Source organism: Pleurodeles waltl, chromosome 2_2, assembly GCF_031143425.1.
Source record: "Pleurodeles waltl isolate 20211129_DDA chromosome 2_2, aPleWal1.hap1.20221129, whole genome shotgun sequence".
In the NCBI taxonomy this organism is placed as follows: Eukaryota; Metazoa; Chordata; class Amphibia; order Caudata; family Salamandridae; genus Pleurodeles; species Pleurodeles waltl.
In genome coordinates this window covers 549,941,383-550,013,471 of record NC_090439.1, presented here as the reverse complement: position 1 = coordinate 550,013,471, position 72,089 = coordinate 549,941,383, and positions in this window count along the sequence as shown.

Sequence of the window (72,089 nt, the reverse complement as noted above, 5' to 3'; positions counted from 1 at the left end):
CAATTTGAGCTTTACACATAAAAGTGAATACTATGTTTTGGAATTTTTGGATGTATTGGTGACAGTGGAAGGGAGTGCCTTCCAGACCAGTCTTTATGGGAAAAGCACTGCAGGTAATACCATTTTACATGCCCATAGCCATCATCCACCTAAATTGAAGTGGAGCATTCCGTATGGGGAGCTACTTAGAGCCAAAAGAAATTGCAGCACAGCTCAAAGTTTCAAGAATGGACAAATGAATATGATTGGGAGATTTAGATCTAGGGGATATCTGGTTATGGTCATTAGAGATGCATGTCACAAGGTTGCAGAAGTACAAAGAGAAAGTCTCTTGGTCCCAAAAAAGAAAGGGACTGAAACTATTCTGAGATGCATCACCACTTACAGTGTTTACTCAGAGTAGGTGATGAAGATTATGAGACAATATTGGCACCTTGTAAGAACAGATAAGGTGATTGAACAGATGGTTAGCTCTTATCCAAGAGTGAAATATAGGAAAAGTAGCTCTCTACAGTATATGTTAGTACATAGTTATTTGACAAAGAAGAGGGATACATTCCTGGAGAGACAGCAGGGTTTCTACAAGTGTGCAAAATGCAAGGTCTGCAAAAAGAGTGTGAATTGTAAAACATACATTTTAGATAAGGAAGTAAAAATCTAAAAATTCTTGAATTGTAATTCTAATTTCTCTGTATATGTTATTTCCTGCCCGTGTGGAATTCGATATGTGGAGAGTACAATTTTTCCAATGAAAAAGAGTATTTTAGAACATTGGTGTGCCATCAAGAATAATGATGTGATCTATCCAGTGGTACGTCACTGTAGACTTGTGCATGAAGGGAAAATGGACAGTATGACTTTTTTTGGAATTGACAGGGTGCTGCTGACTCCAAGAGGAGGAGACAAGTAACGGACTCTCAGAAAGATGGAATCTGAGTATATAATTATATTAAATAGGAAACATCTGTGGAGATTGAACAAAGACAAGGAGCATTATGTTCGAGTTGGCTAAATGATCATAAAAAAATGCAATAGGGTTTTGTTTTTTGTCTTTTGTCTTTTGATGTTGGATTTGGAGATTACTGTGGGCTTGTATTATGTTTGTTTGCTCACATCCCCAAAAATACAGTTTTTTATGTGGTAATAATATTATGCAGATTGATTAAGCCAAGAATAGGTTTATTAAATGATATGATAATATCATTTACTGCACAGCACTGGGCTATTAAATTAATGAAGACATATTCCATATTTCTTATAATGTGGTTAATTGTATGATTTGATAATAGTAGTGTTGTACATATTATTAGTAGGCAAAATTGGTATGATAATTAGGGATTACCAAATAGAGAATTATAATGAAATGAGTTTCGTTTTCATTGGCAGTACAATGAATATGGGTAATATTTTCTTTATGTTTAGTAAACCGTTTAGTATATTTTCTAATGGGGATGGGGCTTCTGTGAGAATTTAGGCTAAGAAGAAGACTGCAACTGTTGAAACGCGCCAGCCGATACAAGCTGATACAATGTTACTAACAATGGATGCAATGGATACCAAATAAAATTTGGGGGTCACAGCCGTTTGGAGTGCCAACGTTCTGTGTTTGAAAATGGTGGTGAAGATATATATATATATATATATATATATATATATATATATCTATGTGTATATACATATATATATATATATATATATATATACACATATATATACATATACATATACATATCACTTGTGGGTCTGACATAAATCTGCATTTGTTGTTGAAGAATATGAGGTATGGACATTGGAGACTTAACTCTTGCAAAATTCTATTGTATGAGTTCATTAGTGATTTCCAGCATAGTGTATGATCAATTTATTGGGAGCATAAATACGTGTATAGAAAATAAAGGAGCCCTATCCACACAGGTCCTTGTGAACTACCTTAGTAAGGATCAAAATTGGAGGTGGCATAGAGGCAGAATGGGAAGGGAAAAAAGATCAAAGAACAATTTACAACAAATGGTCACTTAACACTGCTGTGCTTAGCCACTGGCAATTGGTCTGCTAAATTTTGCATTGCTACTGATGTTGCACTGCTAGAAGCCGACAAACAGAGGCAGGCTCCTTTGAAGAGTCTCACCCAGGACTGATGAATAAGGCAACTGATCAACAAAGTCCATCCTGGTGAAAGAGTGCTGGCACAGCACTCTGCCGCACTTTTGATCTGACTGTGGCCTGCAACGCTAGTGTAGTGTGCTGTGCTGTGCTGGCAGTGCACTGTGATTCTGCACTGTAAGAGGTACTCTGTATGATCAATAAGTTGCATGATGCTGCAAGACTGTCAACCTGCAGTAGAGCATTTGTGATACTTTCATCTGCTTTTGTGAAGATAGTGTCCGTCTAAAGCTTTTGTCAGGTTGCATAATGATGGCCCCACTACCTGATCCCCGAACACATGTGTACCCCTGGCATGGAAAGAAAGGTTTCTTGAATGCTGATGCTCTGGGCCCGGAGTGGTGGAAGTCAATAGACTTAAAAATATCCTGTCTGTTGGTGAGCACAATGTTGTATATGATCGCCGTCCGTGCTGTGGGTCAAAGGCGATACTTTCAGATTGGTGGTGGTGGGTTTGTATGTGTCAAGAAAAACAAAAGCTGCTGATCACTGCCTCAGCATTGCTCGGCTTTCTGGGCCTATCCCACATCTAGTGAACACAGACCTGGGGCAGTTGCCATTTTAGAATATGGCAAGACAAGGAAGGTACAGCTCCCCAGATTCATATACACACATATACTGTTGGGTGATTCTTTATTTAAGTAGTGCATACTTAACGACCCATGTGCTACAAAGATCCCTGGGCACTAGCTCAGCTATTTCATTCATGACTGCGGCAGCCACTTTAGCAAATCACCTGTCATTTTAATTGGAAACCATCAGTAGTGATAACTGATTAATAAAATTAAAACAGTATATTCGAGTACAGTGTGTTCACTGCCAGTGCACTTGCAGCACAAAAATAGAGTACACCCAGGATGTCCCACTGGGCTTTAAGATGCACAATTATTGTGTTTTATTGCACCATCATTAAAATGCAATACTTTAACCGCTGATGCATGGTATGTGGCAGAACTGGTTGTGACATTTTATCATGTTTTATTGAGCGGTGGAATGATTTTGGCATTAATAACATTCTATAAACATCTATTAAAGTCAGTATCCAGATACCAAAGTCTTTTGTGAATGCACTTCATAGCTTAAATATTTTGAAAACATATTTGTTATAGTTTTGGGGATTTGCGGATCCAGCAACTGCTATCTAGATGTGTACGTCCTGTTGTGGGCTTCATAAAGGATCCGCAAATGAGAGTGATTTTTAACAACCCTTAAAAACATAAAATGAGACAAAAAATTGATGTTTGAGGTAAGTGGTGTACTAAAATTACATACAAACTTATATTCCAATCTGCAATTCTGTAGAGGAAGTTTCATACTATCCTTTTCTCTTCTGGGTGTGCCTGCTAGAAAACACACCTTTCAGGCACCATGGGACACTTCTGTGTATTTTTAATTGGTGTTTTTTATGACTAGCTCAATGGCATCAAGGCAGAATGCACAGAAGGATCCGCAAAGAGAATGTTCTTATGGAGAAAGATAAGCACCAAACAAAAAATTATCCATTGCCCGAAAATTCTTCAACATGCCATCTGGGGAGATGGAGGAAATCGCCAAGGTGGTGCAGTGCAATCTTTGCAACAGGAAACTATCTTGGCAATACTTCCATGACACAAGTAGTATGCAAAAGCATTTAAAAACAATTCTGTTGCCACCTCGGAAGAGCAGAGACGAAACATGATGCACCGCATACCTCTGCATCTGGTTCGATGCAAGTAGCTCCTGGGGATACAGTGCCGACTGCAGTTGTTGCATGTCTGCCTGCGATGGTTCTGGAGTTCCTCAAAATGGGAACATTCAGCACAGAGTAAAATAAAGTGCTTGCTGTTGGTGAGCAGTCCATCCCTGCTGTCATGAGGTTGTAAAAACCCACAAGTGTTAACTTATCTATCAAAAACGTGTTGCACAAGTTCTCTGTGTTTAGTTTTGAGACTTTACTATTTATTATTGTCATTTAAAAAAATGAGAAAAACACAGAAACCTATAAAGTTTCAAAACACACAAAAAACAAGTTTTAAAACAAAAAAAAAGGGTTTTCTTAGAACCACCTTTTCTGGTTTTGAAGGAAGAAAAACTGTATGTGATATGTTTGTTGGTAAATGTCTGAATACCTTTCTTAGTGTTTGTAAGGGTGTCTGACAGGGTGTGTGAGTAACTGTACTGGCATGCAACAGGGTGTGTGAGTACCTCTAGCAGTGCATGAGTGCCTGCATTGGTATATGGCTGGCTGTGTGAGTGGCTATATCAGAGTGTGGCTGGGCGTGTGAGTTGCTGTATTGATGTGGGAGTGGATGTAAGATCGGCTGTATTGAGATGTGGCTGAATGTATGAGTGGCTCTATCAGTGTGTGACTGGTTGTGTGAGTGTCTGTATTGGTTTGTGGCTGGGTATATGAGTAGCTGCATTGGTATCTAGCTGGGTTTGGAAGTGACTGTATCGATGTGTGGCTAAAAGTATGAATTAGATGACAATGTGTGAGTGGGAATGTGAGGGCCTATATCAGCGTATGGCTGGCAGTGTAATTGGCTTCATCAACGTGTGAGTGGGTCTGTGAGTGGCTGTATCAGTGTGTGAGGAGGTGTATCAGTGTCTGTATCAGTGTGCGAGTGGTGGTGTGAGTGGCTGTATCAGTGTGTCAGTGTGAGTTTGGAGGTGGATGTGTGCTTTTTAAATGTTGTCTGGAACACCCTGAAAATGTAATCTTATGGAGCCCCATGGAAAGAACTAATTAGTAAACTACATTACTCAAATAGATGGCAACATTTTTCTGTATAAAAAGAAAAAAACACATATGAATTAGCATTACAATTTATAAAAGTATAAATTAAATTTCAACAATGCATAACTTATCAATTGGAACAAATCACTACACTTAACTCACACTATAATGTTATGTGCATTTAATTTCCCTCTTTTTGCTGTTCACAGCTCTTATACTAAAACACACCATCAATGATGTACTGTATCCATGAACAGTTGGGAAAAATAATTGTATAGATTGTAGGGAAAAACAGGACTGTACAACATGTTTCTGTAACTAAGCATCACTGTGCATTGTATACTCTACAGTTTTTTTTTTTAATTAGCATTATACCTATACTTACTTTACTAATCTAAAGGAACATAAGCTGATAATAAGAACTTTATCATTAGAAGTGCCACAGTATTACTAATAGATATAAAAGGCACTTCAGCATATGGAAAGCCTCATGAAGACATCACTCCTGGTAGGCCGTATGATGCCATAAATACTGATGACGTATCGACTGCAACTACACTATTCAACTTTTCCAACTATATAATCCGCCTTTGAACTTTGGTTCCAGAAACAAAAGATAAGAATTTGGTAACTTATAAGGCAATCTTTACTTTAGGTTTCTATCATTACATTTTGTGCATCCACTTTTATGAAATTTGATAGCAATAGTGCTATATGTTTTTCCAGAAAAATATATTTGCCCTGCTTTAAAGTTTCTAATCTCAGTTTTCAATTTACTGCTATCTGCTCCGAATTGTTGTGGCATTGCTATAACATATTTGCCACTTCTTCCTACATTTGGTGTTGACACAAGAACTGTTTGACAACTTAGGCATTTATTGTTTTGTGCAGCTTGTTTCAACAAATTCTATTATCGCTTTGTTGCACTAGTGTCAAATATTTTCACACTAGTGCAGCAAAGCACAGGGAGGCCCATTGATTAAGATGGGTTCACCTTTTTATCGCCTGCTCTTGAACCATGTTGCAAGGCTGTCTGCCTTGGTGCTGGGCAGCAAGATGTGGATCAGTGCAGGGGGAGAGGGCAGAAATGTTCCATATCTTGTTGAAAAGGCACTTCCCTGGCACTCCAAGATGGAGCAAGTGTGAATGTGTACTCCCTAGGCAACTTGTGTATAATTATATGTGTATGGACCATAAATTGGCAGGATTCCGGAAGTAATGTGTACCAGTTCCCATTCGTAGAGATGTAGTACAGTGCAGGAAGTTGTGTAACTGGACTGCAGATTAGTGCCCACAAATCGCCGGATACACGTGTGTTTCCTCACCGGTATACACAATGTAAACACACCGTGACATGCAAACATGGTTTTGGAAACATCATTTGTCATACCAGGTCACCCATTTGGAGATACATGAGGACATGCTGTGTGGATGGCATCATGTCTACTGTCATGGACAATGTGGGCCAAACAAAGGTATGGGCATATTGTAATGTAGGGAAAATCCAACGATTGAGGAGGAGCAGGGACCCATGTATGTGTCTCTGTCAGCCATGTCTGGCATGTCACCAACAACCTAGGTGGGACTCACAGAAAAGATTCCCAGGTGCATTCTGTTACATCACACATGTACTGGCAACACAAAACCTTGATTGGACTAGAGCAATGGGAATCAGGCACTATCCAACCCTGCTGCACAAATCAGGCGGTCAGGAAGTATATTATTATTATGATCTATTTGCCCATGCAGTGCATTTGAACCCACATGCAGTAAGTGAGCATGCCCCTGGAAACTGCACCACACTGGCATGACTAACATATTATGTAGCCATAGTTGGCTGAAGTGCATGACAATATCAAGACACATGGCACACATGGCACACATGGACAGGATATTTACAGATGCAGGAAACCAAAGCAATTACATATATTTTTTTTCATTCAGTATTTCAGCTGACCACGGTTATGGCAATCAACTGTGAGTTTTGACCCTTATTGCTCATCAGATGTGGAGAGGGCCTATAACCAGGCACATATCAGGACCTGGAACATTGTTGAGGGAATTGGCTTGTTAAAATCCTTTTTCCGCTGTCTGGATGTATCAGATGGGCGTCTTCTTCATTCACCATCATTAGTGTGTAAGATGATCCTGGTATGTGCTATATTGCACAACATCTGTGTGAAAACAAACATTCAAGGAGCTTGGACACGTGGCAGGTCATATGGACCACAGTGCCCTCTGGTAAAATTATCCAAATTGAGGAGCAGCCAGTATCTAAGCTACCAACAAGGGACACTGATACCTTATGTAGGTGGGTCCCCTTACTCAGAAGAATACAACCTTAGTGTGAGATTTTAGTGAGTTCTTACACATCACATTATTATCAGGTATTTTTGCTATCTTGGTGACGGTGAGGCTTTGAAATTGGTCCTGATAAATCACCACAGATCTTTGAGATTACCTTTAGGTAAGAAATATGTCAACTGAGATCCATATATCTGTAGTGTAGGGATTTCCTACACACAGACTTTCAGGATTAACACTCCCAAATTGAGTAGTAGACACATTTTGATTTTGATAGTGAATCAGACCATTAGACCCTGAGTTTTTCTACTTTTTGTATTTAACCTTGAGATGGATATCAGACCATGTTAAAGATAGTTATATTTTGCGCTCATAGTCAATGTTAATTATTTTTGCTTTAGCCCCTCTCACATTCACTCATTACTGGCAATTATTCTGCAAAACATTTCCATCAAAGAGCCCTCTAGTAGGGCCCATCAGACATTGCAGTGCCAGCCTGATGAGGAGCATGGCCCGATGATGAAGCATGTCACCCCTTGGTGAATGAAGGCTATTGTTTCTGAAATACAAATGCTTTAGGTGACCATCAAGATTCCTACCTTAGTTGATAGTACAGAGTCTGCTTTCTTGGAACTACACCTCTTTTCTGGAGTTATAGTTTGTCATAGGGAGACTGACATGCTGGACCAAATAATCATCCCTTTATCTATATCCTGTTCTTTGTTGTGAAAACAAACATCCCCTGGGATGAGCAGCTGGAGGCTCCCCGTGAAGAGGAGGAGAATAACCACGCAAATCCTCCAGACATGCACAATACTGCTTTCTGGGGCACAGCAACGTGCTCACATTGTCCAGCTTTTATTCACATAAATACATGTGGAATAAGGATTGACTGCCAAACATGTAAATATATCATCCCATATAACTTATATGTTAGATTGTATGTCACAGTCCTATTTCAGAAAACATATATATCCAAGAAACCAGGAGTAGGCCCCAAGATTTGTTAATCTAGTGTGAACACTGTTGTCATCCACTAAGTACCAAACAGAATGAACTGAACTAAAAAAAAAGTGCTAAAAGTTTGGTGTGTAATGTTTGCATTGCCTCCCAAATAAACAGAAAACACACATAGCTGCTATTAAACTGTTATATCAAAAGGATAGGTAGGAATCACTATATGAAGCATTGGGGCAACACAGTATGCCAAGGTCTGTAAATATTAGTCAGAAACTGCAACAGTTGATCAATGTGAGATATGTGTCAAATGAACAGGTGAAAGATTAATTACACTGCTGACAACTCACAACATTAACATATTTTGCACTGACATGTATGACAAAAGGCCATTATATCGTCTGATTAAACATCATTAAATGAAATGTAGAAATTGATTGTTCTTCTAGTGATTGATTTACAGGTTCACTGGTGTATTGATGATTACATTTTTCCTACTATTGCACAACATTTTGTATAATGTCCTAGTTTATCCAGGTATAGTAGGGTTATTAGGGTAAACCCCCTTCTTTATTTTGGTGTGCCAATCAATGCCATTGCATTTCTCATGCTGTTGGCTATGGGTCTGGCTACTTTGTGGCACAGCATGTGTTGTGCAGCGTGCCGCTCCGTGAGCCAAATGCTCGGACGCGGCGTGCGGCAGTAGGACGCGCCACGCCCCGAGCCTTGCATACATTTGTCGAGGCCCCAAATTAGGTATGGGGCCTCGTTTTCTCTTTAGTGCAGCGCTCCCCCAGTAGATCCTGCTACCCCCACTCACCTCTTTTATTTCTTCTTTTCCTTCCTGTCGTTCTTGTTTATGCTCATTATATACTTACTGTTTTTCTCATGTTTCTTTCTCTTTTCCCAGCATGCTTTCCTTTTTTCCCTGCATGCACTGGTTCCCTATTCACTATGGTATTTTTTCTATAGCATTCTAACACTCGATCCCAATTCAAGATGACACCTTTTTACTTCCTGTGGGTTACTTCCTGTTCCTGGGGTACATAAGGCGTGTGATTCTTGTTGTCTTTGCGCTTCAACACTTCCTGTTTGGTGGTGATCTTCGCTCCTGTTTCGCTGCATCTGATATTGAAACTCTGATTTTGTTTCAGTTTTTTCATGGTCATTTTTCCTTTTCTTTTGATTTTCTTTTACTCTTGTTTTGTTTCAGGAGTTCCCTCTTGTTGAGGTTTTTTCCCCTTTTGAGTTTTTTTCCTCAGGGACACCTTCTGGAGGGCACGGTCTGCCTTTGGCGTTCCCTCCGTCAGCAGCACAGTGGTTACCAGAAAGGGTCGCCCCTATTTGGGCCAAGGCAGAACTTACAAGACCAAGAAGTCCGCCACACTTCCTGTGGGTCACAGACACAGATTGCTAGAAGGTTGTGACAGCATGACTTGTACACAGATGTGGGGCCATTAACTGTAATGAGCATTCCCCCAAGCCACCCCTACTCACTGTGCAGATATCAAAGGATATTGTCTGTATCTCTGTCTGACTACTCCTCACAAACACACACACATAGATGCCAAGCAGAATCCAAATCATGGCTGTAATAGGGCCTGCTACATTGTGGAGGGGGCTACCAGAGTACATCAATGTTACTTATGGAGCCATGATAGGCTGTGGAACCATTTACCCTACTCCCCAACAATAGCAATTGAAACATTACCACTGTGCTGCATGTTGCCAGACACATGTGCAGGACATAATCTCCCATGGGCCAATGACAATGAGGAGCGGGAACAACTGGACTATGAATATGTTGAAGATGGGGAGCAAGCCCAAAATGTAACATCAATAGCAGCAACATTGCTGAGTCCACAATTTTTAGTGCAATCTGTGGTGGATGCGTGAATGACTCACACAATTTCAGAAGAGTGTGATGACAAGAAAGACTGTACCCATGTGAGAACAAATATAGGATCACAAACACTGTTTTGGCAAATTACCTGCCCAGTCACAGTGTGAGAAAGTCATTTAGTTTACACATAGTACAATAATTTAGTTACTAAAAATGGTGTGAACTGACCCTGGCTGTACCATTGGTCTGCTACCCAGGCCTAGGGCCACTACTCTGAATAAGAGACAAATTTCACCCTGTGACAAGCACAATTACAACCAACAGACTCCTGTAAGTCCCTAGTAGATAAAATGGCAAGGTTGACTCCATCTACCTATAAGTCCCTAGTAGATACTAGGGCAAGGTTGAATCCAACTGCCTATAAGTCCCTAGTAGATATAGGGCAAGGTTGATTCCAGCTGCCTAGATGTCCCTAGTAGATGATAGGGAAGGGAAGTTTTGACTATCCGCTGCTTGTCAAATGTGGTGCCAGTGGCAGAGACAATATCCAGTAGCAAACTAGCAGTGTGTCCCCTGATGGGAGGCCCCTGAATCAGGGGAACATGATCAAATGGCAACATTCACATATACATACACATCTGTATCATAGAAGGATCTTATCTATTAGAAATTATGCAACGCAGTGCCACAAGTTATTTTGCAGCACCTAGCTGAATAATTACCAGAATGCAGGGAAGAACTGTATGTACAAGAATACAGGGCATCCCATTATTCTTCCCTATTGTAGCACTAAATCAGCTGCCTACCACCAACACAGTTACACTTGCACCATGGTGCAAGGGTACCTGTGTTGTAGGAGTGATTGTATTTTGTGCTGGAAGGGGCACCTTTCTGCACAAAAACAATCATTTATGGTGATTTGCTCCTTGTATGTGTGCTGCAGAATGCATCACACATAAAGAGCAATAAATGAGGAGCAATACAAGGATTTCTTATCGTTCAGCAACTCTAATAACAAACCCAGGGTGGCTTTATTTATTGGCACTAGCTGAGATTTACAAATTGGGGGGGGGGGTGACAAAATGCAATGGCTGTTGCGTGGGTACATCCAAAGTAACACCCATCGCATGGCCCTTTGCTGCAGAAAACTACTACGGGTGGCCAATATTAACAAAGCCATGATAAGCCACGAAAAGTGGTTTAATGCTGCCTCGTAAGCATTGTGCACTTGTACACTTACAAAACATACACCGGACACATGGAAAGAGAGGAATGTGTGAAACACGACTATTCACAGGCACAGAGCAACCCATAGGCCAAGGAAAATGACAATAGACACCATACACATACACATTTCTTATAGGCCGTGCATCAAAAAAACAATGCTTTGCCCCAATGTGTGTATTTTCCAGCAATTGTATATGCCAAAAATTGATGCATACCATACGTCCATCAGAAATTCCTCTTTTTTGTTTGTCAAGCATCCTCAAAAATCCAGACATGGGCCTGTAGCATAAAAAAAGCAACACATTGCCCAAAACGTAACACATCAACCCAGGAAGTGTCACAATGGCTGAGTCATGTGGCAAACCAGAAACTGTAAAGCTACTTTCACTTTCTCCTACAGTCACAGTCTTTTTGTCTGTGTTGAAGAGAGGTTGTATGTTGTTGGAGCTGTGTTGAAGAGTGCTAGTAGAGGTGTCTTTTGCACTGTCTTTTATCCCTATAGTCTCCCTGATCTTTGTTTTGTCCTGTCTGTTTGTGTATTATATCTTTTTGTGATTGTGTTGCTGAATGTTTGTCTTTGGGGTAGTTTATTCGGTTAGGGTAGTTGGCTCTAGTTTGGGGTTCTTTTTTATTTGTAAAGGGTACAGTGGGTTTGGATTGGGACATGTCAAGGAAGGGCCTGTCGCCTCAGTGCCAATGAGTTGGGAAGATTCATCTGGCTGATAACGTACTACCTCCCTAATATGGTGGCGATAGGGGGAATCGTCATACAAGGATACAGGATAGAGGCACACAAGCAGTGGTGGGGGAGGTCCTGTTCCATATGACCCGTGTATTTGACTCTAGCCATAGGGCCTCCTTTACCAAATTATGACAAAAGGGAGAGCTGTGAGTAGTGTGTCTGCTCCAAACAACATCTATGACAAGGGCAGCAATGCATCATTAAGAAGAGAAATGGCATATTTATGTCTTTGTCCCCTGTGTTTAGCCACCAAATTCTGATGTGTACCAAATGCTGACACACCTGTGTCATGATGCAAGGGTACATGATTACCAAGGACAAGTGTCCATGTCCACTAAGGGCCTGACTACTGTTGTATGTTGCATAGTCATGTGCTTGTGATGAGAAAACTGACACAGGAGTAAAGGGAGTCATGGCTAAGTGTGTCCTGTGAGTTATGTAGGTGCAGAGTTCCATCACAATTAGCTATGCTTGCAAATTATGCTTTAGGAACTCATCTGCAAAATGTGAACATTTAGCTGGGACATGTATGTATGGTTCCAACACATATGTGTACATTTCAGCCAGGCCTACCAATATAGGTCACTAAGACATGTCTAATGGCCTATTTGCATATTTACTAATCTAGGTCTTTTATGTTAATTAGCAAATAATGTGTGATGTGCAATAGTTGTCCATAGTGTTCATTGTTCAACGTTCACAGTGCTATGTCTCTTGTTATTTCGTGCAGGTGGACCCCAGCCGTATACCATTGGAGAGGTCGCAAGCTTTATAGACCAGGATGCTACCAGTAAGTATCAATCTGTATATGCAATGTGTAGTGTAAGCATTGTGTGTGATGTACATTGTTTGCAATGCCATGTACCAAATGCATGTATGCTATTACAGACATTTTATGCTATACATGGATGTAGACTATATGGTTGATCTTGTGTGTGGGATCTGCCTCCTAAGAAAACAATGCACTGGTGGCAACATGTGCTGCAAGGCCCTTGTAAATGTTGGATATTCTGTAAGAGTACAAACACAGTGATGACTGTAAGGACAGGTGCCAGAAGTACAGGGTCCTACACATGTATGTAGGGTAGCAAAATGTTGTTCTCTGAACATGCTACTGCTCTGTGTGGAACATGTAGCACAAAGTAACTCAGGTTATGGTGGTATTAGTGACCATGTGAATAGGTCCCATGGATTAGGAGGACAGTGGTCAACGTACCAACACTTGAAAAAGCCATAGATGTGCCTACCCATGTGTTTTAATGCCCCATACTCTGTGTTATATGTCACAATATTGTCATCCTCACAGATTTTGACATGTTTGTTTGGCCTGAGGGATTTCCTTGCAATATTTTATAAGGCATGCCATCACTCAAAACATCATCAGATAGTGGTGGTCCTGATTGTGTCCATGATGTGATGCACATAACTTCACACATTGTACGGCATTAACTAGTCCTGTTCCAAGATCCCTGTACAGATGAGTTGTAGGGCAGGCATGCACCCACATAGGAGATGGTGTTGCTGAGTGCTGTTGTGCAACACTTTAACTCGATTTTTTGAAAACATATACAAGCAATGGGCAGCATAGAGGCACACTTCAAGTAGCTCTGTGACTATGCATGAGGTCACCAGGTAGTGACCTGAGTGGATATGGGTGTAGGGTCATGCTCCTCTGAGTGACATGGGTGAGTGTTCCACCCTTCATTTTCACATGTGACACATGCCACATTAATTTTCCATGTGGCAGAGCAGTGTATCAAGACATCTGTTCTTGCCATTCCAGACACAAACTGTTGGGAGGCTACATTTAACTGGCAGTACTCACTCACATGAGTTTGGTACATGCCAATGGATCTAAGGGCAATGGTGCATGTATGAGAGACATTGATGAGCAATCCAACAAGATGAGTTGACTTACCTACCATGGTCACATAACTGATCTGTTTGATGAACATAGTCAACGGTAACATGATCCTTTGAAGATGTTCCAAGATGGTTCAATGGTATCGTTCAACATTAGCTTGCCTTGATATCTTGAACATGAGCAATATGGAGATGGTTGGTGTGCAGATGTCTATGTACCTTGCCCTACAAGATGTGATTGTGATTTTGTGCAGGCCAAAGTGTGATGACTGCAGATGGTGTTTCTATTGCATGCCTGTTGTTCATTTGCATAAAATACATTTGGCTTACATGTCTCACTTCTTTTTCAGCTGCCAACATGACCCCATCGCAGAAGTGGGAATTTGACAAGTAGGCAAAACGCTACAGCCACATCTGTCTGGTGCAGAAGGGCGTTCGTAGGATGGAGCGGCTGTACAAGCGGGAGTGATCATCGGGCTCCTGGAAGGCCTTTACTCAAGGGGGACTACCCAAGGGACCATCCGCCTCCAGCACCCATACAGCAGGCAGGTCTAAGGCCACATGCAGGGCAGGGTGTACAGGACTAGACCGCCACAGTCAGCTAGATGCACGAGTGCCCCTACTACTTCACTGGCTTCTCTTCCCTTTGTTGAACCTCCATATGTGCAGGAATCTCATGCGTAGCTGGCAGCCCAAAGAGACAGGGTTGCCAGACCTGAATGTTATAATGTAGAAACATTGGAGATGCTGAGGGTGATAAAGGATGCAGTGAGGAGGCACTGAAGGTTACTATGCATAGATGGACACTGCTTCTATTCCCCTCTATATAGTATTGGACATTTTAAAATAGTTGGGGTATTTACATAGTTAGGGTTAGATTAGTTAGTGTAGTGTAGGGTATTGTTAGCACATAGTGGATCTTCTTGGGGGTGGGTTTTTGGGTTTCTCTTTTTCTTTGGTGTTTCTAGGGTGGTGGGTGCTGTTTTGGATATATGTGTTTGAAAAATAGATCTATATCTTTGCTTAGACTATATATTTAGTTAGTTAATGTTTAGCTGTAGTTCCTGTTGTCCTTGTCTACAATGTGTTTTGAGGGGGGTGGGGAGTTGATGTTTATAATGTGGCATTAAGTGTATAGGACCTGTTAAATTAAGCTAATTTAGTTGTAGGTTTAAGTTAGGATAAGATAATGTAGCTTACGTTAGTATAGGTAGGTTAGTTAGTTTAAGGAATTTTAGGTGTATAGTTATAGCTTATTAAAACTTCTTGTTACCTGCTATATGTTCTCCATCATTATTCACTGTCTAAGTGGTAGCATGTCTGCACAGGTGGCAGCCATACGTCTTTGAGATATTTGTGACTATGTTTTTCCTCTATGGTCAATTACCCCTCAGGATTGGCAGTTGTGTTACATCAGCTATCTCCAGACATCATTTAGCAATATATTTGACAATGTAGATGTGCTTGTATATTCATTCCAAAACATGTCTTCATACACAGTTGCTCTGTGCTGGTCAGTCATGGGACATGCATTGATGTAATGTTGTTGTAATTGCACTCACACTAAGGGCCAGATGTAGCATGCATTTTGCACGGTGCAAACTGTGAAAATCGCAGTTTGCTCCATGCAAAATGCCGTTTGCGATGCTCATTCACAATTTGCGAGTCGGTACCGACTCGGAAATTGTGAATGCGACTCGCAAATAGGAAGGGGTGTTCCCTTCCTATTTGAGACTCGCATCGCTATGCTAAATTGCTTTGTGACCGCGAATGCGGTCGCAAAGCAATTCGCAGTTACCACCAGTGTAGTGTGACACCACAAAGTGTGTCCCCATGGGACCCCTTCCCCTTTGTGAATGTTGCCAAAAAGGGCTTTTCAGAGCAGGCAGTGGTCCAATGGACCACTACCTACTCTGAAAAACCGAAACCAAATGGTTTAGTTATTTTTTTAATTTTGCAACTCGTTTTCTTTTAAGGAAAACGGGCTGCAAATTTTTTTAAAAACTGCTTTATTTAAAAAGCAGTCACAGACATGGAGGTCTGCTGACTTCAGCAGGCCACCATCCCTGTGAGTGCAGGGACTCGCTATGGGGTCGCAAAATGCGACCCACCTCATTAATGTTAATGAGGTGGGTCTTTGCGACCCCATAGTGACTCGCAGTCAGCGTCTGAGACACCGTACTGCATCCGATTTTGCGAATCGGAAAATGCTACATCTGGCCCTAAATCAAGGATTTGTTGCTGACAACCTTATGGCTGCACCTCACAGTTGTGGGTATGCATCATTTATTTGTCACATGAAGGTTGAACTTTTGCTACCATCCTTGCTTAGTGCAGCCACTTGACTTGTGATTTAACCAGCTGTCACAATTCATGCATGCTACCTGTTGCATGACATGCTCAGGAGCCTCAGGAACTGCTTGCTAGTCAACATAGATATCAGTCACCTCACTTATGTTTCTGTCAGTGTCATGAGGCACTCTGCAGCACACATAGGAATAGTATCACAAGATATTTCTCCCTGTAGTATCAATCTTTCACCACCCCTTGGGTTATGTAGGAATGTGACACATTCCCTGCCTTGTTAATCTGTGTAAGTGTTAGGTTTCTTTGGGTTCCATGGGTGTTGCATGGGTGCACTCCAAGCAACACCCATGAAATGCCCCTTTCACACAGTGCTCTGCATGAAAGGTGTCCCTATTTCCAAGTCCATGACAAGCCATGCAAGGTGGCTTTGTGTGGCCTTGTAAGTATGGATTGGCACACTGCATCACCAAAGCGTCAATGTGAATTATGCTCCTGCGGACCGAACAGTAGTGCCCTGTACATGAGGCCCACAGTGGGGTACACCTGCGATGATGCTGCACTTCACACAATGTGGTAAGTGATGTGCTGGTTCTGACCTAGGATGTGCTACTTCTGGTAGGTCAGTTCACATTAGAGTGCTTCTTTCCAAGCACCTTGCCCCACTAGTGTCACACTTTTTAAATGTGAAGGAGTGAGGCATGAGCAGCGCAAGAGAATTGTAGGTGAGGCTGATCTGTTTGTTGTTTAACCATAAGCATGGCAGCATCCTATACTGCATCCTGCAGACAGAACAGTTTGGTACAGGGACATGGCTACCTCTCCCTTTTGACATTACAGGGCTTTTGTCTAAGCCCCATGTGCTGCCGGTGGCTCCCTTTTAGATTTGAAGAAGTGAGGCATGAGAACCACAAGGGACTTGTAGGTGAGCACCTACATCTGTTTGCTGTTTAACTGTAAGTATGCCAGCATCCTAGACTGTAGCCTGCAAACAGTACATTTTGGTGCAGGGACTTGGCTGCCTCCCACTTTTGATATAGTGCTTTTCCCATATTTCCCCCCCCAGTGTGACTTACCCTATGGTTGTTGTGCTTCTTCACATGCTGTACTGTCATGTCCGTGAATGAGTGACTCATCAGGGATGACAACTGCCACCATCTCCTCCAGGCCATCAAGCTTCTCCTGGACTTCCACCTTTGATCTGCAGTGCTGCCTTGTGATTTGTTCTGTGCTTGCAATCATGCAAGTGCTTCTTACAGTCAGAGAATGTCCTCTTGACTTCTAACATACTGTTGACTTTGTCAACTATGGACTGCTGTATTTCCTCCTTCTTCTCTAATGGCAATTTGGGGTGATAAATAGCTGTTGTTGATGGTGTGTCGTCTTCATGATCAAAATGCTGTCCTCCTCCTCACTGAACCTTCACTTCTGCTCCCTCTTCCTCTTCTCCTAGGTGTCTGCCTGGCCATCCTGGCTAGTACCTGGGTTGTTGGGATTGTCCTGGGTGTGATTTGGTCCTGTGTTCTCCATTTCAGGATCTCCTGTGGTGTTTTCTGTGTCTCCTGTGTTTTCCTTTTTGGAACAGCGTCTTGCAGTAGTTTTTTTATGCTTTTGGTGCTAAAGTGATGGTAAGCTGATTGGCGTCAAAATACATGGTGGTAATTTACACCACTTTTGCAGCACTAGCGTCATTTTGCTATATGACACTGTGCAACGGTTAGCATAATTTTTTTATGCTAACCAAATCCTAACACCATGGTGTGCCGTTCCATATATAAGGAATACACATGACATTAGGATTTGATATTAGCAAGCTGTAAAACTTTTGACGCACAACTGCGCTAGCACAGTTTAGCTTCATTTCTTGTAAATGAGCCCCAAAGTGGCTTTACATGTCTTCAAAAATCTGATCTAAGAGTGTTACAAATTGGGTCATAAAAATGGCCCCTGTGCAGAAGACAGTGCCTTCTGTTGTTTCTGTTCAATAGCATATACAACACGAGGCAAGGCAAACAGTATGTTTAGAACATTTTTTGCATGGGAATAGACACCATGGGGGTTGACAACTGGTAGCCCACAATATCTCCCCCATTTTCAATGTTTTTCTCTTTTATTTAATTCTTCTCAATAACATCACTATACTGCTTTGAAAGTTTTTCTTTGGAGAACTGGAGAGCTTTTCATAAGCTGCTTACTGTCCTAAATGAGGAGCATAAAAACTTCTTAATCAGTTGTATTTTACTACAAACTTGGATCTACATTTTCTCTGTTGTCATCAAATCCAACTAGATATGAACCAGACATTGTCCTAACTTGAGACAAAGTTACATATGACATACTTTCCTTAAGCTAACAACATTAATACAAATGCTGCATCTAAACTTAAATCTTGAGATTTATGAATAGTAACTGCATATGCCAGAGAAACTGGAAACTGTTCCCGACAAACATGTATATTTTTCACAAGCAAAAAATGTGTAACAAACCTTCCAAAATGCTTTACGCTGTCAGTCTGATCACATTTATTTTTATAAAGTATTAAAAATACTAATATAAACAACAACTTTACCCATAGCACCACTGAACAAACCTTCTTCAACACTTAAATTTTAATACAAAATAATTACAGTTTTTGAAACACTTAAACATTTCTCTAATCCTGAAGTTCGTGAAACCGATTATTCCAATGAATCCAGGTGTCAATTTATAAGCCCTCCTGCCGCTGTAACATATATTTTGTTACTGCAGCAGTGCCGTACAATCTCCCACCCCTCTCCATATTTGAAAACTGATGCAATGGGACCATTGCACTAGTTTGTAAATTGTTTGGCCACATTATACCTGTGGCAGGTATAAAGTATGTAAAGGAGGTGTTCCCCCACCAGGAGGCCAAAAGAAATTGCACAATCAAATCTACACAATTTCACTGCATCATCATAACGTACTTTCTTAACACCTTCTGAAGGGCAGGCATTAAAGTGATGCTTGGCTGTTTTAAAAGGGCCACCTGAGCTTTGCTGGACTAGCATCAACATTTTTTACACTAGTCCAGCAAAGTTCCAGAACTGCATCAGAAATACTGACACAGCTGTGCTAACGAGCACCATGGTGCACTGTATGGTAAATACAGCACTACCATGGTGTTGTTAGGGGGGTGTAGGGTTGCGCAAATAAACCAGTGCATTGTGATCGGTGCACCAGTGTGTGGTAAATGAGGCCCCCAGTTTTGCTTGTAATTTTTCATTTAGCAGTATAGTGACACCCTGTTGTTTCACTTTGTCTATTGGCTTCTTTGCAAAATATCTTCTTTCTCCAATTAGAGTAATTATAAATTGAAATAGCCACACACCTTCAGTGTGGGCATTAGGCACGTAATAAGTTTGCCTTCTGTTATGAAAGTGAACACTAGTTCTGCTGCTGTCTTCATTATTGGAAAGTTTCTTAAGCAGACAGCTTTCTAGTACATAACTTCTCTCTTTGGAAAGAATACCTACTCTTTTTCAAAATATTTCCACAGTCAATGTCTGATGCTTGTTGGATATTGCTAATTAATTCTTTGAATTTAAAATGAAACCAAAATATTCATATTTCTAATGCTGCCCAAAGAATTCCTATTTTCGTCTTGGAGCAGTGTTTTGAACACAGGTTGTCCTTTCACAGGTGTAATTTGCAGTAGAACTCCAAATACAATCACATGTTTTCCTCCAAATAGGACATTGTAATCTGTTCTCAAAATCTGTTCAATTTTCAAATGTACAAATGCTAACATTAAGACTGAGACCATGCTCACCCTATCGATGATTACAAGCTTGAACTTTTTTAACAGTTTTGACCTTTTGTGACAAGCTCCACCCAATGACTTTTGGTATTCCAGTTTGTTGTCATGTTCCAGAGGCAGCATCAAAAGTTGATGTGAATTAATACATTTGATATTGTGTGCCCGTAATCCAGTAGGTGTTGTAACTACACATGATGCATTATAGTCTGCAGTCTTCTGCAGGAAAGCAGTGAGAACTTGTATTAGGGCATCTATACCAGTACCAGCTCGACAGCTGACATACAGTATAGGCTTAAATGTTGAGCATGCACACTCTTTCTTGTGTGAAGCAATCTATGCTCAACTGCGGCTTTCACCTCCATATATTTTTCCATTTGCTTATCATTTAGTTGTGCAACTACGTTTGCCAGTTTTTCCTGTCTTGCTTGTTTCATTGCAGTCTCAACCTCATTCATTGCAATAACAGTTTTATTTTCAGTTAATGGCTGCCGAAGTGGATCTTTTCTTTGAGGATCTGAAATGTGGCTGCTTTGTGAACTTTCCTTAGCTATCTCAGCAGAAATTGTTACCTTCTGTTCAATTATATCATGTAACATTTTCAAATAGTTTTGAAACACTGAACACTCAATGCTATCCTTTGCAGCATTGACATAGTCTGCATAACAGTCAAACTCTACTAGTAATTCTGATTCAGAACGCCAAGGTTTGAACAGCTGAAAAAATGCCAAATAGGAAAATTATCTTTATGAGGCATTATGGCAGCTCACTTTTCTATGGTTAATTAGACTGCCTTTACTGTGTCATAACAAAAACCATCCCAACCAACTACTGCAAATTTACCTTTATCTATAATTTTTGTGACATTGTTTCTCTGGGGATTTTGCACAGGGCTGCACAGCAATTGACCTTGCTGTGTTGCCCTACATCAAAGTGAAAGGGCAGGAATATGTTGGATCTTTAACATACAATGCATTCCTGTCCTATCCCTCTGCGCTGGTGCACAATGGCCTGCCAACACCAAGGTGCAAGGGTGCCTGTGATGAATGCAGGATTGTTTGTGTGCCGAAATGGACACCTTCCTGCACAAACACAACCAGAATGTGGCACACATAGAAAGAGGAAAAACAAGGAGAAATAAAGATATTTCTACTAGTTGCACCTCCCCTAGGGAGGTGTAATGTTATGACGCACTCCCAGGTTTACAAGTTCTTGTAAATCTGGGGGGGTGTCAAAATCAATGGGTATGCAAATGAACATCCACTGCAATGTCCTAGGAACACCCTCCTTGAACAGAGTAAGGCAACGCAGTGATTTGTACTGGCCTGCCTTAGTCCACATCTATGACCTAAAATGGCTTTGCTTAGCCTCATAAATATGATTTGTAAGTTTGTGTCCCCATTGCACCACAAAAAGTGAGGCAACAGTGTTGTCAGAGGATCATGAAAATGCCCCTGTTTGTGTAGTTTTGAAGCATGTCATAATGAGAAACATTTTTAAGATGTGCACTCCTTTTGGGATAGTAAGGCACTGTTTTATACTTTTGTATTTTGTAAGTTTGCGCCACTTTTGTATCAATAAATGATGATAATGTTGTGCAAAAAAAGTATCAATCAGGGACTCAGTGTCCAACATACTTTCTTTAACAATGTCTATACTCTCTGTGGTGGTATTCAGCAAGGGATTGAATTTCTGGAAAATACTTCAAAACTCAATTTCAAGTTGTTGCTAGGCCTACACTCAACCAAATCGATTCCTAAACTGGCTGAATTCAACCGGCCACAGTATTCATAGGATCCAATTTCCCTGTGTTAAAACATCTTCAAACTGAAGCTGTAACTTTTTTTTGTTAGAGACTCTTCAGCGGATACCTCTTCACAAGCATCTTTCATCTCAGTCTTCCCAGATTTTGTTATGTATGAAATAACTTGACAAACAATATCTTGCTGTTGCAAACTGAATATACATATTGGTATTTCACAATCACAGGATTGTAGTCATTAATATATTTTGAAGCATCTGTTTTCTTTGGGTTGTAAGTGTTTTTGGGTGATTTACGAGTAAGTATATGTCTCACTGCAGACAAAAACTGTTGACTCTTCCTTTTTACATAACAGATCTGGGAAATTCCAAATTACATTTTGTGTAAAATGTTTCTTTTGCTCTGTATTTCAACCAAAGGTACTTCCCACATCTATGTGATTGAAAATGCAGAACGTTCTGTTTTAGTCTTTTTCCTCAGTGTCTTTTGGAGCATACTGTTCTATCACAGAGCGTAAAGACTGATCGGTTTCAAATTTTGGTGCATCTTTTATCCACAATAGCATATGAGTATTAGGAGCACCTCTTGCTTGGTACTCTTTAAGCCAAATGTAATCAGATAGTGTTTGATGTAGATGAAGGACACCATGGCTTGAGCTCCGTGGTTTAAATACCTGTAAACATTTTCAGGCTCTGAAAAGCAAAATTCTCCTTGAGTCTTAATGTTAGAGTTTGCTTCTCTCAAAAAGGCATCTAAGTCATCCCATGGATACATTCACAACTCAGGGTCACAGACCAAGTTGGTGCATTTATCTTTCACAAAACATACACTTCAGCTCACCATGACAATGATACCAATAATCATTGGTCCCACATTGGCATGCCATCAGATTTATTAAATTGTACTCCAACTTTTCATCTTTTCCATACATTTTGCCAACAAATTATTTTCAGACACATTTTGTGAGTTAACACCTATCTTAAGAATATGGTGATCAGCATACAGCAGTCCAGACTTATCACTTTCAAATAACAGATGGAATATATACGGAATAGTTTGTTGACACCTAGGGTCATCTGAATTTAATATTGTTGACGTATACTCAGATGCAGGTATTTGCAAAGGGTGGTCATCATTCTGTCTGCCTACTTCAGTTGGAAGTATTTGTAGAAAACATCAAGCGTCTAAACCTTTCTCCCACACACGCATTGGAGCTCCTTTAGCTTGTTTCATCTGATGCAGTTCAAAGGATGTAGTGCTCGTATATTTCTTCACATCTACTTTTATCTACTTTTCCAAACTGTCCACTTGAAGACAAGATGTGGTCCTCAATGCAACTTCCATGTGCAACAAAATCTACATCTTTGTAATACACACTATTCTGTTTGAGAAAACATGTAGCTTTCTCCACATTATTCACATCCACTAATTTTTGTTTTTTTATGTACACCCTTCACTAGAATAACAAGTGGTTCTTCCTACTCCCTCTCTACCTCCACAGTTTCAATATTGCATGTGAAATCTAAAGGTAAGTACACAGCTCTACCTTTGAGGCCTTTCTGTAGCTCCGTCAGTGGTAGTTTCCCATTCTTTGCTCCACATGACCTACAGCTTAAAGCGGTTCTATAGATTGTATGTGTTCATAAACATTTGGATGTTGAAGTTCCATTGGTATTTGAGCCAAATCTATCATACTATTTATTGCTCTGGCACACATTTTGTTGTCCTCTAATTTATCATAGCAATACTTGCACATGATTTAGAATGTTGACAAATCAAAATGTTCTTTCACAAATAAGTACCCTGCAAATTCCAGACACTGTTCTCTGTTCTCTTGTTCAGTTTTTAATAACACATCAACATTGGGAATTTGGCCTTTGTAGTGAGTGTGCTGACAACAAATGCAAACATAGTCACATTTCTCGGTAGACACAGCGTTAAACTTTGCTATTTCTCATCCAAAGTTATTAGTAACAATATTTGTGTTCTATTTCTCTACACCTGTACATACCAATTCATTATTTTGGACAGACTCCACATAAGGACCAAGGACATGTTACATGAATATCTTCACAAACATTTTAAACCTCTGATATTATACCATACAAAAGAGCTTTATTCAGTTCTCATAAACAGAATGGAGTGCTTTTTAAAAAGTAAAGGCTTCTCAATAAATTTTGCATTTTTGAATGATGAACAGTTAACATTCTAAAATGATGAAAGGTGCTTGTGCAAAATTTCCTAGTTAGACATGCCAATGTGTGTCCTTATAAATTAATGTATTTCTTCACTTTGATAGGATCTAATCTTTGCAATATTGCAATTTTTTGCTTCACACATTTACTTGGACGTAGAAAAGTTCTTCATATATATATTGACACTTGCGAACCCTACAAATACTACTGCAGTCCAGTTTAAATACCAGTCCATGTTTATGTTTGTACCTCTTCAGCTTTCTCTTGCTCTACATTTCTAGGAACCATGGCAATGGGAGTACCATCTTTTACCCCATAGCATCAGCCATTTATTTCAACTGCATGCATTAATGTGCTCTCCTGTAAGTAGCTTTCGTAATTAAAGAAAGCCCCAGTACTAGTCGTATGCATCCATTCTCCTTTGACAATTTTGCAAACATTTGTTTTATTAATAAGTATTTTTTTTCACTTTTTCTCTTCATAGACACCACTGTTTTATTCAGTGTTCTCATTGTATTCAGTAACAATATAAATAGTTTTCGGTTCAGGGAAAATTATTTATCAGTTAGATTCTGAATATATTGTTTTTGCTACAATGCCGCCCTCCTTGTCTTACTCCTCCTGATGTTCATATCAAATTCTGTATTACCCTATTACAAAACATTCTCACTCATATTTCTTTAAATTATTTCGGTCTCTTTGTTGAACTAGCAGTTTGCTGATAACATTTTTTGGTTTCAAGGCCGCTTACTCCATCTCCTTTCTGAGTCAATTTCAAACATCGCTTGTTATTTGCAAGTTTTTTGCACATTATGGGGTTATTACAACTTTGGAGGAGGTGTTAATCCGTCCCAAAAGTGACGGTAAAGTGACGGATATACCACCAGCCGTATTACAAGTCCATTATATCCTATGGAACTCGGAATACGGCTGGTGGTATATCCGTCACTTTACCGTCACTTTTAGGATGGATTAACACCTCCTCCAAAGTTGTAATAACCCCCTTTGTGTTTTTCCATGTACTATTTTAAGCAGGTAGTATGCTTTCTTCTGTTTTTTTTCTCTTTCTGTCTTTTCATTATTGTAAATGTTCCTTTATAAACACAAGTAGATGTCTGAAAAGCAAATAAAGGGTATCACACCACATACTGAAAATAAGTAAGTAACTACATCAGTGGTTATATCAGTTTGTAACATGTTGTGTAGGTCAGACGGTGCAAATGTATAAATGTGCGCATGAGCTCTGTACGTTGGGTGACTAGGTGTGTAAGTCACCCATCTTGACTACATATCTGAGTAAGTGTATCATTGTTTCTGTGTTGTGTCACTGGATATGTAAGTAACTATGCTAGTATGTAACTGGCTTTCTTAGTAACATTATGGGTCTCTAACTGGGAATGTAAGTGGCTGTATTAGTGAGTGTTGTGGTATGTAATTGTGTGAGCAAGTGGGTCTGCTAGTGCTGGACAGATAAGTGTTGTGTGCGTGTGTGAGTGGATGTGTAAGTCTATTTGTTGCTGTCTAACTGGGTGTGTGAGTGGCTCTATAGTTTTGTAAGTAGGTATGTGAGAGGTTGTATGGGTGGGTGACTGGATGCAAACTAGGTGCATGGCTGAGTCTGTCTGTTTGTAACTAACTAAGTGCTGGGTACATGAATGGCTGCATATGTGTCTGAGTGGGTGTGACAGTCCCTGAATCGGTATGAGAATAACTATGTAAGTGGATGTATAGGTGAGAAAATGGGTGTGTGAATGGTTTAAGTAGTGTCTTTCTGAGTGTGTCATTTACTGTCTGTTTATATCAGTGGTGGGAATATAAGCAGTTCTCTGGGGCTGTAATTATAGTATATATACTGTGATCAATCACTCACATCTACTTCAATCAATCAATTAATCAGACATTTAAACAATGCAGCAAATCACCCATGAGGGGCTTGAGATGCTGAGTTTCAAACACACTCATTTATAGTAGGTTAATAAAATAACTATGACCCTCAGTACGACCCTGGCGGTCTGAAGACCACCAGGGCCGCAGTGACAGTGTCACCGCTGAGGGGCCAGAGGTGAATACTGCCAAATTAGGAGCCTCCACCCACCCTGCCCCATTAACGCATTCCACCGGGCTGGAGGTGAACACCTCCAGCACAGCAGATGGCACGATACCACTAGTGGTGGCACGAGGTGGGAGACTGTCAGCATTTTTCTTCTGGTCGCACCGCCAGAAAAAGCAGTGGTCCTGCACCCTAGTGACAGGAATAAGCATTCTGTCACAAGGATACACTTGCATGTGCATCCACATTCCCACACACATACACTCATATACTCTCACACACAAACAAACACACCCCCACTCACCCTCGCACTGGTGTCAGACACCACCATTCACACTAACATACATACACAAACACCACACTCATGCACAGAATCACTCCCCCTCCCCCAGCGCATACATACATTCACACCTCCTTCCCCCTGCACTGCATACATACATTCACTCCCACTTCCCCAGCGCATACATACATTCACACCCCCCTGCACTGCATACATACAATCACTCCCCCTTACCCACACATCAATACATTTACACCCACTCCCCCTGTACTTCATACACACACTCAGCCCCCTCCCAGTCCACTTACACAAACACTCACCCCCGTCCTAGTCTACGTACATACACATGCCCACGCATACACGCACTCACCCCTTCCATCTGCTCACTTACCCCACACCCCCCTCACCAACACATACATACATTCTCACAGCCCTCCTGCACTGCATACACGCATTCACCTGCTCTCACCCATCCACTCACACACTCCCCCTCCCCATCCTCACACAATCACTCACACACCCACAAACACTCCCCCAATTCATGACATTCACACACGCACTCACACACTAAACACACACACACACACACCCCTCCCCTGTGGACAATCCACTTACCTCATCTGTCAAGGAGGTCGTCCGGGAGGGGACGGGTCCTAGCGCTTCCACCGCCAGCAGCGCCTCGCTATCTGGACACAGCCACACCATATTGCGGGTTATAGTAGGTTGTGCGGTCTCTTTTTGGTGTGGCGGTACCGCCTCTTCACCACCGACAGCCAGCATGACTGGTCTCAGAATTCCACCCCATTTTGGGCAGAATTCAGAGATCAATCATACTAGGGCAGTCTTAAGACCGCCAGTACTGGTCCAAAGACTGCCGAAGTTGTGATGAAGGCATACATGTTCTCTATAGACAGTTTTGTTCTTCATTTGCTGCTCACTGTTTTTACTTAATATCCTCATCCACTCTCCCTTTTCTTTATGTTTTACGGCTATATAGAACCTACACGTTTTCTTTCAGCTTATATACACCCACAGCTTTTTATATACACATACTTTTTGAAAGCACACACTAAATGACATTTCTGGGAAATTGCTTTGTTGTTCTCCAATTTTTATCTGAGTATCACTTTGAATCATTCATCGGTAAAAATCGTAAGTCAGAAATATAGCAATGATGTTCCACTCTCAGTGCAAAAGTACCAATAATGCTTACCCTTCCCACTGCGCTTTCATTAATAATCCTGTACTGAGCAAGTCACAACCATCTTTTAAACTGTTATTGTTGTTATACTACTTCTACGTGGTCAGTAATTTTGAACCCTTCCTAAGACTCCTGCTGAGAAGCCTGATTTGACAGTGTTTTGGAATGGATCCTAGGATCCATTGCGGGGCTCAGTGCAGTCTCCTATCTAAATTTGCTGCGGATCCACATGGAATACCTTAGAAGCCTTTAGCAATCTACTTTTGATGTTTTGCATTTATGTTTTACTTTGTAAAATGTACTGAGTTAAAAGCCAAATACTCCATAATGAGCAATGTTTGTACACCACTCTGCTTTTAAGTTTGTCAGTGAAGTTTTTTTTTCCCTTCCCCATAAACTCTTCTGGCTGTTTCCATAGTGACCATGTTTGCAACACTCTTAAGCTACCACTAGGTCAAACTCTTACATTACTTTTGTAAGCAGCATGCTAGCTTCAAATTGAACTGTAGCAGGTGTGATGGAGTGGTTGCAATTTCAAGCATATCCCTAACAATATAACTTTTTCTTTTTTACTTTTTCAAAGCTAATTACAGATGTAATTACATTTTTCTCTAAATCAATACCTAATTTGAGTTCACTGCACATCTTGAAAACTGCTTCTTTCAGCTGTAGCTTTCACCACTATGCTAGTCCTGCTTGTCTCCAAAGTGGGCAGATTTTGGATTGTGGGCCAAAGTTTTAAGTTTTGGGCCAGAGAAACTGCTGGGAAGAGTGGCATTGACAGAGACATGGGTTTATCTAATGTAGACATTACTTGGGTTAGCCAGAGAGGGTTAAAGTGGCATCAATTGAAGCCTTTGCTTAGAAGTATTGTGGATTGCCAACATCCTTACCTCATGATTGTGCACTGTGGTGGCAATGACCTAGGAAGAAGTACTGGAGTAGAACTGGAAATCCTAATGAAGTATACCTTTGATAAATGAATGACACTTTTCCCACACACTTCCTTGGCGATGTCCAACATTTGACAAAGGCAAAAGTGAAAGTAGTCAAAGTGAACTTTGTCCACAGCTAGACAAATCCAGAATCATATCATTAAAACTTTTTCTGCATTGCTCAGCCACAACCTGGGCTCTATATATGTTAGAAAGTAGTTTATTAGTAAGGGCAGGTAGTTACCTACACTTAGTGAAAAGGGCACGATCACAAATAAGGTCCACTCAAGGTCTCAGATAAATTAATCCTTGCTCAACTCTTGGTAGCTTGGCCCATGAGCATTTAGGCTTAACTTAGGAGATAGGTGTGTAAAGCATATAATATCATCAAAACTTTATATAGGACAGATGCAACGCAGAATAAAAATCCAAAACCAACTTATTAAAATAAGAAATATTTGTACTTTTAAAATGACACCAAAACAACAAAATTCCAATGTAAGGAACTAGAGATATGACTTTTTGAAAATTAAATAAAAAAAAAGTGTTTTCTAGTGCTTGAATTCAAAATGTGCCAACTGCGGACATCTGGTCGTGCCTTACTGGGACTAAGTCAAGGTTTAAGGCCGACCGCTATGGAGCCCAAGCCAGATACACTGGGTGGTAGAACTTGGTCAACATTTTACTGTCACTTTTTGATTGGAGAATGGTGTAGTTTCAAACTGTAAGGGGCATATTTATACTCTGTTTGCACCGAATTAGCATAATTTTTTGTACTCTAATTCGGTGCAAAACTCATTTTTTGGAAGTGGAAACCTACCTTGCCTCAATGAGATGCAAAGTAGGTGTTCCCGTGCAAAAATCGACTCTATGGTCTTAATGCCATATTTATACTCCCCTGCAAAAATGGTACCCAGGGGGGAGGAGGGGTCAAAAAATGGTGCAAAACTTGCTTTGCCCCATTTTTTAATGACTGGGTCAGGGCAGGAATTAGAGGACTGGTGAGCCTATTTCCATGGTGGAACACCATTGAATAAGCCCATAGGTGCCCTCCCCAGGCCCCAGGGAGACTCCCGCACAAGAGAGGGACTGCAGAGGATGGGGGACCCCATTCCAGATAAGTACAGGTAAGTATTACATTTTATTTTTAAATTGCCATAGGGGGCCCTGAAATGGGCCCCCTACATGGCACTGGGTGCAATGGCTGTACCCAGTGGACCCTAGTACCCTGTGCTGGTGATTGGGGTGGTGGGCATGGCTCCTGTCTTTCCTAAGATGGAGTCATGTGGTATGGATGGTTTTGCATCAGAAAATGACTCTTGGCAGGTTAGAGTCTTTTTTTTTTACTCTAACCTGTCTAATGTCATTTTTTGGTGCAAAACCCCCTTCTTCCATAGCGCCAGCCCCACTCGACTAACCTTTTTGTTTTATGCTAGCCCACCCTTTGGACCGGCTTGCACTATTCCATAAATATGATGCCTGGCTGGAGCACAGAAATGGTGCAAGCTGGTGCTAAACATTTTGGTGCAAAACTGCATTAGTGCAGTTTTGCACCAAAAAGTATAAATCAGGGCCTAAGTGCCCTGGGCCTCTGCAAAACAGGTTCACAGAGCCAGATCCCTTTCCCCAAAGATGGTCTATGTATTGGCACTACAGCCACCCTTTTAAGTCCATAGGAAATAGTACCTCTGGTACCTAGGCCATGGGTACTGAAGAGAACCCACCAGAGCTGCAGTACCAATTGTGCCACTCTGAGAGGCCCCACATCAGCCTCATTCAGACTGATAAGGCGTGTTTTAGAAATTGCAAACTCAACATGGCACTCACCAACAGTGCCCTGTCCACTAACACTGTATGAACTATAGGTAAGTTGCCACTCTAGCAAGCCTTACACCCCTAAAGCAGGATTCACCATAACGCATGTGAGGGCACTTGTTTACATGGGCAAATATACCTCTACTGTGTCTTTACAAAACCTTAAGGCATAAAAAGTGTACAGGGAAGCCATAGAAAATACATGTGCTGGACATTAGTCATTATGAGTTCCACAGCTCGTGATGGCCTCTCTGAATACAGGGTGGTTTGGTATCAAACAACTCAGAAAAATAAATCCATGCTGATGCCAGTGTTGGATTTATTATACCATGTACCCAGAGGGCATTCTAGAGGTGCCCCCTGCAAAACTTACTAGCCCTGACATGGTTGCTGACTGGTTTGTACCAGCCTGCCACCATCACACAGAAGTCTGGACTCCTGGGGGGGGAGCCTTTGCTCTCAGGAGCCAGAACACAAAGCCTTTTCTGGATGGAAGTGTTACACCTCCTCCGCCAGACTGGCACTCTGGCCCATCGGTCAGCTTTAAAGGCTTTACCGCCTTTAAATTCTGACCTCTGACTCTGCTGCTAGCAGCAGATGGCTGCCCAATGGTTTTTTCTCCACTTTGGGCAGAAAAACTGGTGAGACAACCTTGTGAAAATAGGAGGAGTGGCCCTGCTCAGCCTGCACCACCCCCCAGGTGTGGCAGACAAGCTGTCCATTCCATTTCATTTTCCTCCATCTTGGATGGCAGTACAATAGCCATACATGACTAGGAATGTGACCTCTTCCGAAAGGAAGTAGTCACATAGTGGGTATAGCCACCTTAAGGTAGGTGGCCCATTGGCCACTAATAGATAAGCCCCTAAACTCTCACAAAAATGCAGTATTTAGTGGACATCCCTAGACCTGCAGATGAAATTCAATGGACACAAAAAGACCAGTGATAAAGAAGACCCAAGGCTGAAAACAGAAATCTGGCGGCAAGAAGATGAATGTGCCAAACCCTAGCTGCTGCACCCAGGACTCGAAAAGTGCACTGAGGGGTTGACTAGACAATGGACGGACTCTAAGAAACCCCAGAGGACCTCCAGCCTTCTGAAAAGTACCAAGAACTCCACTCTGAGTGAATGCATAACTCTACTGCACTCTGCAGGCAAGAAACTAGTGAAGTCCAGTTCACTGACCATCTGCTGACCTACGAAATAGACATAGCAGCCTGACCAAATTCTACCCAATGGACCTGGAGGACAAACCCTGCCAGTGAGCTAAGTTTGGTGCACTGCAATTTCCAGTGGCTATGACATGCTATAGCCTGGGGTACAGGACCCCAACACCATACACCCAGAAGAAAAGTCTACTCCAGAGTCTCCAAAGACCAGAAGCAAGCACCAGGTAAGGGCCTTCAGGACACCCAAGAACCACCTCTCAGAGTGGCCCTGCTGACCATGCAGTCCGCCCTCAAAGTGACCTGCACCTGGATCCTTGAAGCATGACCCTTGGCGGACCTATCTGCTCTGCACCCGGCCACCCTGGCTGTGGTATTAGAAAATCTGCTGTGCTCTATGGTCCCTAACTCCTTGCAACCTTTACACTGCAAAGGGACCCGCCTACCTTAAAGTCAGCCTGTGCAGTGTGTTTCCAAGTGGTTCCCTTCTCCGTTATGAACCTGCTCTAAAACGTTCAGCTGCTGCTCTTGCTTGAACCGGGAACCACCCAACCATTTCCGACAGGCCCACAGGACATCTCAATGACCTCAACCTAAAAACAGAAGGTGACACTTGTGCAAGCATTGCCTGATTTTATATGCATTTTTAAAAGTTTCTCCCATTGATTCCTAAGATGCATAATTACGCACAAAAAGGCTATTTTTGCTAAACTTCAAAAAATCATAACTTAAAAAGTACTTACCTGATTTTGATAAGCTTATAAATTGGTCTTGAGTTATTCTTTTGAGTGTGTGTCTGAATTTATTAATACTGTGAGTGCAGCAAATGCTTAGCACATCTCCAGGATGAGCCTAACTGCTCGCTCACACTACCACAAAAACAAAGCATTATGTGGTCTACTTTTTTACATCTGGAGACCAAAGCGAGGTTAAGTGGACTCTCTGCACAGTGTACATCTACATCTTTTTTGGGCACTATATAGAGAGCCAGCCTCCTACATGTTGTGACACAGTAACTCGTCTACCAAGATCTTAATCAGGCCCTATGCCTCTTTTCTGGAGCTTTTTCTCTCAACACCAAGCAGATCTCCTCTTCAGGCTGCCTTACGGTTCGATGATGACAGCTTGGCTCAGCGTGATGCCCCAGTCAACTCCGGAAGGTCTTGCCAATGGCAACATTTCCAGAGCTTCAGCAGGACTGGTCAAGGTTTGACATCTCCAGCTTGACTTTCGAAGACAGGTCAGTCACCTCTTGGAGCTTTTTTCAAAAGTGCTCAAATCTTTTCCAAACTTCTGGATCTTCTTCCAGAAGGTCCTTTTGGGGCCTTGATGTGTCCACAAACTGGACCCAATATATTAGAAGTTCTGAGATGCTCCTTGGAAGCTGGGACTACAATTCCAACAAGGCACTTGGTCAAAGCCTTAAAAGTCCACATAACACTGGTCAAATGAGCTCTTCTTGCAGGACCTAATGCAGGGGACTCTTGGTAGCTTGTTTGTATCCGTTACTTACAGGGAGTCAGCTCCTGAATCTTGAGAATCATCAACACAAACTCATTTTTGTGGTGAAGCCCAGAGTGTACAGCAGGTGCAGTCTTTCTTGATGCAGATCAGGGGATCAGCATGGTAGTCCTTCTTCTTCTGATTTCTTGCAGCAGGGATCTGAGTTGATGGGCAGCTCTTCCACTTTGATCCAGGTTTGTTCCCTGACAAGCAGGGGGAGAAACCCTGACCAATAGGGTACATTTTGCCACCTTCTGTGATGACCACTTCCTGTGAAGATTGAGAAAATATCTTCTGGAGGTTCAGGTCTGTCTAAGCCAGCCCACAGGTGTGGTTAACTGTTTCCTGCACACCCTTTCCAACCCCTCTCCTTATCTAATTACAAGGGCTCCTATCTGGCTAGGGATGCAGGGAATGGGGGAGGTCTGGTTTCTGCCTAAATTATCCTTCCCACCTTTGAAGACCAGTTTGGCCACCCAGCCTCCTTCCTGCTCTGCCATTCGCAGTTGCAGTTCTTCACCCACCAGATAGTTCTTTTGTCTCTTCACCCACCAGATAGTTCTTTTGTCTCTGCCCAGGCCAATTCACACCTCATTATGGTAGGTTGACTCAGCCTACCAAACGCTGACCCATCAGGAAAGGCTACTACAGGTCTGATTTTAGGTAAATATAGAAAAGCGTTCTAAAACTCTTTCCCAGTAATAGTTATAATAGATCTTAGATTGGCAAGTTATTTGATTTATTCTAACTATTAACCTGAAACCTTGAATGATAATTGCAGCTCATTCTGAACAAAAGTAAGACTTTATTACTTTAAAATAAAGTCTTCCCTTAGCAGCTTATTGAGCTAATGCACTACAATGGGGAAAACAAAATTAACAGTTTTTCCACACCAGGGCTTATAAAACAATGTTTATAATGCCCATGTTTATGATTAAACTGTATCCCACCCTCAGGGCACCTTGAGGGGTCTACGTATATGCAAAAATAAATTAGTTTAGGACTTTGGAAGTACTTTTAATCCCAAAGTTGAATTTGAATTTAATTTAATTTTTAAATTAGTCAGCAAGGCAGGACTGCCTTTTGACATCAGACGCCACAGTGGTACACCCATAAGTGCCTTAACTCCTCTAAAGTTCCTAAACCTACATGCCCTAACATATAGTAGGGACCTACAGGTAGGTTGTCAGAACCATTATAATTACACCTAATTACCATGTGTCTTTTAAACAGAGCACTGGCCTTGGGCCTGGTTAGCAAAGCCAAAGGCACAGTCAGAGTCAGTAACCAGCAGCATCAGTCACAAAATGGGGGTGATCAGGGCCAAAAGGTTGACTTTCTCACAATACACTAAAACAATCTGCTCTTTGCTATGGTCGGAATATATAGAAACAATGAAGTTCATTTCACAGAGAAAGGCAACAGGGTGTTCCTCAACACCTTGAAAGACTGCATCCCATTCCATGTGTACTAATCCTCGATACATCACAAACATTAAGGCTCTTTTCAATGCCAACCCTATTCCCAAACACTAGTTCATTTTGTTATAAAACTCTTTCTTTATTGTCTCACTTAGATCCGTGGATCCTCCGCAGATCCGAAATCAAAAGCACACACTTAGCACAAATAGCATGGCATTTTGTCTCTGTGACAGCTCCACAGATCCATTCCTTATTAAAAGCATTCACACAAAACAAGAATACTTTAATTCAATAGGCATATAACTGGCTACATGGGTGTGTGAGAGAGTGTGGGAGTGCCTGTGTGGCTGTGTGAGTGGTTTTCTGGGTGACTGTGTGGCTCTGTGAGTGGGTATGTGAGTGTGTGAGTGGGTATGTCAATTGGTGTGGGAATGGTTTTGTGGGGTTGTGAGAGAGTGCGTGAATGCGTCAGTGAGTGGATGTGTGAGTGGCAGTATGGGTATGTGAGTGTATGCGTGAGTGGCTGTATGAGTGTATGAGTGGATATGTGAGTGGCTGTATGAGTATGTGAGTAGGTGTGTGAGTGGTTTTGCGGTTCTGTTAGTGCATGTGTGAGAGACTGTATGGGTGAATAAGTGAGCTCCTGAGTTTTTCTATGGATGTGTGAGTGGGTGTGCGAGTGCCTGTGAGGATGTACAAGTGGCTGTGTCAGAGATGAATGGCTGTGTAAGTGGGTGTGTAAGTGACAGCATGGATGTGTGATTATGTGTGTGAGTGGTTTTGAGGGTGTGTGGGTAGGTGTGTCAGTAGCTGTATGAGTATGTTAGTGGGTTTGATGGGGTTCATGGGTCAGTGAGTGGGTGTGTGAGAGATGCATGAGTGTGTGAGTGAGTTCTTGAGTGTCTCTACGGGTGGGGTGTGCGGGTGCCTGTGTGGGTGTGTGAGTGGGTGTATCATTTATGGATGGAGGTATGAGTAGGTTTGTGAGTGGCAGTATGGGTTTGTGAGTAGGAGTGTGAGCACTTTTGAGAGTGTATGAGTGAGTGTGTAGCTGCTTGTATGGGTCTGTCAGTAGGTGGGGGTGTGAGTGGTTGTATGGGTCTATGGGTGGGTGTGTGAGTGACTGCATGGCTATGTGAGTGGGTATGTGAGTGGCGGTATGGGTTTGTGACTTGGTGTGGGAAAGATTTTGAGGGTGTCTGAGTGGGTGTTTGAGTGGCTGAATGGGTGTGTGACTGGGTTTCTCAGTGTTTCTATGCATGTGTGAGTGGCTGTCTGAGTGGCTGTGTGGTTGTATGAGTGGGTGTGTCAGAGACTGGATGACTATATGGGTGGGTGTATGAATGGTTCTCTGGATGTATAAGGGAGTGTGTGAGTGGCTGAATGGGTCTGTAAGTGGGTATGTCATGGACTGTATGTGTGTGTGAGGGTGTATGTGATAGGTTGTATGGGTGTGTGAGTGAGTTTCTGGGTATGTAAGTGGGTAAGCGAGTGGCTGTATGAGCATGTGAGTGGTTGTACAAGTGGTGTTGTGGTTGTCTGTGAGTGGGTGTGTGAGAGACTGTATGGGTATGTTAGTGAGTTCCTGAATGTTTCTATGGGTGTGTGAGTGTGTGTGCGAGTGGCTGTGTGGGTGTGTGAGTGGCAGTGTGAATGCTTCTTTGGATGTGCAAGTGGGTGTGTGAATGTGTGACTGGGTGTGTGAGTAGATGTGTGAGGGGTTATATGGGTGTGTGAATGGGTGTGTGAGTGGCTGTATGGCTATGTGAGTGGGTGTGTGAGTGGCTGTATGGGTGTGTGTGTGTCATGTGTCAGTGGCTGTATGGGTGTGTGAGTGGGTGTGTGGATGGTTTTGGTTTTCTGGGTCTCTGAGTTTGTATGTAAGTTACTATATTGGTGTGTGACTGGATGTTAGTGTCTCTATGGGTGTGAGTAGCTTTGTGGGTATGTGAGTGGGTGTATTAGAGACTGGATGGGTGTATGAGTGGGTGTGTAAATGATTTTCTGGATGTGTAAGTGGGTGTGTGATGTGAGTTTGTGACTAGGTGTTTGAGTGGGTGTGTTATTGGCTGTATGGGACTGTGAGTGGTTGTGTGATTAGCTCTATGGGTATGTCAGTATGTGTGTGTGTGGGTCTGTATGACTGTGTGAGTGGGTATGTGAATGGCAGTATTTGGTGTGTGAGTAGTTTTGAGGGTGTGTGACATCAGAGAAGCCACTGACTGTCATGAGAGATATAATATGTGAGGCCATAGGCAATGCATTGCAAAGCTATAAGTCATATTTAGGGCTGGTAACTATAACTGCTGAATTTCTATGGTTTTTATAGTTTTGTTTGAGTAAATTCAGTACCTAACTATAACATACCTGTAACGTCAGTTTTTTGGGTGAATTGTTTTTAATTCTATTTCCTTACTACAATGTCCATGTAACTAAAGGATCTTTCAGTGATTTTCTATGTTTTTTTTTTCAAATGCAGTAGGATGTTGTCCAGAAGGCCAGGCTTATTGCCCGGACCTGTTCCTAGTTCACACTGCAATTGAAAAAGAATGACTGGGTAGTTATAAAATGTGGTAAAAGAAAGGAGAAAGTAGTGAAAACTAGGCAAAAGCAATGAGAAAGTATTCAAAATAATGTAAAAAAGCAAGGAGAAGGCAGTTAAAATTAGGGGTGTGCAGGGAGCCCCGCTCTGTTGGTGGAGCGAACTGAGGCCCATATTTATACTGTTTTATCGCCGCATTTGCGTAATTTTTTGACGCACAATTGGCGCAAACTTACGAAATATGCTTGCATTTTGCAAGTTTGCGCTGCTCTTGCGTCAAACAATGACGCAAATGCGGCACTAAAAAAGTATAAATACGGGCCTGAGTTTTGGGGAGTTGGAGTGCAGAATTATCCAAAAACTCTGCTAGCCCTCACAGCAGAGTGGAGCTCACCCAGTGCGTGATGCAACCCAGTGGGGGCTGCACAGCGCCAGTGCAGACACTCTTCACTTGTGTTATGCAGCCTATAACTGGGCAGCACAGTGCACCAGAGCAGACCAGTGGGAGGCAGCCATGCTGTGACTCGTCACCATCGGACGACGAGGCAAGGAGGTCCCAGAGGAAGACCCAGGTAAGTCCTCGTCTCTTTTGTTGTTATTGTTTGTGCACACTAGTGCACAAACAAGGACTGAAACTGCAGCTTTCACTGCCTAAGGCCCTGGCCTGCCCTGCACTTAGGGCAGGCCGGTACACATCAGGCCTGGCAGCTTTCTTTGCCTATGGCCCTGGTCCGAATTCAGAGCAGCACCATAGGCAGTGAAAGACAGCTGCAGTTTCAGGCCTCTTGTGCACCGGCCTGCCATGTATGCACTGCACATAGGACAGGCCGGTGCACAAGAGGCCTGAAACAGTAGCTTTCACTGCATACGGACCTCCTGAATGCATTAATGTAAGACTCGCTAAGCATGGTAGATCCTGCTTAGCGCTTCCAAAATAGGCGCATTCAGGAGGACTCCATGGGGCAGGAACTCTGGCTTTGCAGAATTCTAGAGAGTTTTTTTTTCCAACTCTGTAGAATTCTGTAAAGCTGAACTCCGTTCATTCCACCTGGACCTCGTTATAATGAGGGAGAAGGAAGAAGGTAATACACTAAATAGAGAAGAAAAACCAAAGACAAAGCAGTGAGAATGCTTTGTCTTTGCTCATTATTCTGTGCCTGTGTATTTCACTGTGTTTATTAGTGAGTACATCAATGTATTAGTGTATACATCAGTGTGTGCCTGGGTGCATCAGTGTTTGTATCAGTATATCGATGAGGGTATTAGAGTATGTATGAGTGTGTGCTTGGGTGTTTTAGTCTATGCATCAGTGTGTGTGTGTGTGTGTGTGTGTGTGTGTTAATGGTTGTGTTAATGGTTGCATGAGTGTATTTCTGAGTGTGTTAGTATATGCACGAGTGTGTGCCTGAGTGTGTTAGTATATGCATGAATCGATGCCTGGGTGCATTAGTACATGTATAAGTGTGTGTATGGGTGTGTTGGTGTATGTATCCGTGTCTGCCTGGACATGTCAGTGTATGCATGAGTGTGTGTCTAGGTGTGTTAGTCTATGCATCAGCATGTCTCTGGGTGAGTACTAGGCTATGTTACTGACTTCATGAGTGTGTATCTGGGTGTTTGGGTGAATGCATAAGTGTGTGCTTGGTATCTTAGTCTATGCATGAGTGTGTGTCTGGTTGTGTTAGTGGATGCATGAGTGTGTGCCTGAGTGTGTCATTGTATGTATCAGTGTGCGCCTGGGTGTGTCAGTGTATGTATCAGTGTCTGCCTAGGCATGTCAGTGTATGCATGAGTGTGTGTCTGAGTGTGTTGGTCTATGCCTCAGTATGTTTCTGGGTGAGTACGAGGCTCTGTTACTGACTGCATGAGTGTGTGTCTGGGCATTTGGGTATATGCATGAGTGTATGCTTGGGTGTCTTAGTCTATCCATCAGTGTGTGTCTGGTTGTATTAGTGTATGCATGATTGTGTGCATGAGTGTGTCATTGTATGTATCAGTGCGTGCCTGGGTATGTTAGTGTATGCATGAGTATATGCCTGGGAGTGTTAGTACATGTATCAGCGGCTGCCTGGGTGTGTTAAATGTATGCATGATTGTGGGTCTCTGCATGTTACTCTATGTATCAGGGTGCCTTAGGTTATGAGTGCATGCATTAGGGTGCTCCTGGATGTGTAAGTGGATGTAACAGTGTGTGCTTGGATGTGTTTGTGTATGCATGAGTGTGTACCTGGGTGTGTCAGAATATGCATAAGTGTGTACCAGATTCTGTTACTGAATGCATGAGTGTGTATCTGGGTGTTTGAGTATGCACATGAGTGTGGGCCTGGGTGTGTTAGTGTAAGCATGAGTGTGTGCCTGGGCATGTCAGTGTATGTATCAGTTTGTGCCTACGTATACAACTGTATGTAACAGTGTGTGCCTGGGTATGTTAGTCAATGCATCAGTGTGTGTCTCGTTTTGACAGCATGTGCATCAGTGTGTACCTAGGTATTTCAATGTATGTATTGGTGTGTGCCTGGGCATGTCAGTGTATGTATCAGTGTGTGCCTGGATGTGTCAGTGAATGCATCATTGTGTGCCTAGGTGTATCGGTTTATGCATCAGGGTGTCCATGGGTGTGTCAGTGTATGTATTAGTGTGTGCCTGGGTGTGTTAGTGTGTGCATCAATGTGTACATGGGTGTATCAGTATATTTAACAGAAACTGCCTGGGTGTGTTGGGTAGGCAGGAGCATGAGCCTTGATATGTTATTATTTATGAGTGTGTGGGCCTGGGGGGTGTTAGCGTATGCATAAGTGTGTACCTGGGTGTGTCAGTGTATGCATCAGAATGTGTCTGGGTATGTAAGTGCATGTTAGAGTGTGTACCTGGATGTGTAAGTGTATGTATCAGTGTGTGTGGATGTCTTAGTGCACATATCAGTGTGTGGGTGTGTCAGTGTGTGTTTCAGTGTGTGTCAGTGTATGTATGGTTGTGTGTCTGGGTGTGCTAGTGTATGTATCAATAAGTGCCTTGGTGTTTTAATCCACCTAGCCCTGGACTGGCTCACCTCCGTCCTTACCGACAGAACCCAAAAAGTCTGCCTCCCACCCTTCCAATCCTCCGCCACCAAAATCACATGCGGAGTCCCACAAGGCTCCTCCCTCAGCCCCACCCTCTTTAACATCTACATGGCCCCACTAGCCAACATCCTCAAACCCCACGGCACCACCATCCTCTCATAAGCAGATGACACACAACTCATCTTTTCCCTCACCCGCAACCCCTCCACCGCCAAAACCAACCTACACGCTGCACTCCTTGACACCGCTGCTTGGATGACAGCCAACCACCTGAAACTCAACTCCAACAAAACCAAAATTATCATTTTTGGTCCTCACAAAACACTTGGGACCCCTCTTGGTGGCCCACCACACTAGGCCCGCACCCACTCCCCGCAAACCACGCATGCAACCTCAGCATCATCATGGACCCCTCCCTCTCTATGACCCATCATATCAACGCACTCACCTCCTCATGCTTCAACCCACTCTGCACACTGAAGAAAACATTCAAATGGATCCCCACAGAGACCAGAAAGACAGTCATCCACACTCTCATCAGCAGCAGGCTTGACTACGGCAACGCCCTTTACAACGGAACCACACAAAAACTCAAACGCAAACTACAACAAATCCAGAACTCAGCAGCACGACTCATCCTCGACCTGCCCCGACATGAACACATCTCACCACACCTCAAATCCCTACACTGGCTCCACATAGACAAAAGGATCACCTTTAAGATCCTCATCCACGCGCACAAATCCCTCCACAACACCGGCCCAACCTACCTCAACGAGAGAGTGACAAGAGAGTGACCTTTCACAATCCCACACGCCACCTCCGCTCGACGGACCTCTCCCTCGCCTCAGTCCCCCACATCAAACACACCACCATGGGGGGCAGATCCTTCTCCTATCTGGCCCCCAAAGCCTGGAACTCCCTCCCCACCCACCTTTGCAAAACCCAGGACCTCCTACTCTTCAGAAAAACCTTAAAACCTGGCTTTTCGAACAGTGATCTACCCTCCCCTCCCCTCCAGTGCCTTGAGACCCTAACGGGTGAGTAGCACGCTTTATAAATCTCTTTGATTGATTGATTGATTGATTTTATGGCCTACATCAGTGTCTGTCTGGCTGTGTTAGTTTATGTATCAGTGTATGCCTTGGTATGTCAGTACATGCATTAGTGTTTGTTTGGGAAGGAAAGCTTATGCATAAGAGTGTCCTGCAGTGTCAGTGTATGCATATGCATATGCCTGGCTGTGTTTACATTATTGTGTATTAGTGTTAACACCATAACTAGCTATGTACACTTGAGTATATTTATGGATGGTCTATGAATGGTCAAAGATGTAATTAATTACCTACATTACCACTATAAATAGGTCATTTAGGCAGTCATTCTGACCGCGGCGGTCGGCGGTCGCCGCCCGCCAAGCGGTTCCTGCCGAAAGACCGATCCGCGGTCAAAAGACCGCGGCGGCCATTCCGGCTTTCCCGCTGGGCCGGCGGGTGACCGCCAGAAGACCGCCAGCCGGCCCAGCGGGAAAGCCCCTGCAACGAGGAAGCCGGCTCCGAATGGAGCCGGCGGAGTTGCTGGGGTGCGACGGGTGCAGTGGCACCCATCGCGATTTTCACTGTCTGCAAAGCAGACAGTGAAAATCTTTGTGGGGCCCTGTTAGGGGGCCCCTGCACTGCCCATGCCAGTGGCATGGGTAGTGCAGGGGCCCCCAGGGGCCCCACGGCACCCGTTCCCGCCATCCTGGTTCTGGCGGTGGACACCGCCAGAAACAGGCTGGCAGGAAGGCGGTCGGAATCTCCATGGCGGTGCTGCAAGCAGCGCCGCCATGGCGGATTCCCTGGGCCAGCGGGAAACAGGCGGGAAACCGCCGGCTCCCCTTTTCTGACCGCGGCTTTACCGCTGCGGTCAGAATCGCCAAGGAAGCACCGCCAGCCTGTTGGCGGTGCTTCCGCCACCCTCCGCCATGGCGGTCATGGACCGCCAGGGTCAGAATGACCCCCTTAATCTGTGTAAAAGGATACACAGTAATTAGAGTTTTATATTATAAAATTATCTATTACATTTTCAAAATGTCCAATAAAAACTACTGTTTATAATAAAACAGAAGAAATTCATATCATTGTACAGCAATTATGGATATTATTTAAGCTTCTCATGTTCCCTTTTTCACTGTTCTCAGCTTTAATATCTTTACACCATAAATGAAGTGTTGTATAGATGAACAATGAGGGAAAAACAACCATATAGGCTGTGAGAAAAACCCCATAGAGTGCATAGTATGTTATTTTAAATTAGCATTACTATGCATCATACTCACTACAAATAATTACCTAAATGTTTTACCTATACTTAGTAAGTAATGAAATCGATATAAGCTTAATGTTATATTTTTTCTAAATTAATAGTGTTATAATACAATACTTATGTATCAACAATAGCAGTAGATGAAAAGCCTTATAAAGACATCACCTTTGTTAGGTTGCATGATGTCTTAGAATCTGGTAATCCTATAAACAGGAGTAGAATATGTAATTGTTATAATTCTTTTTATAATTTCACAGCTGTTCTTGAAAGAAGCTTTTGATTGTGAAATGTTCCTTATTATTTTCTGTCCAACCAGCTTAATTTTTAAAAATAAATACAATATCTAAAAATATGTTTAAGTTTAACATGTTTAGCAGTATTCTTTTCTCCCCAAAATATTTACTTGTCCTGGTTTATAGGTTGTGATGCGTGTTTCCAATTTAGTGCTATCTATGCTGTTTCGTTCCAAAAGTAAGTGCATTTCAAGATTAGGAATCCCTTAGGAAGACATCCCCCTTGGTAGGCTGTATGATGTCTTAACTTATTGTATTAGAAGTCTCAGAAGTGTAATAATCCATTTTGATAGCAGTAATCCCCTTTACAACTTTGATTCAAGAAAATGAAGATAAGAATTTGGTGGTTTATAAGGTAATCTCTGCTTGAACGTAAGGTTGCTGTTAGTACACTCTGTCCATCCAGTAGTATTTTTAGGTATATTGTGTAGTGTCCAGATGTACCACTTAGTCCTTCATGAAAAATAATGGCTATACAGCTATATGTTTTATCAGAACTAAAGATGCATCAAACTTTAAAAAATTTAATTTGTGTTTCCAATTTAGTTCCATCTGCAGTGCATCACTGTAACTTTAGGATTGTATAATTCCCAGTTCTTCTTATAATCAAAGTTGATAGAAGATCTGAGTTACATTTTGTGCAAGTGTTATTCTGTAATGCATCTTTAAACACTTTCTCAAAACTGACAGTTTCAGTCTGGAAGAGTTAAGAAGATGAATTGCTCTGAATCTATTTGTGTTTTTGAAGAAAAAGGATAAATTTCACAGTCATGTTGCCATGAGTAAGTAAGCCCAAATAGGTCATCAATAGGTGCTATCTCTTCTTCTAAAATGCCAAAGGCCAAATCTGCTAAAAAGTGGCGCAGCACGGTGCTGCACCACAATTTGCAGTGCTGCGCTCTGTCACTTTAGAAACGCAGGGATGAGCAGTATTTACTCAAATATAGTGCACTCCTGTATTTCCCCCTGCGCCACCGCTAAATTTAGCTGCTAGCGCAGACATCATTGTGCCACAGTGAAAACGTGTCTGAGTTGAGGGGATTTTGGCACTTCTATATGTGCTGAATTTTTTAATGATTATTTATGTGCAAGAAGGTTTTCCTTCCTGCACATACAAAATAATTCATGGTTTTTTGCTATTTCTATGTGTGCTGCAGAATGCAGCACAAACGCAAAAAGCAAAGACGAGGCGGAATAAAAGTATTCCTCCTCCTTGTGCCAATCTAACACTTCCCCTCCCTCCCCTGGGGAGGCATTAGCTGCCACATATTTCAGACTTGCAAATCTGGGGCAATGTCAAAAGCAATGGGTGTTGTAGTGGAATGCCCATAGCAAAACCATTGCACGCCCCTCTGATGCAGAAAGCTGCATTGGAGTGGTCCATATTTACAAGGTGGAGTTAAGCCACAAAAAGTGGCTTAGCGCCACCTTGTAAATGTGGCACACTGCACAGCACCACCAGAGCATCACAAAAAGTGGTGCCTGGTGACACAAGGGCCTTGTAAATCTGGCCCCAAATACAACCATCATGATCTCTACTGCACCTTCTTGAGTGTTTTGTGTGAAGTGTACAGATACCGTGCAAACATTTAAAAGATCTCTAATATGAGACACTGAATATATTTTAATTCTAGCACTACACAAGCATTATGACAACGTGAAAAGAACAGAGCACAATCTTTTATCTTTTTTCTGTTCAATTGCGTGAAGCAGATGAGGAAAAGACAATACTGCATTGAGAACAACCGTGGCATAGCAGCTGACTCCAAAGGGGTTTGCCAACTGGTAACCAACAATTTCTCCAACATGTTTCTCTAATATTACTTTTTATTGCTTCTTGCACTTTTTCTCAGGAATGCCTCAGTCATCCTTTGAAAACTTTGGGAACATTCTAGCCTTTTTGTAAACAGGATACTGTCTTAAATATGAAGCATATACACTTCTCAAATAGTTATACTCTATCACATAACTCTAATCACCATGTACTATCATCAAACTCTATCAGATACAAAGAAGACAAAATTCTAACCCATGACAATGCTACCTATTACGCCCGTCCTCAAATACGGTGCTACCAATGGTAATAAATGCTGCATTCACACTTAAACCTTGGAGCTTATGTATTGTTACAGCATATGCTAGAGACAAAGGGAACTGCTTTCTGTGAACATACACTCTTTTATAAGTAAGAAACGTGCAACAGACCTTGCTTTCTGCTTTACACCTTCAAGTTGATCAAACAAAATTGCTAGGTATTCAACCTCATATCTGTGTGGAAATAAAATGAAATCTATTTTGATTATAGTTTTTCATTTAATACTACTGTCACTCCTTGGTGCTCTATTTTATCCATTGCTGTCTGATCCAATATTTCTTATTTTTCCAGTTAAAGTTTTTCTGCAGAAATCTCTTATCACATTTCTTTCATCTCCGTTTTCTCAGATTTTGTGATGTCTGAAGTGACATAGCTGGCAACAGCAATGGAACTATTTGAAACAAACTGTATGTCCATGTTTGCATTTCTGAATGACAGGATTGTAATCATGAATATACTTGGAGGCCTATGATCTTCTCTGGTAAAATATATTTTTGGGTGATTTTCATTTCAGCGTATGCCTTAATACAGCTAAAATGCTGTTCACTCTTCCTTGGAAATGATAGGTCTGGGAAATCTAAATTGACACCTTGTATAAAATGTTGCTTTGCATCTCTATCTTCAGCCACAATACTTGTCACATCTGTGTGTTGGGTAGCATAAAACTTGCTTTCTTAGACTTTTGTTATTATTCTCATTTGGGATGCTGTATATAGGAAATACAGTACATACTTATCACCATCAGTTCCAAATGTTGGTGCATCCTTTATCCATAAGAGCATGTGTATTTTAAGGAGCACCTCTTGCCTGGTACTCTTTTTACCCCCATATTTATACTTTTTTAGCGCTGCAGTTGCATTAGGGTTTTAGGGCATATTACACCTCATATATCTTTTCTATGTATTGCAAGATGGTGGGGGTCTTTGTAATAATGACTCTCGTCTTCACAATACTGTTTCTTGCTTTATTCATTATCCTAATCATTGCAGCCCATGCAACTTATCGCAAATTGCAGTTATGTTAAATAAAAACTATTGTAACTTTACTGCATCTGTGTCATTGCCTGGGTTTGTATGAGACATAATATATCTGTGAGAAAAGGGTAATCTCCGTTTAACCACTACACTCCATGAGATATCTTATTTTCGAGTCCATGTGTAAACGGCTGCCATAAATCACCTTTTACTATTGTGTTTCTGGTGAGGTGCTGCTAGTAAACCGGTAAGGTTTGGATAACAGTTGCAACTTGTTGTAGGAAAGACACAGTCGCCTACAAACAAAAGTACTGTTATCCTTAAACCAGCAGTCTTGCTCAGAGCAAGAGTCCAAACTGCGACAGTCGCATGGGAATTAGGTGTAGAAAACAGCAAGCCTCTAATCTTTTTTTACACACACACACACACACTCATTTAAGCTCCTCTAGCTTTTTTCATTTAGAAGAGACCAATGTCATCTCCAACAGCTGCTTTGGAATTAAATGGTTGGATACGGTAGTGGTCTTATATTTCTTTTGACTTTTGTTTCTCTTTGTCCACTTGATTTCTAAACTTCATCATCAATACAACTTACATCTCCAATAACATCAACATTTTTGTAAAAGAAATTATATTCTTTGAAGTGTAATGTGTTTTTTCACTTTAAACACATTTATTAAATCTTGCAAAATTATTTTACTTTTGGTGGCCACTGCAGTGGTCCATCTACATCTTTCTCAACACCCACAGTGTCAATTTGTCTTAAAATCTAAAAGTAAATAGGCAGCTCTTCCTTGAAGTCCTTTCTGTAGGTCCTTTGGTGGTAGTTTCTCTGTCTTCAGTTCCATTCAAACTATTCCTTACAATGGATTGACAGATTGTATTAGAACTGATTCATAAACATTTAATTGTTGATGTACTTCTGGGATTGATTCCAATTCAAATTAGTTATGTATTTCTCTTGCTAGCATTTTATTATCCTCTCATTTATCACAACAATACTTACATATTTTTTGCTTTGGGGCTAAATCAAAGCATTCTTCAACAAATAGAAATGCACCACATTCCTGCCACTCATCTCTGTTGTCTTGCTCAGTTCTAGAAAATGTAGCTACATTAGGAGTTTGGTTTTTATAGTGAGTGTGGCTACCACAAATACAAACATACTCAGATTTCTCAGAAGATAGTGCATTGAACTTGCCTTTCTCTTTTCCAAATATTTCAATTCTTATTTCTGTGTCCTGTTGCTCTACACCTCCAATCACTAGCTCCTCATTTTCCCTATACTCCTCTTCAGGACCAAATAAATGAAACTGAATGTCTTCTCTACCTCTGCATTCATGCCTCCCAAACTTAAAGCTTGAGTTTTTACGTAATAAAGTCTCCTTACTAAATTTTGCATTTTTGAATGAGGCACAGCTAACATTCTAATTGACTAAAAGTGCTTTTACACACTGTGACAGGGTGCGAGGATCAGCGCCAGACCTGACACACCCCAGGGGAACTGCTCAGGGTGCTGGAGTGGAGGTCCAACCCCTACGTCACTATGGCTCTGCGACACAGGGGGCGGGCCTAACATACCCGGAAGACGCCGCGAGGAGCAGATGGGTGGAAAACCGCGACGGGAAGAGGAGTGGTCAGGCGGAGAAAGCGAGAGGAACAAAACAGAGGAAGAGACACGGGACGAGAATACAAGGGAGACAGGACCCGGAAACGGATAGCAGGGAGCACCAACCAGGACATCGCCTCAAGAAGACTGAGAGGGAGATCGACATATGAAGAAGCCGGCCACATTCCAGGAGGAGCATGGCCCCACCTGGTACGTGCAACGAGCCAGGGAAAGGAAGGGGGCTGAGAAAAGCCACGGAAGCGGGAGCACTGTTTGTTTGGTTTTGTTTTCCTTATATAATCAAATACCTATTAAATCACTGAATCAAAAAGACAGGAAAAGGCACTGGGTAAAGGGAAAGCTGGGTGGTGCACAAAGTAAACAGTGACAAGACTAACTAAAGAGACAGTAAACTATAAAATAAGGAAACTAAGAGGCCAAAACAAAATAGAGTGATAGGAATAAAGTAAAATAAAGTAAACTAGGTATTAACCAAAGCACTAAATCACTAAATAACGAAGGGACACAGAGAAGAACAGATAGAGAAATGAATAGCCAGAGAGAAAAGAAAGAGCAATACCTGATATAATTCAAACGTAACTCTTAAAAAGGGCTTCTTCTCTTTCTCTCCCTCTCATGGTGTGGACAATCTTCTGGACCCCTGAGACATCTCAACCTGAAACAGAAAGAGAAGATCTAAGGAACTGGGAGGAAGGAAAGGAAGGATACATCCTACAGGCATACAACCAAATTAGAAAAAGATTAAGAGAGACATTCAGTGGAAAAGACAAATAAAAAGAAAAACCTCAAACATAGTTTGCCTACTTGCATATCCATTCGTACTTACCTGTCACAAGTGGTGTCAGAAGTGGGATTTAATACCTTCTAGAAGACAGGAAAAGTAAAATGGAGGAGAAACCCAGCTTGGCAGACATGATAGCCCAATTAGCAGAAGGCCAGAGACATTTACAACTTGTGTGGGAGGAACAGATTAAAGAAGCTAGGGAAGATCGTGATGCTTTACAAATTGCCCTGAAAAGCCAAGTTACGATCATAGCCAAACCTCAACTGGTACACGAAACCGCACTAGGGAAACTCACAGAGGCAATAGCTACAACCAGAGTACACCTGAATATCCCTAGCACGGCATTACAGAAGTATCAGGAAAATGATGACCCAAACGCATTTTTCACAAACTTTGAAAGAGTAGCAAGTTCGGCTAACTGGCCACCAGAGTGCTGGGGCCAGTTTATTGCTCCTTTACTTACAGGACCACTACAGGCTGCCTATCAAGCAGTGAACACGGGTGGAATAACCCCCATATACAGGCATTAAAAAAGCTATCCTAGAATGAATGGGGTTAGACCAAGAAAGACATAGGTTACGCTTTCGAAGTTCTAAATGGATAAGTCCCGAGAATCCACGTACCCATTATTATCGGTGGCACCATGAAGCTGGTAAATGGCGATCCCCTACAGACACTACCAAAGAAGATATGTTCCAAGCCAGGGAGAACCAATGGAGATAGGGAAGGCCAGAGGAAGAGTATTGTGTTTGGGTAATACCACTACTACTTGATATTCCACATTCCTAATTGTAAATCAAGAAATAAGAAGAACCTTAGTAGACCCGGGTTGTAGTCAGAGTGTCATCAATCACAAATACGTACGCCCAGAACAGTGGGTAAAGGGAGAACGTGTACTTAGCACTTGTGTACATGGTGATAGTAAAACATATCCCAGTCGCTGTCATACAGGGGAAATGGCAGGGAAAAGAAGAAGCAGTTATTGTAGGAGCCATCCCGTGGAAGAACTCATTATAGGAACGGATTATATACCATTTCCAGAGCTCTTACATAGCCTAAAGCATGTTAATTAGACACAGAATTGGAAAAAAAACTATACTGAGGTTGAGACTATCAAAGATACAGAAACAAATCCAAAAGAAAGCATACTACAAGGAGAATAATGATAACAATGGACCTAGCCCTAAAATATATTTTCGGCCGCAGGGCATTTTCGACAGTCTCAACGAGATGACCCTACTCTTCCAGCTACTTACCAATACCAAATGTACATAGCACTCTACATTGCTAAGCAGGATTCCACAAGAATTGCTGAACCAGAATATTGAGGCATCCACTGATAGAACCTTGCATCCTAACACCATGGCAGGCAACACAATTTTAATATCACACAGTATGTACTCACCCCCTTGTGGCTGCTATGCTGCCCTCAAGCACCCATCCAACTCAGAATTGGCCACCACCAGTGTGCGGGCCGTTAGGGGGGTTAGGGGCCAATGGGCACCCCTCCCTCATTGGGAGGATGTCCCCAGCTGGGCTGCTGCGGTCTTCTGGGCCCAGAGACTCAGGTGCTCCCACCATTTCCTGCAGTGAGTGCTCCACCAGCTATGGACCCCAGGGTCTGCACGTTCTTGTCAATGGCATGCCACAACCCTTTCTTCTGTTAGGTGCTGACCTGCATAGGGAACACACACGAATGGACACCATGAACTCAACACTCCATTCTGTTACAGAAATGGGTTACATACTGCATATATCCCATATTAATGACACAATTGACCAGTACCTCTGCAGATACATTGCATGCAGCCAAACCGTCCTCCCCACAAATAACACACTGCTAGCACACACATACATCCTCATGCAGCCATGTCACGTCCAATGTACCCATGATGTACCTACCTGTTGGCCTGGTGGCCCATACAATTGCCCATACAAGGGTAGGACCCCATCCACAAGCTTCTCCAACGTCTCCAATGTGAAGGCTGGGGTAATTTCCCTTGTTGCACGGGCCATAGCGGTTCCAGACACAGGACACAGCAGCACACGCAGTGGAGGTGTTGACCTGAAGGAAGTCAAGAATCAAGTGAAGTAGCACAGAGAAAATGGCAGTCATGTCTGCGGCAGTGTACACTGTCACTGTCGGCATTGATCATCATTGGTCCCTGTGTTCCATAGGGCTCCAAGTTAGCCAATGAGGAGTTGCACGGCAGTGCAGACCGCCTACTGCCATGACGCCAAACGCCAGCAGAGTGAGGTCACTTCCACCTGTCCCTGCATACAGGACAGGCAGTTGTCAATTCCTAATGCTGGGACTCATGGCGGGTAACTTAATGTGTCATGTGTATCGATGGTACACACCAAGACAATTCCAGTCTGTTACATACATACATGCTCTGTGTACTGTAATATTGTGTGCTCCTACTTCCTGTAGTCACACACATCTAATTTTTGGTTTACTTAGTTACCTACCACTGCGGAGGAGGAGGCAAGCACACGTGTACAGATCCCTTGTTGACTTGGCTACACTGGAGGAACGCCACATCATAATCACCTATCGACTGGACAGGGCCACAATTGCTGAGCTGTGTCAACAATTGGAGCCAGATCTAATACCTGCTAACCGTAGCACTACAGCAATACCCCATGCAGTATAGGTACTGTCAGTGCTCCACTTCCTAGCAAGTGGTTCTTTCTAGGTGACAGTGGGCTTGGCTGCAGAAATGTCATAGACAATGTTTTCGGTTGTGCTTGGAAGCGTTTTGGCCCATATGAGCAGCTACATCTCATTCCCCTAGACTGAAGATTTGCCCACTGTGAAGGCTGCATTCTACGCCATGGGACACATACCACAAGTGATTGAGGCCGCTGACTGGACCCATATTGCCTTGGTCCCTCCCAGGGCAAATGAGCAGGTCTACAGGAATATGAAGAATTACCACTCTCTAAAGCCCATATTTATACTTTTTTAGCACCGCTTTCTGATGCAAATGCGGCGCAAACCTACAAAATACAATGGTATTTTGTAAGTTTGCGCCGCCTTTGCGTAAAAAAAGGACATAAATATGGTGCTAAAAAAGTATAAATATGGACCTAAGGGCCAGATGTATGAAACTTTTTTGCACTCACAAATTGTGCGAATTGCAAAATTCGGCCGTTTGCGAGTGCAAAAACGTGGTCTGCGATTCATGAAAGGCATTCGCAGACCAAAAATAAGAAATCGCAAAAATTGTGATGTTTTGCATTGCGACCTGGTTTTGCGAGTCACATTTTGCAATTCGGTATTTCCAGTAGGAAATTGCGAGGCGCAAATTGCAAAATCCAAGTCGCAAAGAGATGCATCAAAAAATCTCAAATTGCGATTTTTTGCAGAATGGCATTTTGCACATGCAAAATACCACTAAGTGAAACCAGGTGGTAACCAGGTGCAACCTATATAAAGAGGCCCAGAATGCCTCAGACTCTTTACCACAATGGCTGCACTCTATGTCATGGCGAGGAGGATGAGGATCTTGGCAGGTTTGAGGAGAGGGAGGAGGAGACAGGAGCGCATTTTCAGAGTGCGCATTACACTTTTGAACCTGACAGAGGAGGAAATATATGAGAGGTATAGGTTGAACTCAGCCATGATACTTGATACGATAGCTGAGCTACAACCCATACTGCAGCGCAGAACACTATGGACTCACAGCATACCCACCCATGTGCAGGTATTATGCTCCCTCCACCTACTCACCTCAGGGAGCTATCAAGGGGTCACAGCAGCAGCTGGAGGGGTCTCACAGAGTACCCTGTCCAGATTTTTCAATGCATTCATCAATGCCATGCTGAGCAAACTACACCAGTACATCAGATTCCCCCACACTCCATAGGAAATACAGCAGACAAAAATTGAATTTTACCAGATAGCACAGTACCCCCACGTCCTAGGTGCCATAGATGGGACACATGTGGCAATCTGTCCACCATCACCCACAGAGTATGTGTACCGCAACCGGAAATACCAACATTCAATGAATATACAGGTGATTTGCAATGCTTCCTACATCATAACTGATCTCGTGGCCAGGTACCCAGGGAGCACACATGATTCGTACATCTTTCGCCACAGCGGCATACACACAAGACTGCTAGCGGGGGAGTTTGGTGAAGGATATCTGCTAGGTATTGTCCCTCTATACAATGGCGCATTGATGGTGTGCTGATGTCCTATGGCCCACTTCTTATCATACCCTCTGTCCCTTCCAGGAGACAGTGCCTACGCAGTGTGCACCTACATGATGACACCCTACCTCAATCCTGCAACACCTTCTGAACGGAGATACAATGCAGCACACAGGGCAACCGGCAATGTGGTGGAGCGCACATTTAGACTGTGGAAGAGTCGCTTCCGGTCCCTCCACAAAAGTGGAGGGGCACTATAGTACAGTCCAGAGACGACATGTAGAATAGTGGCTACTTGTGCTATATTGCACAATATAGCTACCACCAGGGGCATACCTGTAGAAATATGTGATGCTGAATCTGATGAGGATGATGATCCCATACCACCCCTACAGCCAGCAGACAGGACCAGTCCTCTGACAACTGTACCTGTAGTGAAATAAAGTTATTACCTTAAGTCAGGTAATGTTAGTTTGACGAATTGCAAAAAAAGGTTAAGTGAAAAACTAGAAACAATAAAGGACCTGAGTAATGCACTGTTATGTCATAGTGAAAACATAAGTCCACTGGCAGCTACAGTCATTTTTTGCGCCCACGCACACCACTCGGGTGCCCAGTTACCTCACTGGCACCTCTATTGTCTGCCTCAGAGGCGGTGCTGTGCCTGGCACTGCGCCGTCTGGTGTCCAATGCTGGTACAGCTACACTGCTGAGGCTGGAACTGTCCTCAGTGTCCCCCAGTGCAAGCTCACTTGGTGTGGCTGACCTCTGTCCCATTATGTTGTTGATCACATCGGTGATCTGTGCCAGTCCGTTCGCAACATCCCTGCTGCTGTGTGCTGCCTCCACTTGTACAGCCACTGCATGACGGGCAATCAGTGACATTGCATTAGCCACCCTGTTCACAGAACGACAAAAGCTGTCAAACATGTTCATAAATCTGCGCTCCTGTCTGCGGTGGCTCACCCTCTCATGGCACAGCTCCTGGCATAGTTCACGGGCAGCACTTGTAAGCTCTCTGGTGACTTGTGATGCTTGCACCTGTCCCTCATTCAGCAGTTCTATGTTTGAATTGAGGGACTCAAGCTGGCGATGCAGGTCCACCATGTTGGTGTTATGTTGGCGCAAATTCTTTTGTAATCCCAGGATCCTTTTATTTTGTAGGTGCTGCTGCTGCAACACAGCAGCTTCCAGCCCACCAAAGAAGGAGGGACCCTCACCTGCCTCATGCTGCTGTCCCTGGAATTTGTCACCATCCTGCGGGGTGCTGTGGTCTGCTGACACCTGACCTCCTGCATTTGGCTGCGCCTGCCTGTAGGTGATGGGGAAATTGGCCCTTCCTGCTGCTCATCTGAGTCTTGGTTGAGCTCTGGCAGTGGCAGTGCCCTGGGCCTGCGGCAGACATGCGCAATGGTGAGAGACCCACTAGTGTTGGAATCAGAGGCCAGATGGGTGTTAGTCTTGCCTATGCGTGCTGATGCTGTGGCTGCTGGGCCTGGCCCACCTGCAATGACAATATGCAGCATGTCAGTTATGTTTGTTACAATTACGGTCACACAATGGTAATAAAGGTACAGGTACTTCTCTACACTGTGTTGTGTGTGTTGTGTTCCTCTGGGTGTCGCTCTACTTAAATACATTGTATGTGCTACTTTCAGCTCTGGGTTGTGGACTGCCACTCCCATAATGCATTGTTGTGCTGCTTCTAAGATGTGGACTGGACTACTTCGCACAATGTTTAACATTACTTGCTAATTCCTAAGGGGCGTTTGTGCATACACATATGGGGTTACAAATCAATATTGCACTTACCTTGGCTGGTACTTGGTGTGCCGGAGGTGTCTATCTCTGTGACCCCTGACACAGCTTCAGGGAGGAGTGTGGACTCGACTAGGTCCTCTAATGGGGTGGATGGTGCCTCTGTGGGTGGACCGCCTCCTGTGCCCCTGGCCTCCTGCAGTCTCCTTGCCACCCTCTCCTTCGCACAGGACCGCAGGTCATACCACCTCTTCTTAATTTCTTCTACGGACCGCTGTGCCACTCCAATTGCGCAGATTTTTTATTGGATATCTGCCCATAGTCTCCTTTTCTCATTCTCAGGCACCTGGAGTGAGCTTTTGCCAAAAAGGTGGTCATGGCTCCTGACCACCTCCTCTGTCAGGACCTCAAGTTCTTGCTCACTGAATTTGAGCTTCCTCTTTCTCTCTCCCTTCTCCTGTCCTTGGCCTGAGGTGTCCATCCTTGCTCAGGTGTGCTGCCTCCTTCAGAGTGCTGCTCTGTGTGGCTGGGCTCCTCTCTCTCTGGATGCTGGTTTGGGTGTGGCACCTAAAACTGCCTGGGATGACTCAGTTCCTGCTTGTGATGTCATGAGGCTCCTCCAGGTGTGCTTTCTCAAAACTTCTCGCAATTTGCGTTTTTTTACCGAATCGGTAAAAAATCTCAATTTGCGAAAATGCTAATTGCGATTCGGTAAATGGGCCTCGCAAACCACAAAAAGCGATTTTTAAGAAATCGCTAATTCCCAATTGCAATTTTGTTACATGGCCAATTGCGACTCAGAAATAGCGATTTCTTAAAAATCGCTATTTGCGATTCGCAAGGCCATTTTTTCATACATATGGCCCTAAATGTCCAGATGGTGTACCTTGCTGATCAATACATCTCCCATGCCGCTATCAGGTTTCCTGGATCTTTGCATAATGCCTATGTGTTGTGGAATAGCAGCGTCCCACAGGTGATGGCACAACTACAGAGGTAGAGAATGTGGCTCATAGGTGAGCTTGAGTCTTCACCCAATGTGAGTCAGTGTATACCAACTAAAGTTGTACTCCATGTCATTGTACATGAGTAATGTGTGTTCCTCACTACTTCCAGGTGACTCCGGCTACCCAGACCTGTCCTGGCTGTTGACCCCAGTGAGGAATCCAAGGACAGGGGCTGAAAATTGGCACAATGAAGCACATGGCCATACCAGGAGGGTTGTTGAACGCATATTTGGTCTACTGAAGGCCAGGTTCCAGTGCCTCCATTTAGCAGGTGGATCCCTATGCTACGCCTCTAAGAAGGTCTGCCAGATAGTGGTGGTTTGCTGCATGAATCACAATTTGACCCTCGGACGCCATGTGCCCTACCTGTAGGAGGAGGAGGAAGACAATGCACCTGTGGCAGCAGAGGGCTCTCTAGACATTGAGAAGGAGGATGATGTGGACAACAGGACACATACACAACAGCAGTACATCCAATGACACGTAGGTAAGACTGTACTTCAGTTCGTATCTCCATTACAGTTGAGTGCTGTGTGCCTGCTGTGTTGTGCCAAGCACCACCTTTACTTTTTAATTGCCTGACACTTATGCTTTCCCTTTTTGCAGATTTTGGTGTGGTCACACCTGTGTACTGATGTGATAATTACAGACTGCTTAAACACATTTGTTGGATGTATTTACACATTACAGGACATTTGCACACAATAATGCAGTTCAACACATTGCATATTGGTGTATGATAAATCACAATTTCTCATGTTGTGTTCAAGGATGTTTATTTAAGTAACATAAAGGATGGGATGGTGCAATAAAGTAATGGTGGATGTAAACTTCAGTGCAATGGGCAAGTTGGTTTGAAGCACAGGACTATTATTCATGGGCCCATAGAAAAGGAGCTCTGGCAGTCCAAAGTGAACAAGGTGACTCTGTTGCACACAAGAGGTACATTCTGCAGGGGTCCATTTCATGGTGGTGGTTTTTGTCTTGGGAATAGTCTCTAGTGTCTGTCTGGGTCTCAGGGAATGTTTGCGGGTGGTTCACCTTCTGCAGGGAGAGGGGTGCTGGAGGCCTGTGAGTGGTGTGGCAGGTCCTCCTGTCCACTAACTGCAGCAGATGTTGTTGGCTGGTAAGTGGACTGGCTAGTGGAAGTGGCGTGCTTGTGTACTCTGTCCTCATGCATCGTGTTGGCCATGTTACCCAGCACCCCTACAATGGAGGCAATGTTGGCATTTAGGGCCTGCAACTGCTGCTGACCTCCTGGTGGTGTGCCCCCTGCAGCCGCTGGTTCTCCTGCAAGATGGTAATCACCTGGTCCATCCTGTCCTGGGATTGTTGGTATGCCCTAGAACATGTGCGAGTGCCTCTTGGGCAGTAGGTTCCCTGGGCCTGGCCTCCCCTGGTACACAACTGCTCTCTCACTGGCCCTGGGCCCCTGTGCCTCAGTTCCCTGAATGGTGTGCCCACTCCCACTTACACCAGGACCTTCATCGTCTTGCCTCTGTGGTGTAGACTGGGGTCCCTGTACAGGTTGCACACTATTGATCAACGTGTCATGAGGATAGAGGTTTGTGGATGTTGGCTGGCTGCTGTGGAGTCAAAGGGGGGCCCTGTGGTGAACTCTGTGTGGGATGTGGAAGCCGACTGGTCAGTGGTCCCAGATGGGCCAGGGAGTTCATCCAGATCAGGACATCCTGAGTTGCTTTCCTCACTGAGGGCATCTTCTGGTGGAGGACTGGGTTGCCATGGCACATGCTCACCACTGACATTGGCTGGGGACCTGTGGCTCTCTTTATGTATTTGGTGTTGTCTTCCTAGTTTTGGTTAGTGTATGGTAATGGACTGTGGGATTGGTAGTGCCCCATAATGCCCAAGCATTGGTGTTGTGTGTGCATGCAGAGCTGGGAGGGGTGTGCTTGCAGTGGGTAAGGCATGCAGGGGTGCACAGTTGAGCATAGTTATTGGGGTGGTGCACTGTATGGGAAGGAGTGGGGTGTAGGGAGTCAGGGTGAAGGGGTGACATGCCATGCATATATCAGTGGAGGTAGGGTAGTAATGGTGACTTACCAGTGTTCAGCCCTCCAGTGACTTCAGTGAGGACTTCAGGATGCAGGATTGCCAACACTTGCCTTTCCCTTGCTGTCAACTGTGGGGGAGGAGGTGGGGGTCCACCACCAGTCCTCTTGATAGTGACTTGGTGCCTAGATGCAATGAAATGCACCTTCCACTGTAGGTCGTTCCACCCCTTGTGAATGTCGTCCCTTGTGCATGGATATGTTCCCACAGAGTTCACCCTGTCCACGATCCTCCACCATAGCTCCATCTTCCTGGCAATGGATTTCTGCTGGTTCTGAGCACTAAAAAGCTGTGACTCTACCCTGATGATTTCCTCCACCATCACCCGGAACTCCTCATCGGTGAAACAGGGATTCTTCTGCGGGGACATGCCTATTGTGTGGTGGGTGTAGTGGGTGTTGTGCAGAGTGTGATAGGTGTTGGGGTATAGTGTGTGGTGTGTGATGCATGAGAGGTGAATAGGTGCTGTGGTTTGTGTGTGCAGTTCTTGTATTGTCTATTGCTGGCAAGGTGTGATTCATTTTACATGTTTGCAAAGGATTGTGGGTTGTATGGGGGGTGTTTTATATTGCTGTTGGAGGGTGTTTACGGTGTGTGTACATGTGTCAGGTATAGGTTTTTCCATCTGGTCAATGTTGGCTTCTGTTGGTGTGGGGTGCCCAGTCCTACCGTTGTGTTGTGCACCGCCAATGGCTGACCGTCATTGAGTGTCCACTGTGGTGATTCATGGTCCACTATTTGGAGGGCAGTGTGTTGCTGGCGTAGTGGGGAGGGTGGTGGGTCCGACATTTTTCGCCCCTGTTGGGTCTGGAATTGTTGTTGTGGCTGGTTTCTGTTGGTTGTGTGTTTGTGTGTCATTGTCTGGCGGAAAGATTGGCGCCTCTGCGACGGGCTGTTGGTGGCTGTGAACACGGCGGTCTTCAGGAGAGACCGCCAATTTCATAGTGAGTACCTATGTAACTAACCAGCTACCTTTATCACTTCCCCATGCATACCTGGTCTCTGGGGTGTGCATCAGTATGTAACTGGTTCTTTCTGGGTCTAACTGGGTGTGAGAGATGCTCTATACTTTTTTAAATAGATATATATTGCTTTCACTATAAGTTGGACATTGCATGTTTAACTAGTCATATCAGTTGGAAGTGTAAATCTAAGTTTGTACAATATATACAAATACCTGTACTCGCTGGCCTAGGTATAACTTAGTTCAGGGGTAAGTTGTGTATACTGAAAGAAAACCCGAGACTCATCAAGCAGCTTTTCAAAGTAAAGCCTTTAATTAGTTCTTTGGTTATTTTTCTAATTTTCTTTGTATTAATCTCAAAAATTGATTTATACTCCTTTTTGCATGTTATCAACATGCTGCTCACTTTCACTTAACTTACATACAGCTATTCCTAATACATTTTAAAACAACTTCATTTCACTGCACATACCTGTTTGTTGGACTGTATGTTTATCTTTCAGTATCAGTTAGAATGTTAGAATTTCTTCTCACTAAAAAATGTGCAAAAAACAAGCAGGAGAATGGTATACCACTCTCATACAAGGAAACCATTAATGGCAACCTTTTCAACTTTGATTTCAATGTTATTCGATAAGAAAACCAATGACAATCTTCCTTTCATATTAAACTTATGTTATACCACTTATGACTGGCTTCTATAGTTAACCCTTCCCAACTCTCCTCAAAAGATAGCCCAATTTTATAGTGTTTTTTAACAGATCCACAGATCTGCTGCAGTGCTCAGTATGGCCTCCATGTAACTCCGCGGCAGATCTGCAGGTCCATACAGGAGTACAACATTTTTTTCCCTATTTATTTGAAAAAAATGCCATACATACACCTTTTTCTATAAAGAAATCTTTACATCAAATTAACTTGTTTTGACTTTTTATCACTAGATTTGTGACTACAATGTCACAGTCTAGTCTTTATCTATTCCATTACCCTCCCAATGCTCCTGTAGATTTGCTATCATGGTAACTGCAACACAAGTTCACAACAGTTTCTTAGTGCACCCTCCATCACAAATACCAACACTTTTCTGCAATTTCTTCAAAGACAATCCAACATTTTCTTATGTTTCACACAATATCACAATAAATGCCAAACAAAAAAAAATATTTAAAATTTTAAACCCATTATTACATTTGTGACCACATTTATATCAAGTCAGTGGGATCATGGATTGCCTACCCTGACCCCTTAACATGCATCCCAACATACTTTTTATCCCCAAGACCCTTTTACAGATACAACAATATTGCTGTGACAGTGTATGTCTGGGTGTTAGAGTGGACGTAAGAGTGGATGTAAGAGTGTCTCTCTTGGGGTGAGAATATGTATGAAAGGGTTTGTGTGGATGCGTGAACAGGTGTGAGAGTGTGTGTCTAGGTGTGAGAGGATCTGTCTAGGTGTGAGAGTGGGTGTGAGAGTGGCTGTATGGGTGTGAGAGTGGATGTGAGAATGTGTGTCTGGGGGTGAGAATATATGTGAGAGTGTCTCTGTGGGTGTGAGAATAGGTGTGTGAGAGATTGTCTGGGTATGACAGTAGATGTGATAGGGTGTGCCTTGGTGTGAGAGTGGGTGTTAGAGGGTGGGTCTGGGTGTGAAAGGGGATGTGAGAGTGTCTCTCTGTGTGTGAGAATAGAGGTAAGAGGGCTTGTCTGGGTGTGAGAATAGGAGTGAGAGTGTGTGTCTGGGTATAAGTGTGTGTGTGAGAGTGTCTGTGTGGGTGTGAGAGTGGGTGTCTGAGAGTGGGTGTGACAGTGTGTATCTGGGTGTGACAGTGGGTGTGAGAGTTGGTTTGAGAAGTATGTGTCTGAAAGTGATAGTGGGTGTGAGAGTGTGTCTTTGGGTGTTGTAAGGTTTTTCTGGGTGTGAGAGTAGATATGAGAGGGAATGCCTTGGTGTCAGAGTGGGTGTGAGAATGTGCGTCTAGGTGTGACAGTGGGCGTTAGATGGTGTGCCTGGGTGTGAAAGGGTATTAAAAAAAGCAATTTGAAAAATCTAGCCAGAGACAGCCATTTGGAGCCACAGGGCTCCCACTGTGCGACTCACACAACCTCAACAAGCCAGCTTTTATTTCATTTCCCGTGAACAATTCAGCATATTAAAACATTGATGGCAATGATATGGCCCACCACTGCATTAGGGTATACTGCCAACCTTGCTAAATGGCAGCAGAGTCCCATGAAGAGCCCCATGAAATTGTGACCTACTGGTGCCATAACCACAATGACAGAAGATGGGAAGGAACCCTGGTGAAATTCCATTCTCCAGAATGTTTCTCTTAAGAAAAGATGACATTTCCCATTTACGAGGTGGGCACTACTGCTGTAATCATTTGTGGGGCCTCACTTGCAGCACATGAATGTGATGCTGAGGCTGAAGTGTGCATTAGGAGGGAGGAACTCCCAATTTGTAAGGATCTTAGAGTTTTTTACTTGTGTTATCACTCTATACCATAGACTCCACTCATCACAGAAAGGCCCAAATGAGACCAACACACAAGGATGCATTTACTCAGACCCACATTCTCACATCCAGACACATATTTACACACCCAGTCTCACATCCAAACACAACCTCTCACAGCTGCTCTCACACCCAGACACACCCTTTCACACAGACACTGTTACACCCACTTTCATACGCAAACAGATCCTCTCACATCTACTCTCACACCCAGACACATACTCTTACATTGACCCTCACACTCACAGAGACCCTCTCACACCTACTCTCACACCCAGCACACACTGTCACACCCACTCTCATACCCAGCACACTGTCACACCCAGATAGAGATTCTCTCAACCACTCTCAAACTGAGACAGGGACTCTCCCATGCACTCTCATATCCAGTCAGATACTCTCACAGCCACGCTCATACCTGACAGGGAAGGTTGTGGCTGGCAGTTTGTGCATTGGGTAAGGGTCCCAGGGCTGAATATGAAGGGAGCAATGCATATAAAGGAGTCAGGATAGAAACTCCCTGACACCAGGGGTTGATATCAAAGTGACAGAACACTTAATAATGGGTAGAAAATGCCTACATTGTTTTTTTGCCATTTTCATGGTCCACAGATGCAACTGATATTTTACAAAAAGGAATACAAATGTTAAAAAGTCAATCTAGGATAACAATGGATGGCTCTGAAAAGATGTATTAGGGTGCCGTCTCTCAAGTTCTGCAGGTACACCTACTGCCTTTGTCTTTTAGGTGAACTCCATAATTTCTATATATACCATTTACATCAAATTGTAAATTACCTTGGCTTGGCTTGGCGTTATTTGCACATCTCTGAATTCCCGGGTGACCATGCTAGCATGTGAATTACAGGGCATTTCTCAAATAGACGTCTTTTTTACACACTCTCTTATATTTGGAAGGACAAAATGTAGGGAAAGACAAGGGGCAATAACACTTGTTTTGCTATTCTATGTTCCCCCAAGTCTCCCGATAAAAATGATACCTCACTTGTGTGGGTAGGCCTAGCGCCCGCGACAGGAAACGCCCCAAAACACAACGTGGACACATCACATTTTTTGAAAGAAAACAGAGGTGTTTTTTGCAAAGTGCCTACCTGTAGATTTTGGCCTCTAGCTCAGCCGGCACCTAGGGAAACCTTCCAAACCTGTTCATTTTATAAAACTAGAGACCTAGGGGAATCCAAGATGGGGTGACTTGTGGGGCTCTGACAAGGTTCTGTTACCCAGAATCCTATGCAAACCTCAAAATTTGGCTAAAAGAACACATTTTCCTCAAATTTTGGTGACAGAAAGTTCTGGAATCTGAGAGGAGCCACAAATTTCCTTCCACCCAGCGTTCCCCCAAGTCTCCCGATAAAAATGGTACCTCACTTATGTGGGTAGGCCTAGCGCCCACGAAAGGATATGGCCCAAAACACAACGTGGACACATCACATTTTTTCACAGAAAACAGAGGTGTTTTTTGCAAAGTGCCTACCTGTCGATTTTGGCCTCTAGCTCAGCCGGCACCTAGGGAAACCTACTAAACCTGTGCATTTTTGAAAACTAGAGACCTAGGGAAATCCAAGATGGGGTGACTTGTGGGGCTCTGACCAGGTTCTGTTACCCAGAATCCTTTGCAAACCTAAAAATTTGGCAGAAATGGCCTAAAATAAATTTGCCCCCCCACCCTCCCAAGCCCTCCCCGTGAACGACCTTATCAAACGTGGTCGCTCCCCCTGCGTGACATTGGCGAAAAAAAAAAAAATCCCCGGTGCCTAGTGGTTTCTGCCCCCTTGGGGGCAGATTGACCAAAAATCGGGCAATCTGCCCCCACGGGGGGCAGAAATGGTCTAAATACAATTTGCCCCCCAGGGGACGACCCTTGCCTAATGGGTCACTCCCTATCCCTAAAAAAACAAACAAGCAAAAAAACACCAAAATAACATTTGCCCTGGCGCCTAGATGTTTCTGCCCCCCCTGGGGGCAGAAATGGCCTAAAATAAATTTGCCCCCCCACCTTCCCAACCCACCCCGGGAGCGACCCTTGCCTATGGGGTCGCTCCCATTGCGTTACATTGGCGCAAAAAAAAAAAATCCCCGGTGCCTAGTGGTTTCTGCCCCCTTGGGGCCAAACTGACCTAAAATCGGCTGATCTGCCCCCAAGGGGGGCAGACATGGTCTAAATACAATTTGCCCCCCAGGGGAGCGACCCTTGCCTAATGGGTCGCTCCCCATCTCTAAAAAAAAACAACAAAAAAAAACCACAAACAAAAAATTTGCCCTGGCGCCTAGAGGGTTCTGCCCCCCGGGGGCAGAAATGGCATAAAATAAAGTTGCTCCCCCACCCCCCCAAGCCCCCCGAGAGCGACCCTTGCCTACGGGTCGCTCCCCCTGCGTGACATTGGCGCAAAAAAAAAAAATCCCCGGTGCCTAGTGGTTTCTGCCCCCCTTGGGGGAAGATTGGCGTAGCAAAAATCGGCCGATCTGCCCCCAAAGGGGGCAGAAATGGCCTAAATACAATTTTCCCCTCCAGGGGTTTCCCACCAGCCGAGGTCTTCAGTATGCGGGTATGGTGGCTAGTGCTTGTTGAGTGGAGCAGAGAGGTCTGGTGGGGGAGAAGAAGGTTTTGCAGTGGTTGAGGTAGTCGGGTACTAGGTCGTAGAGGGCCTTGTAAGTGTGGATGAGGAGCTTGAAGTTAATTCTCTTCTCAATAGGGATCCAGTAAAGGTCTCTTAGGTGAATCGAGATATGTTCACAGCGGGGAGCGCCAGGACGAGTCTGGCGGAGGCATTTTGGATGTGCTGTAATTTCTTGAGGTTCTCCTGGGTGGTACCGGCATATAGGGCACTGCCATAGTCGAGTCTGCTGGTATCCAGGCCATGGTTTATCGGTTTGGCAGCAGTCCTTTGGGATCAATGTGTAGATCTTCCGGAGAAGTCAGAGTGTGTGAAACCAGGAGGATGTGACTGAGTTGACTTGGTGGCTCATGGTGTGTGGTGAGCGATGAGTCCAAGATGATGCAGAGGTTGCATGCATGGTTTGTTGGGGTGGGGGGAGCAGAGGGTCGACGAACACCAGTAGTTGTCCCAGGCTGATGTAGATGGCCCCAGGATGAGGATCTCAGTCTTGCTGGAGTTGAGCTTAAGGCAGTTATCCTTCATCCAGGCGGTGACAGCTTCCATCCCATTGTGGAAGTTCTTCTTGGCAGTAGTTGGTTTTTCAGTTATTCAGATGATTTGCTGGGTATCGTTGGCATAGGAGACAATTTTCAGTCCGTGGCACCTGATGATGATCTGAGCGGGGCCATGTAGACATTGAACAGTGTGTGGCTTAGAGAGGAGCCCTGTGGAACTCCTCAGCTGATCTCCAGAGGTTCTGACTGGTAAGGCGGGAGTCTGACTCTCTGTGTTCAGCCAGACAGGAAGAAGCGTATCCATGGTGGGGCCTTTCCACAGATGCCAGCTGCATGGAGCCTGGAGCAGAGGGTGAGGTGTGAAACCATGTCGAAGGCGGCCAATAGGTCCAGTAGGATGAGGGAAACACTGACACATACACTGATACAGCCAAGCACCCACTGACGCATAGACTAACACACCCAGGTAGATACTAATGCATACAATAACACACCCAGGCAAACACTGATGCATACAGTAAAAGGCCAAGGCACACACATATGCATATACTTACACACCCAGGCAAACACCTATACATACACCATCAAACTCAGGCACTGTAGTACTTTCTGTAACATGTTGTAACAATAAATAACACAGAGGTAGCTCTTTTTTGAATAAATGGAAGTTATAACAACTGCACCAACTTTTTTAGTTGTTTTTGTTGTTTTCGAAAGAAATTGCTATAAAACAAATCAGGCAACAACAAACAAAGATGCAACGTGCTTCGCTTTCTAAAAATAAACATTATTTCAAAATTCTCCTAAAAAAAACTAGCAACAGATGACACCTTTGCAGAAAGGAGGAAGTGTCAACTTGCACATTAAGTCAATGTACCTCCTAATAACTGGGATACTGATGGGGCAGTAAGAGTAGATGTGCCCTGTCTTCTGCAGCAGTTGAAGATGAGGTACCTTCTCCAGCATTCCTGTCTCTCACCATCCTCCTAAAACCACTTTTGTGGGTAGTAAATAGGTGCTTCCACATTCAACTGGTGCCATGGAATATTTTTTTGCTGTGCCTCTGAAGAGTTGTTTGTCACAGATGTTACATGTGGCACATTTTGCCGTCACCTTCTTCTCTCCAGCAAGAACTCTGAAGTATTTCCACACTTCACTTCCCTTCTTCTGAATGGAGGTCCCCTTCTCTTCTTCCATGCTGGGATCTTCCTGATGTTTTGTTTGAGAAGATCTGTTGGCCATTTCAGAATAATGAACAGCACCAAAACAATAAACCGAAGACAGAGACTGGATCTCTTTGCTGTGTGCACAGAGAGCAATCTAGAAATGAATACTGTAGAGTGTGGCTACAACAGTTATAGGGTGTGACACACATGCAACCAATGAAATGGGAAGGTTTGATTATGACACTGGGTGGATTTGCCGTTCCCTTTGTGAATACCAGATAACATGTACAATCACATTTGTAAAAGTAAAATAACTAGAAGGTAACATATATATTTATATGTAGGTTCACCCTGATACCAATAGGCAAAAGATAGGCCTATATACACGGAAAATAACCTTATAAAAAAATTGCAGGATCCACAGATCAGGATCTGTAGACCCATCTCAATCATGTTTTTCAGAAAATGTAGTTATTGTAAATTATTAATACTTGCTTACTGTTTCATGGATGTTTTTGATTTGACTACTTCCTTGTTAGTTTTCCTCTTTGATTTTCCCTCTTTTGTTTGCTTAGCTAGTCCCTTTTTTAACCTTTCTTAAATACCTCAACAGTGCTTTCCCCTATTTTTTAATTACTTTTCATTCTTTGCCACAAATTAAAACTATCTATTCTTTTTTGTCAATGGTAAAACAAATTATAAATAATGTACAATGGTGGCCACAAAGGCTGGTTATATGCCAAGCCCAATGGACAGCCTTCCTCTTCATTTAAAAAACCTAATAAATTCACTGAAAAAAACAAAGGTTACAGAGACGTTATAGTTAGGAATAACATTTAAAAAAAACTTAGAAATTCACTGAAGAAAACAAAGGTTATAAGTACACTATAGTTAGGTACTTAATTTAACTGACCAAAACAAGAGAAATTCAGCAGTTATAGTTAGAAGCCCTAACTATAAATTACCTCCCCCTCAAAGCACTGATTATGACCTCACATATTATATCACTCATGACACAGTCGTGAGTTATAGTTATCTGCTCTTAATTCAATGGGGGGGTGTGAGGCCCTCCTCTCTGGGCTGATGTCGCCCTGGTTACCCCATCCTTCATGGCCCAGCCATGTCTCCTAGGTGCTCCCAGGGCACCGAGTGTACAATGGGACCACAGGGGTAGCCTCAGGGCCCCACGGTCCCAGACAGCTTCTTGCCACCTTGCACACAGGTAGCCGCTAAACATGTAGCTCCCTGTGTTCAAGCGTAACAGTTTCATCTCTTTCCTTGCCTGCATGTCTGCCGGCAGGGAAAGAAATGAAACCTCTGCTTTCAGTGGGTGAGAGCATTTTGACAGCTCTCTCCTGCTAGAAGCAGAGTGTTTGCTGAGAATTGATGGAGCTGCCAAATCAGAGCAAACGACTAAGTCCCAAGGGTTGTGGACTTTGAGACTGAGCAGGCACTGGCCCTGTGGGATTTTCAGTCCTCAGGGCTGTTATTGGCTCCACAAGGGGGCTGCGCGGCCCCCCACCAATGTTTACATTAGCCCTGGGGAGGTAGTGGTCCCTAGGGCTGGGGCTCTGTGACTTACCCCTTTATTATTGTATTTCAGCCCTGGGGAGGTGAAGGCCTCCACCATTACAACTTAGGGGCATATTTACAAGTACCTAGCATGACCGTAGCATCAAGTTTTGTGATGCACCGGTGGGGCTGTGCCCTGCACCATATTTACGAGGCGGCGCTAAGACACTTTTTTTGGCTTAACGCTGTCTTGTAAATTTGGGCCTACCTGATGCAGTTTTCTGTGGCAGAGGGGCATGCATTACTTTTTTACACTGCCCCAGATTTACAAGGAAATGTAAATCTAAGGCAGCACCAAAAACCCCAGGGTGGTGTAAGCACGGCACAACAAGAAGAAATACTTTTATTTCTCCTTGTTTTTCCTTTTACCTTGTGTGCCACATTCAGCAGCACACACAGAGCAAAACACCATTAATGATTGTTTATGTGCAGGCAGGTGTCCCTTCCTGCACGTAAACAATCATTAAATAATAACAATTTGCTACTTCCATGTGTGCTGCATTCCCTGCAACTCAGGCATCCTTGCACTATAGCCCCTAGCACCATCGGAGTGTCACTTTTTGTGATGCTCCAGTGGCACTGTTCCCTGCACCATATTTGCAAGGCACCATTGAGCCACACAAAGTAAATATGGTCCCCCAGCACAGTTTTTTGGGGTAGGGGTGCATGCAATAAGTGTTGCTGTGGGTGAACCCCGCAACACCCATTGCTTTTTAACCCTCCCCCAAATTTACAGGGAAACCTAAATCTGAGGCAGCACCAAAAACTAATGCCACCTCTGCCATTCTGAAGTACATATAGGAAGGGGAAAACGCCATTAATGATTCTCTATGTGCAGAAAAGTGTCCCTTCCTGCACATAAACAATCATGAAATAATGACGATTTGCTACTTCTAGGTATGCTGCAGCAAATCAGATATCAACATGGGGACAGTTGGATCTGTGAAGGATCTGATGTCTTAAGATATCAATATTTTTTAATCTTTAAAAAACACTGAAAGGAGTTACACCAAATCACAAAAAGCACGTTTTCTGGGTCAAGAGCTAGCTTTCTGGCAAATTTGGTGTCATTTTGTCCAGCGGTTCGGGCTGTAGTTGTGTTTAAAAACAGTTTGAAAAATCCCATCGATGTAGAATGAGCATTAAGTGGATTTCTCGGACCCCGCTTGATGGAGCACCCCCGAAACTTTCAACACCATAGCTGAACCAAATGTAGTATAAGTTTTAAAAATGTCATGAAGTTTTTTCAAACGATGCCAACGTTTTTGTCAAAACAAATAAATGATATATATATATATATATATATATATATTTAGTACATGATTTTTGCCCTGGCTGGCTGTTGTTTTCTTGTGATCCTGCATCTTCCAGTATATATATATATATATATATATATATATATATATATATATATATATATTTATATACATACACACATATGTTGCAGGGACATTATCGTTAGGCTCACATTACATATACACATTACATATACAAATATATATGTATATATATGTATGTACATCTATGTATATATATATATATATATATACATATATATATACATATGTTGCAGGGATGTTATAGTTAGGCTCACATTTTAAACTTACAAAACCATAGAAGTTTACCTGTTTTTGTTAGAGTTATCTCAAGTAACTATTACTATGTTTTTTTTAGTTCCATTTTCTAACTATAACATCCATGTAACCTTTGTTTTTTCAGTGAATCTCTATTTTTTAACATATAGTAATTTTCATTATTAAATGTAATCCAACCACTGCTGGGTACAGCCGAAGGCCGTGCGTGGGTGCGGTTGGTCACAGGGCCTGGCCTCCATCTAGGCTCTGAGGCCAACCCCCTATAAGCACCCAACCTTTTCAGCAGGACAAACCTGCAAGGCAGGCCGGGTCACAGTACACATAGCTGGCTTGACTCATGCCATTGGGTCAGTCCCTTTATGGACCTTTTTTCTAAAAGTTCTCCAATCTTCTCCAAACTTCTGGACCTTCTTCCAGAAGATCTCTGAAGGTCCTTTAGGGGTCCACAACTCACCCCAAGTTTCCAGAAGCTCTGAGTTGCTCCTTGACGGTTAGGACTCCAACTCCCAGAAAGCACCAGGCTCACATCCAAAAATGGCCACTGGTCAATGGTCAACTGGTCAGTTTCTTTAGGTTTTGATGCAGGGTACTCTTATCAGCTTTTTTCCACATGTAGCAAATAGGGAGTCCCTTCCTGAACCAGTTGTAGACAGATAAAGTCCTTTTTGTGGTGAATCCCAAGTTTGCAGCTGGTCCTTCAGAGTGCAGTGTCCAGGTGCAGGTCAGGAGTACAACAGGGCAGTCCTGCTTCTTGTCTTGTTGCTTGTAGAGATCTGATGTGTGGGTGCAGTTCTGCCCTATTTATACTTGCTCCTATGGTGGAAAGCGGTTGGGGACAACTGTCCAATCACAGGCAGGTCACCACCCTCTTAGAGGGCCACTTCCTGTGAAGTGTGACAAAAATCAATCCCAGGGAGCACCATTCTCCAAAAATCTAAAATGGCAAAACTTCAATCTCAGAGGTTAGATCTGGCTGACCCCAACTACTAGTGTGGCTAAAATTCCTTAGTGCACCCCTTTTCTGCCCTCTCCTAATCTAATCAATGGGGCCACCTGGTTGTCTGGGTTTGAAGGAAATGGGGGAGGTCTAGAGCTGCCCTAAATGTCCTTCTCTTCATTGAAGTCCAGTTTGGCTGCTCTCGCCCCATCCTGTTTTACCAGTTGGTAAGGCAGATCTCCTCAGCCCAGGCCACTTCACGCCTCATCAAGGGTGCCTGGCCAGGCTGCCACAGGCTGGCCAATCAGAGAAGGGCACTACAGGGATGAAGCTGGCTGCTTTCAGGTAGAGTTCTAACAGTGTTTTCCTGATATAGTTATAATAAGTTCAACAATGGCAAGTTGTTGGATTTATGATAACATAGATGTTAGATGCCACTCTTGAAATATTTAGCTCCTTAGAGACTGTATTCATTAAAAATAAAGTATCCAAACGTTAGACTGTGGAGCCCTTTCACTACAGTGAGGGAAAACAAATTTGGCTAGTTTTCCATCACCAGGTCTTATAAAACATATTTTATAATGTCTTTACTTATAGTTACATAGCACATGGCCCTCCGTGCACTTAGGGCACACCTTAGGTGTGACCTATTTGTAAAAATAAGATGGTTTAAAGACTTTGGAAGTACTTTTAATTCTAAAGTCAAATTTGGGTTTAACTTTAATTTAAAAACAGCCGGCAAGGCAGGCCTGCTTTTAAAATGACACTGGGCACAAAAGTAGTACATTTATCGGGGTACTATCTATGCTGGGGTCCCTAAACGTACATGCCCTACCATATGCTAGTGACTTATAGGTAGGTTGATAGAGCTAATTATAATTAGCCCAATTTGCCTGTCCACTTTACACGGAGCACTGGCCCTGGGACTCATTAGCACTACCCAGGCCACAGCCAAATTTCAGTAACCAACAGTATCTGTCTAAAAAAGTTTGGGTGTGACCAGGCAATAAGAAGGGCTGGTAAAAGGTGATGGGTACTCACCTACAACCTGGTTGTCCTCACCAGCTAAGTGGAAGGACCTGGAAAAGCCATCTGCATTGGCATGGGCACTCCCAGGTCTATGCTCCACTGAGAAGTCCATCCACTGTAGGGAAATTGACCACTTTAACAGTTTTGGATTCTCTCCCCTCATCTGCATGAGGCATCTAAGAGGCCTGTGGTCAGGTTGAACATGGAAATCATTGCCAAACAGGGACCAGACCACAGCGAAGGCCACCCTCTCAATGGCACTCCATCTTTGATCTCTGGGGAGTAGTCATCTGCTGATGAACTGGCTGACCCTGGCTCTCTTCATTGACTTGTGCTAACACTGTCCCAATCCCTGTCTCTGAAGCATCTGTTTGCACTATCAACTCTTTGTTATAGTCAGGGGCCAATAACACTGGTGATGAACACATAGCCTCCTTTGAATGTCAAATGCTTTCTGACACACTTGGGTCCAAAGTACATCTTTGGGCTACTTCTTTGAGGTGAATTCTGTCAGAGGGGGCACATTGGTCCCATAATTTTGAACAAACCTCCTGTATCTCGAAGTCAGGCCAAGAAAGACCCTGATCTGAGTCTGGGTTTTAGCAGCCTCCCAATCCAGGATGGTCTTCATCGTTGGCTGGAGAGGTTGTACATGGCCTCTACCTACAAGGTGGCCCAGGTACACCACTGAACTCTGCACTATCTGGCATTTCTTGCCTTGATAGTCAGGCCTGCCTAGAGCAGGGCCTGAAACACTTTCCTCAGGTAAACCAGGCGATCTTCCCAGGTAGAAGTGAATAAAGCTGTATCACCCAGATAAGCTGCACTATATCATTCCAACCCAGACAAGACTCTTTTCACCAACTGTTGGAAGGCAGCAGGGACATTTTTCAAACCAAAGCTCCTGGGCTTCAGCAATCTGACTGTATCTTGAGGTAGAATTAAATATATTCAGGAACTTAGCAGCCTCCAACCTATCAATGAGCTCCTCTGCTCTAGGTATGAGGTAAGCGTCAATCTTAGTGACTGCAGTTAAACCTCTATAGTCTACACAGATCCTTGGTTCTTTTGTCCCATCTTGGGGATTAGGTTTGGGTACCAGTACCACTGAACTGGATCAAAGACTATCAGAGAGCTCGGTTACCTTTAACTTCAACATCTTAGCTACCTCAGCTTTGATGTTGGCTTTGACCTGGTCTGACGGGCCTGTATAACTTGTTTGTGACACATAACCTGTCACCAGTGTCAATGGCAAGGGTCAGGGAGAATATTCCAGCAAACTGCTCCAAGACTTTTCTGCAGTCGTTCTGCTGCTGGGCTGTCAACTTAAAAGAGAGTACTATTCCCTCCACTGACCCCTTTGTGCATTGTTAATAGCAGGGCTGGCAGATGTTCACTCTCCTCCTCCTCTCCCTCACTTGTGACCACCAGCATGGTCATATCTGCCCTGTCTTGGTGTGGATTCATTCTGTTTGAGGCCTGGGGTACCAAGGTCCACCAGGTAGGTGACCTCACCCTTCTTCTCTAAAATTGGATAGGGCCCAGTCCACTTGGCCTGGAGGGCCCTAGGAGCCCAAGGCTTCAAAATCCACACCAATTGAAATGGGTGATTTTCAGGCATGGTAGCCTTCTGCTCATGCCAGAGCTTAATGAGCTCTTGGCTGGCCTCCAGGATGCTGCTTGCCTTCTTCATGTTCTCAGCCATAGGTGACCGCAGGCCCAGCACATAATCAAGCACATTCTTATTGGACGCTTCTCCCAAGACTCTCTCACCAAACACAATGGGCCTCTCACAGGGTGTCCAAACAGTAACTCAAAGGGGCTGAATCCAGGTCCTTTTTGGGGTACCTCCCTGTATGCAAACAACAGACATGGGAGGAGAACATGCCATCTCCTCCTGAGTTTGTCAGACAAACCCATGATCGTGCCCTTCAGAGTCTTGTTAAATCTCTCCCACTATTCTAGGGATGATAGGGGATGGTGAACTTAAAGGTAACACCACACTTAACCCACATTGCTTTCAGATAGGCAGATATGAAGTTTGTGCCCCTATCCGAGCCTACCTATTTTGGGAATCCTACTATGATGAACACACCAAGCAGGGCCATAGCCACTATGAGAGCAGTGACTGTCCTGAGAGGTATTGCCTCTGGATACATGATGGCATGCCCACTATCACCACAATGTGGCCCATATTTATACTTTTTGACGCCAAACTGCGCTAACGCAGTTTAGCGTCCAAAAAATTAGCGCCGGCTAACGC